A 60,948-nucleotide genomic window follows, 5' to 3' on the forward strand; every position below is an offset into this window, starting at 1 on the left:
TGGATCGGGGTTTAAATTTGCTGCACTTATTCTTCTACCGAAAATGCTCATTGAATTTTAAAGATTAATTAGTTTTAATCCATAAAATATTTCTAATTTTAATTAAATTTTAATATTATTTAATTATTTGTTTCCAAACTTGAATTATCTTTCTAACTTTATACCCTGTCAGTACAACCAAAGTCTGAGTTCTCAAATGAGAAACCCATATTATATTGATAAAAGTTTTGAGGAATTTGATTGACAGTTTTTCTTGGAACCACATGAAAAGAATGCTTCATCCCAGTTCTGGTGAAGATTTGAAATAAGTCTTTATCAGCTTTGATTTTTATCCATTAATTAAAACGGCACTTGTCCAGACGCCTCACAATCGATTTAATCAGTCGTCTATTGTGGTCAGTAACCCCAAAGACTAGAATTTGACTATTTGTGTAGATTATTTTTCATGTTTATTTATTATTTATGCACTTTCGCGATGCAAAGCTTGTGCAGTACAGGAAACAATAAGAATAATCAGCCTGAATAATCAGAATAATCAGTTCATTTCCCTCTGTCTTGGGTGACGCCTTGTTATGCGTCAAGATCCTCCCCGTCCTTTAGATTTTTTTCCACCCTCCGGAGGTCTCTGTTCAGTGTAACTTCCACGGAAACGTAGGAAGTCCGCTTCGAAATAGTCCTCCAAAACGGTGTTTGCCGGTGCCCTAAATTCATCCTTATTTTTATCCATGTTTATTTTTTTATCCATAAATTAGATTGCTGCCACATTATTTGATAAGTTGTGTTTATTGATTACGATAATTCGAAACTAAAAGAAGGGATAATAAATTATTCTGCAAATGTATTAGAATCTGCAAATCGAATTCTAATTGCTTAAAAAAGAAGAAATGTGGTTAGACTGCTTGTTGACATTTACTGGGAAACAGATTAATTTCACAAAGTGCAACTGTCTTAATTAACTTTTTTTTTAATAAAATGGTTTATAATAATCAATGAAAAGATAGAATTATGTTTATGGTGGATATGTAGCCTGGCGGATTGCCAAACTGTTTCCCCGGATAATGGCAATCGAGAGCCGGATTCTGATAAAAACTTAATTAACTGAATTCTGATAAAAATCAATTTACTGACTTTCATTTAAATTACTGAGATTTTGCCTGCCTCGCTAGCAGAAGGAGTGTGGGCTGAGTATCTCCGATTTCAGTGAACAAATTTTAGAATGATGTGAATTGATTAAAGTGAATTGATTAAAGTGAATTTCTATACAAAAATGCCAACATTTCTGTGAAAAGCGCACAGTCACCACTATGGACCATAAAAAGCTATGTGTCAGCCAAGTGTGGTTTATATGTTATTCATGTTTTCTAAACTCCTTCAAAAGACTTTATTTAGCAGTCTAAATAGCCCGCATATTAAGTAGGCTCCACAACAAAGTCGTTAAAAGATGATTATCGCGCATCACCTGCATATATCGTTGGCATTTGACCATCCCAAAACAATCTGGCTCTTCCAAAAGATTTCTTTTCATATCCTTAGAAGCAATTGTAGGGCGATCTTTTTGTCTGCATGAAAAAAGAACACAAAATTAAAAATCACAGGTTTACTTTAATTTAAATATTATACTCATTAGTTTATTTATTTTAGAATTACAAGTTCATTATTCGAAATTTCCATTTATTTGATTTTATTTGAAAAAAAATCGCTATAAAATTTTTTAATTTCTTGGTTCGATTTTCGTTTTTTATTTGAATATTCGCAATACTTGAAATAATTATTCGGTCCCATTTTTGAAGGCGGCGGAATGGTTATCGGGTAGTTCATGGCTACCACCTAAATTACTCCTTGACTTCAGACCTCATTCACCCCTCCTTTCGTCTTTAAAATCTTATTTTTTTCGACGAAATTCCGCCATAAATTACTGTCATATGTGGCAGGGACTTGATTTGCAAATGGTGACTGAATTTTTCCTGCCTCGACCCACAGGAGGTGCGGGATATGATGATGTCGACTTTTCATACAGTGCTGCAATCGAATGTAAAACAAAAATACTCGGTTTGCGTTTCTCGCAATTCCTCGGCAATCAAGAGCGAGTTCTGTTGTGGGCGGTGGTCTGGACACCAGTTTATTCAACGGGTTGTGTTTAAAACAGATCATATTACTGAACTCCATTACGCAAAACTAATTATTGTTTCCCGGTAACGACTTTAATTTTGTAACGTTCAAATGGATATCAAATTCAAATAATTCGAAAATGATTAAAGTTAAACTAATAACTTACAACTTATATACTTCAGACCTATTATGTATGTCAGTATTTATGGATAAAATTTCATTTGATTTCAAAATGATTTTATTAACAAATTTTGTTCGATCTCGTATTTGATTTAATGAACAATCATTTTCCGTAATATTCTTATTTTGTAAAAATTATTACATAAATTATTCTTCACGCATTATTCGGAAAAAAGTGATTTATTCAAAAAATTAAAAAATTGTTGCTTAGAAGTGTTTTGATAGTTAAATGACAATTTCACAGCAATTTGAGGATGACGAACTAAAGTCGTGATGAAATGGATTTTATTTAGAATGCGAAAATCTGTGGCACTTGTTGGTAACCTGGAACGAAATGATTATTCAAAAATCACGGAAGAGGACATTAAACCACTCTGCAAAATTTTGAAGTCATATGAGGAGATTCAATTTCTCGACCTTTCGTTCAATGACATTAGCGACAAAGGAGTGGCCAGAATCTGTTCCTTCGTAATTAAAAGTCCTCTCAGAGAATTGAACCTCCAAGGAAACAATATTTGTACAAAAGGGGCATGTGTGATCGCAGAGATGCTGACGGTGACCTTTATCAATAATAAATAGAAAACCGACAAATTGCAAATCCTAAACTTAAGGGCGAACAAATTCGGGAAAAAAGGAGGACTAGAAATTGCCAAGTCGTTAAGAGTTAATAACTCCCTGGTGGAACTCAACATAAGTGAAACTGATCAAGTATATTTAAATTATAAACACAGGAAATGGATTCGTTGATTGCATTCTCAATTGTCTTGTCCTCGTTCAACCAACTCGAACGTCTAAATGTCTCCAGACCGCTTTTATTTACGCAGGAAGAGGAATCGACTATACATTTCTCTAATATGCTTAAAGTACTAATAACTTTTTTAAAAGGTCAACACTTCTCTTACTGAAATCCACTTGGCAAAAATGGATATTGAAGATCTCGGAGCGATGTGGTTAGCAGACGCTCTGGTGTGTAATAAGACTCTAAAACTCCTCGATGTTTCGTGGTTAGTCGAGTTCTCAATGAAACAGCAACGGAATAACGTGCACGGGAGCATACGAGATTGGAAGAATTTTAAAGGAAAACGAAACTTTAGAAATTCTTGACTTGAGTTGCAATGACCTCAAAGATGAAGGGGCTGTCGCAATAGCAGAGTCGCTGATTTGCCAGAACTCATTACAAATGTTACAAATTTGTGGAAAATCTAACTAGTTTGTCAGTCACCAACAATTCTATCAATGACCTGGGTCTGTGCAGTCTCTCCGACGGAGTGACTTTCAACAATATCCTCCATTCTTTGTATATATGGGGGAACCATCCAGGAGTCAACGCTGCACAAGTCCAAACCAAGTTTAAATTTATAGAGTCTTGCAAATTTGTTGTTGTCGGGTAGATTAGACAGTGACCATGTGGACTATCAACCATACGTCGTGGATGACGTAACTTACCTTGCATGGTGTCGCATTAAACCTTCAGAATTCAAATTGTGAGCAACCATAATAACCAACTAAATTAATAAATTATATTTCCGATAATAAATTGTGTTCATTAAATCGGTTTTAAAATGAGTAGTAGGTAGAACAGTGATTCTCAAGTGCGGCCCCTAGGATTTAATTGAGGGGCTTATGTTTCTATAAATATTTTATTTTTTGTCACGTTTTTTTATTTGTTATTGTGATGTCGAATTCTAAACGTTTTTGAAAAATTTCCAAGGAAAATAGGATTTTTAAACTCATCTGGGAAGAAAAATATTTGGAGGTCAATGGAAAGGCTTTTTGCCTAATATGCAATTCTATTATTGTAACTTTAAAAACGTATACAATCGAACGGCATTACCGTTCCCACTCTATTCTTTATGACAAATTCACTGGTGTTTCTCGGACGAAAAAACTAAAACAAATGAAAGAAGATTATTTAAAACGATCATCCACTTTCAAAAGTGGGACATATTCGTCTAATATTAACCTAGCATCATACAAAATTAGTTACCTATTGGCTAAAAATATGAAGCCTTATTCTGATGGCGAATTATATAAAACGGCAATCGAAATATTTGCATCGGAATGTTGTTTGCCCGCTGTTTTCGATATTGAACACAAGTTACCTCTAAGTAACGATACTGTTACTAGAAGAGTCAGTGATATATCAGATAATCTGATTAACGAACTTTCACAGTATGGAAATTGTTTTGTAATTTTTAGAATTTGTAAAGATTTTCAATATTATTCTTTTGCGCTTGATTGTTCCAAAGATATTTCAGATATCGAACAATTAGTAGTGTTTCTAAGGGGAGTAACATCTGACTTTCGAATATACGAAGAATTTTTTTCATTGTATTCACTTTACAGATAAACTAAAGGAACACAGATTTTTTCTCCAATTGTGAAATTAATTGAAGATTATCAACTGGATCCAAGGAAATTAGTCTCAATTTCAACTGATGGAGCCCCTTATATGATTGGCAGTAAAACTGGTTTTCGTGGACTTATGAAAAATGGAGGTGTGATAATAACTGGACTCCAGTATTATGGCATCATTGCATTATTCATCAGGAAAACCTAATTTCCAAAAATATTAAAATGGAAAATGTTTCTGAAGTAGTGATAAAAATTGTCAATTGGATTCAGGAGAACGCCTTGAATCACCGAAAATTTAAAACATTTTTAACTGAAACCGATTCGGATTATGGCGATGTCCTTCTTTTTTTCAGTAGTAAGATGGTTAAGTAAGAGCCGGGGTGGCGCAATGTTTGAAGTACCATACAGTGTTGCAATGCAATGCGTCCGGGTTCGAATCTACTGTTGCCATCTCGGTCGAAGGGGAAAGACCTGGCGCCCTACCCCTTTATAATGTCTGCCAAGAAAATCCTCTTGTCAAATTGTTCACAGGACGGGGACTCGTGGACGATCTCTGCTTTGGACTCGAACTCGTGGAGGCATTTGACAACTCAGGATCAGCCAATGGCCGAACACGGCTGATTACGGCTTTAACTAACTAACTAAAATGGTTAAGCCGTAGAGCTTGTCTCAAAAGATTAATTTTTTTTATTTTTATATGTAGATTTTATCAACTTCTTCCTGAAATTATTTTATTCACTGAAAATAAAGTGGACAATGCATTATTGAAAGACAATGGATGGATAGCAGATTTAGCATTTTATGTGGATCTATCGGTGCATCTGTCTGCCCTAAATGTCGAACTACAAGGAGAAAATAAACTAAATTATCAAATTTATGGATATATGCCTTCGCTAAGAAATTATTTTTATGGAAAGCGCAGATATCAAATAACGATTACACACATTTTCCTTATTGGTCAGAAAATTCCGAAAGTGGCTCAACTGATAAATATTTAAAAATAACTGAAGATTTAAGTTCGCAATTTGATGCAAGATTTCAGGTTTTTAGTATTTATTTTGACCTGACAGAGCTTTAAAGAAGGTGCAAATTCAATGAGATTATTTGTATCTCCATTAATTATGAAAAGTGAGGAGGTGTCCGGCATTTACCAACTGGAATTGATTGATTTGCAAAATGATGTTGAACTGAAAAGTTTGTTCAGCAACATTTCAATAATTGACTTTTAGAGAAACGATTACCGAATCTAGTCAATAATGCAAAGAAAAATTTAGCAAAATTTGGATCAACATATGTCTGCGAATTGACATTTAGTAAACTTGTCCGAATTAAAACAAAGTTTCGCAGCAGATTGACTGATACTCATCTATGTGATTCGTTACGTACTTCAGCTAGTAGAATTAAACCTAATTTTGATTATTTAGTTAATAAATGTCACCGGTTGGATAATGCCCTGGGTTGGATAATGCTTCCATCCAACCGAGGGCATTATCCAACCTGTGACAATAAATAATTGTTAAAAATTATTTGCGGTCCCTGTAATTTTTTTTAATTTGCGGCCCCTGAGTAAAGAAGCTTGAGAATCACTGAGGTAGAATAACTGAGATATCACTCTTTGTGAAGAAACAAAAATCTATTAAATACTACAATATTCAAATACGGACAAAAAACACACCAAAGAGAATCTTGCCCGTAAAAGAACAAATATCAAAAAGAAAATCAAAAAGTGTTAATAGTACCTTCCATTGCAGGGATGTGTATCTCAGTCTCATTCCTTGACATTGAGCGTGACATGCATGGAAATGTCGTAATTAAAATATATTAACAAAGATCAAAGCGATAAAAAATTAATTATAAGTAAACAAAATCAAAACTAAATTTAAAAATCAATTCCTTTTGGATGGAGGAGGTCCTGGGGGTAACGGAATGGTATTATAAGTTTGAGAAGAATGGTTTGGTGGAGGAGGTGGCACAAAAAACAATTGGTTGTTTTGATTTGTTCGATCATAAGTACGTTGTCTCTTACTGGGCGGTTCATCAAACGTGCGATAGGATTGTCTATACCTTCCATCACTGTCTCCATTTCTAACCGAACCCCACCGGGAAACTAAGAATGACAAAATAGAAATACAGTTCGACTTGTTATTGCCCCGATTCTGCCACCCTCGGCTATCTCCTTGCACATTAAGAAGATCACGAGGAACTTCCTGACTAGCTTCTCTCAAAATCTAAAATGAACGAACAAGAGTACTTTGATGAGATCGCCTGCTTGTCTAAAGTGTTTAGGCGTGAGGAGTGTGTAAGAAGTGCCACTTCGCTGTGCTCGGCCTGTCCTCCCAATTCGATGAATATAGTCCTCAGTGCAGTTGGGGAAGTCATAATTGACCACAAACTTTATGTCGTGTACATCTAAAGAAGCAAGTTTTAGTTGGTCCCCAATGGCATGATGCTGGTGAGTCAAGGAATATCCAAAACCCACCCACACCACACCCGTAATCAACAAAGCACAAACCGAGTCCCCGAGAAGCGACGTCGGTAGCCACGAGAATGGACAGTCTACTGTTCTTAAAGTCTAGTCATCGAAACACACAGCAATACCACTCAGAATGCGTTCTCTCTCCATTTGTGACTTGTCTCCGTGAATGGAGGCCGACCTGTAGCCGAGGTGATTAATATTCCACGACACTTCATCCGATTTCCGTTTGGTCTCACAGAACACGAGTGTCTTGTTCTGCTTCTCTTCCATTATACTCCTCAGAATAGACTGGAACCTGACAAATGAACAACTCGACTGACCGTTCGTCACGATTATAGTCGTTCACTACTTCCACAATCTGCGTAATATTGTGGTTGGAACAAATGTCGGGGTTTCCGATCGTGATGTGGTGGTACCGACTCATAAAATCGTCCACAAGTCGATGCACTGCTTTCGGCCACGTCGCAGAAAACATCAACAAACGACGATCAGGCTAAACAATCAATCAACCACATAACCCGAATTTGACCCAGAATAATTCGGATTTGAGGTTCGAAACCAAGATCTAACATTCGGTCAGCCTCATCCATAATGAGTAGAGAACACCTTTTCGACAAATCCACAATATCCTGTTCAAGAAAGTCAATCAGACGCCCAGGAGTGGCCACAATTATTTGTGCCCCTACACATAACTCAGTCCATAAACCCTCACGGACTTCCCTGATCTGCCTCCTTCTCTCTGCCCCTCCATACACACAGGCCACCTTGTAGCCCATCATCAAATCATTGGAGACCGCCTGCACTTGCTGAGCCAATTCCCTCGTCGGCACCAACACCAGAACCTTGAAATACAACAAAACTACACAACGATTGGACCGTCGCCTCTCCGGACAGGGGACATGCTAGCAATATGGTCCATGGCGGGAATCAAATACTAAAGAAAGTCACCGAGGGAATAAACAGCCAATGTCTTCCCCGACCCAGTCTGTGCTATCCCAACCATATTGTAACCCGAAAGGGCCACAGGAATGGCTACACTCTGAATTAACGTGGGTTTGCTGTATTTTAGTTGGGCCAGTCGTCTGCTTAGAGCGTCTACATGTGGTGATGGCCAGTACGTGGGAGATTCAAGTCTGAAAAAGTGGAGATGGGCCGAATTTCAGGTTTCCCAGATACTGTGATCTCATTGTCGTAGTAGAATTTTTTAATGTCACTCTAAAATAGATCAATTAGTGAAAACCATAGGACGATCTGCTACAGAAGACGATACTCGGTAGTTGACGTGGTCTATTCTCTCTAGACGAATTTCATCCCAGTTTGGTCGCCTTATTTGTGAGCCTAACTTGCCTCTTGATTGTCCAGTATCTCTATTTATAATTATACGTCTGATTTTACCCACGAAAGGGTGCACGAGAATTAAAACCACCACGACGCATGCAGCAAAGTAACGTGTAATGAAATTTAAAATTATTTAAAATCTTTAACATATTAAATATTAAAGGTTTTTCTAATTAACTAATTAAAGAAATAGATCTTATTTCGATTCTGAAGCTTCCTATGTTCATTTCAGGAGCTTCCTTTTTCTGCTTTGTGTTCAAACCCAGCCTATATCAACATCGACAAAATAGATGAGAAATTATTATAATATGAGGTTTAAATTAATTGATTAAACGTTTGTTTCAGTCGATATTTCTTCCGAAATGCAAGTTTGCTTCTTCTAATCAATCAAAATGCAAAATACATTTTCTGCTATTTTGTTGACCAAGTATTTTGTGTAGACTCGATTGTTCCCCAGCAATTGCGATTTCTGTTTTTCAATACTTTTCGTCAGTATTCTGTCTTTCGGCGGGACCATTCCCGCATCTCCAATTCTGTAATGAAAGTTTTTTTCGATCTGCTGCTGGGTTAGTCTATTTTGAATATGCACAACTACTCCTCCGTCTCTTCCTTTGTAGGCAGTGATTGCAGTTGTTTATAAAGTTCTTCGGTCTGACTGTCAAAGACTCCCATGGAGTACATGAAAGACAGCAATGACAGCAAAAGATGACTCAATTCCTCTTTGGCGATTTGGTATTCCTCTGAATGATATTCCTTTTGTACAAAAATCAAGATATCGATACCATATTCAAAAACTCGTACACTTTCTCGCAGAATGTGGAGACTTGTTGGAAAGCTGAGTGTGCTTTTTGTATAAATTGTCCAGTTTGTTTATCCTGAAGTGTCAAATTCTCTAAATCTTTGGTGATTGTGGCGTGATCGCTGGTCATTTGTTTCATCTCGGACATACGATATTTAATGTTGATTTTTGAGGCGAACAAATCGTCTTTGAGTTTTTCAGAGTCCTTTATTTGCTTTTCCAAGTCTATGACCTTCTTTTTAAGAACTCTGTTGGCTGCAGTTAACAAATTGATAATCTAAAGCACTCGACTGATCACCCAGACCGACAACAGACTCGAATTCCGCTCTGCCAAGTCGGTTTTCATGCTTTGAAGAATTGACTCGTTTATTTTTTGGGCTGATTCCTTTTCCTTTAATTTCTTGTTCTCTTCGAGGACTGTCGCACACTTCTTTTTGAGTTTTTTGTAGTCGTTCGAAAGGGCAGTGTTTTCCTGGATTGACCGAATTGTCGTTTCCGCCATTTGCCGATTCGTCTCTTCTCGGAATTTGTTAGAAATATCGATTAGTTTTTGAAGAGTACACTTTTGCAGTCTTAAATTGTTTTTGCTATTTTTACGTGTGTCGGTCGAGAATGCTTTGTTTCTCAAGCTGATACAACTCCTCTTTTCTCTTGGACTCGTTTTCCTGAATGTCGTTTTCTAGTTTGCTCATTTTGTCAAGAATTTCCTCCTTTTGGATTTTAAAGTCCTCAAGCGAAGCCAATTTTCCGGCTTAAGATACAATCGGCCACAGTACCCAATGTTATATTTTCGACACTCAGCGCATCCTTCGTCTCCTGAAACTCTTGTCTGAGCTGCCTCAGCTGTCCTTCAAATGCCTGTCTCTCCTTTTCCTTCTCCTCTTTCAGCGCTGACAATTTGGTGTTCACTTCGTAGATTTCAAGGCCTTTTTAGATCATCGACTCCAAACCCTTTCCTTGCAAATTCATTTTAAGATATTCCGTGATGTCCTTCTTTTCCGAGATCTGCTGAGTCAGTTCTCTTTCGTACTTCCCATTCGTCACTGTCAGGTGATCACACAAATCCTGATATCTTAAATATGTCAACAAATTCTACTTGCTTATTCTGTTTTCCAGTTTTGATATTATTTTTAAATAATTTGTTTTATCTTCAACACTCAAAACTTGGGTTGGGGATGGAGTTTCACTTTTTTTTGCTTCATTCTTCTTTTTAGGTGCCATTTGCAATTTCAGTTGCTATAGTCCCCTTAGTTTATTTTTAACAATCAAAAATGTGAACTAAATTAACTAAAATGACTAGTCAGTGAAACCTGAAATGTCCATCATTAACTTTCGATGTGGCTCACCTTAACGCTGTGTTTCTCACTGCGACTAAAAGACCCTCTATACTCTCCCCATTGGATCCCTTGGATCTTCTGACTGTCCTCGAAGTGGCGCTCAGCCTCTTCCATGAGTCACTTGCCCTCTCCGGCGATATCGAACCCAATCCGGAACCTTCGTACTGCCTCACCATTTTATAAATAAACATTAATGGGATCTCCCGTCAACAAGATGAGATAATGGAATTCTTATCCTCTCATGATGTGGACATGGCCTTTAACCCGCCTGACGTCCTACTCCTCGATTCAAGGGATTTTCAACTGTTCGTATCGACCGCCCTAACGGACTGAATGGAGGAGGTCTCATCACCCTCATCATTCCCTTCACTAACACTACCAATTCCATACCCTCCACATTTCCCCCCGACGCCCACTTGGAGTTCGTCACAGTACTAATAAATAATGTTGCCTACACAATCTTCAACCTATACATTCCTCCTCCTACAAGTTGTTCGAAGGGTTACATTCCAGACCTCTCCTTGTCATTGAAGGACACAATTGTGTGTGGAGACCTCAATGCCAAAAACCCGTTATGGTTTGGTGAAGGGAAACTGGATCAACGGGGGGAGTATGTCTCCGCGGAGCTCGACCACCTTGTTGCCCTAAACGATCCACACCAGCACACTACCTGGCGAACTGGAGATGCCAACTCCTCTCCTGACGTTAGTTTTTGCTTCCCAGCAATTGCCTCTCGGACATCCTGGTCGGTTGCTTACGACCTTCCTTCTGACCACAACCCCGTACTTTTGGAGATCAAAAATACTTCCAAAGTCCTAAAGGACATTTGTCAACTACAAACGCGGACTGTGGTCGAAATTCCAACAAGAAACAGATCAGTATCTCTCAAACTTCTCATTCCTAAATTTTAAATCGGTCGATGACGCAACAAAACACTTCAACCATTGCATAATCTCTGCAGACCGAAAATTAAAGGATTCATCCGTGGGGAAAAACCACTTTTCACAAAGGAGATCATTGACCTCATAAAAGAGAGACGGGCAATAAAGAGGAATCGCGTCCGGGACTCCAACTCGGGCTCCAGATTTTAAGTATTAACGGGATAATCACTGACCACATTCTACAAAACAAAAGAGCCAAAGAGTTTGTATCTAGACTGGATCATCGTACCAAGCCAACTGAATTTTGGAACGCATTTATTTCTTCCGGACAGACCTTACACTCTTCCACTCTGGGATAAATAAACGCCTCCGCTTGAAGTCATTCCGAGAACAAGCGGATGACACTATGTCCCACTACAGCTCTATTTGTCAGATCAACACGGACAGATCAAATAGTGTACATATAGGGAATCCCCCTCCGTCACCAAACGTCTCTCCTGATAGACTGGATCGACATACGTGCCCTAATCTTGAATGCTAAGAATTCGCCAGAGAAAGGCCCAGACGGAATATGCATTCATCATCTAAAAAACATTGGGCCGAATGGACTTTGAGCCATCACGGACATCTTTCAAACTTCATTGAACGTTGGATATGTCCCCATGTTATGGAAACATTCAACTATAATCCCAAAACTCAAGCCGAACATGGATTCTCGGGACCTAGATTCTTTTCGGCCGATCTCTCTGCTTTGTGCCGCTTCGAAAGTTTTGGAGAAATTCATTTTGAATCACATATATCTGCACATCAACCAGAGAGACGAGAACATCTCTGGCACAACTTCGTTCTCGACATTTCCTCCTAATTGATGAATCTGGCTATTGGTCTCCTCCGGACCATCTATACTTATTGCTTCGAGAAGCTTTCTGCGGACCGGGGCCTCCGGTAGGCATTATGGACTTATGGAAGCCCCCAGCAGTCGCTGCTGAGCGGGGACAGCCGGCCTCCTACAAGCTAGAGAGGTCGGGGTAACTAACTAACCTCCATCATTACTACCAAATTAAATGATGACTTTCATGACTATAACTTTAATACTATCTTTGTATTTTGGTGGGGAATATCATTGTTAAGTGACTACGACCTGCAGGACCGAGAGCAGCGAGCACACAGACCGTCCACTGCACGACTAGTTAATCAACTAATCAAATAACACTCGTTGGATGGAGCATTCACCACCAAATTCTTAACAATTAATGAGTTACTTAAAGACTAGCCATTTCAGACTTGCGCCAGATTATAAACATTTGGAGCACCAAAGCATTTCCCTACCAGTTAGATCCGGACTTTCCAGAAAGGTCTCCTATTCTTGTCTAGTTCACAGTGGATGAACGTCGGAAACCTTAGGTTAAACACCAGATGATTTGGTGCTACAAAATGGCTTTTGTTGATAAGATCCACAAAAGATTTTCAGTAGCAGGCCGAAAAAATGGACTGCCATTCCTCACACATTGCTGCATTAACGCCTCGTGAAAAACTGTCTTCCGAGATACCACAGATTTGTCAATAAAACAGCTTAACTAAAAATGGATCTTAATCGAAAGTAATAAATGAACAAATAATCAAATTAGACAAAAAGGAATCAAAGGTAGTTTAATTGGGTGTTCTAAAGATTATGTTGGAAAGTACAACTCATTGAAACATCCCATAGAAGAACAGAATCTCATTATTTCGTAATCGGACTCCCCTAAAGTGAGTCCCACAAAACCAACCCGTCGTCGGACGTCGGAACAAATGGCAAAAGATTCTTTTTACCCTACCCCGAAACACTCCATTTTCATCAACCTCAAGAATGTATAGCTCTACCAACCTGTGCTATGTTTATTTGGATGGATCCAAAATCCCTTGAGCTTATTATGGTATTGGTGGAAGAACTAGTAGTAGCACATACTTGTCATTACCATTTCCTTGGAGTATACAAGTCTTCTGTCTTTTTAGCAGCAGCGTCCATGGAAAGTGGCAACAGAGAATTAACGTGCTTGACTATTGTTTAATTTTAATAGTGAAAATTAATTTTTTAAATATATTTAAATAAACAAATTAATGAACTAATCAAGATTTCATCAATTTAATAAATAAACTATATTATTATATTAAATGAAGGGATGAAAATAAATCAGTAATTTGTTACATTTAAATAATTCTAATAAATAATAGTTTGAATCAAAACAAATAAAAATTATCATTTTAATTCTATTTTTATTTTCCAAGGATACCAAAATGGAGGAGTCTTCATTCCAGAAAGTCTTAAAATCCAGAAATATGAAACAACTCGAAAAATTAGTCTCCAGCGACGTGGACATTAATCAACCTGACGGAGGAAAAGACAAGTTCTCCCCACTCCACTGGGCATGCTACTATGGGAATTTAGAGGTGCCAAAACAGAGAATATTAAGGGAGTGCACTACTTGTTGTGGCATGGGGCAGACGTGTCCAGTCTGAGCATCCGAGGTTGGACTCCAATGCACATCGTCGCAATTTGCGGGACCACGAAATGTGTGGAGGCAAGTGCATGTTGTATTACTGTAGTCATTGCTCAACTACGACGCTGACATCAACGCCAAGGACTCGAGAGGCTGCACTCCCGCCCACCTTGCAGCAATACACGGTCACTCCATAACTTTGGGGGGGATTCTCAAGCATGGAGGAGTTGCTTGAAATAGTCAGCTCGTAGAGAACTGACCTACGGAATGAAAATGGGTGGACTCCAGTTCATGCCGCCGTTTTCCACGGCCGTTTGGGGTGTCTTCAGATCCTTTACAAATGTGGAGGGAACATTGAGGAATACGACGCCCAGGGAAACACTCCGGGTACTCTACTTTGTTCATTCCAGCACATTTGTGTGCGGGAGAGGGTCACGTCGACTGTTTAAAATTTTTAGTTGCAAATTGCAGCAACATTGACTCCCTTTTTTGTGCCAGGAATGACCACGGGGAAGTTCCCCTCAATTTGGCCCAGTTGTATTACAAGACCGACGCAGCAAACTACATCATGAGAGCACACGATGAACTGGTCAATTTGGAGAAAAAAAATGGTTGGTCGTCAGTAGTAAGCATAACACAGCATATTCATATCCCGGCCATGTGGCAGCATTCAACGGAGATTTGATTACATTGAAGACTTTGATAGAAAATGAGACGATCTGTCTGCACGACGTGGATGAAAGCAACTCGACTTTTGCCCACAAAGGTTGGCCAGTTTAGTTAGGGTTGCAGCTGCCTGTCAAGGACACGTTGATGTGCTCAAATGGCTCATCAGTTGTGGGGCGGATTTAAGGATGCAGAACGATAGAATGGAGACTCCGGCAGAAGTAGCTGCAAAGTTTGGGAAGGAGGAGTGCTTCCACTTGTTGAATGGTCATTTTATGTTTTATCATCAAAGTGAACTCCAAAACATACGCAGACGTGACCCACGAGGATACGTCGACGGAAAAATCCTCGAACCCTCTTTGTAAAATTTATCAATTCTGATAGCAGCGAGAGCAAAGTTGAGAATCGACGAGCTCAGTAAATTGCTGGACATTGCCAACAAGAACTACGTCCAGCTTGGAGGGGTTTTGGAGGAGTCCTTTCAAGATAAACAAGGACGGGAAGCAGAAAAGTATTTTTAGTAATAGAGGAGATGTATTTTGAATCTGAAAGTGAGGTTGGAGGAAGAAAGAATCAGGAGGGAAAAACTCGAGCAGAAATTGGATAAGTATCGGCGGGAACTATTTTATTTGAACAAAAAGAAAAGTGAGCTAGAACAAAAAATAAAGTCAAAAGTTCTGCGAAAATATATTAAATGACATACTAAAACACACACTATCAATAAAACACTCTAAAAATGAGAAATCTTAATTTATCAAAATAAACTTTATGTTTCCACGAAATGAACATTAGTCTTTTTATATGAACAAATTATTGTAACAAATTCCCTAGAAGAATAAACAAAGTGATAATCCCATATGTGTGACAACCAAAACGACCATCCTAATCCAGTCCCCTATGTTATGGGCGAGAGCCCGTAGGGAATCCGGATCATCATCGTTTTGTAGACTCTCTATTCGATCTTCTAAACCAGTTCTCAACCTTTTTCAATCCTGATTTTTTCTAAACCCTTAATATTTAATTTCAAATATTTGACAAATCATAAATCTTATGTAAGAAGAGCATGATCGTAAAAATACAGTTTTTTAGTCTGTTCAAAAAAAACGTGACCACTTGAAAATGTATGTTTTTTTAATTTTTATGACTTATTTTCCAAAATTTCCAGGGAATACTGAATTTAAAATTTTTTTATTTACATAATTCATTATTCCAAGATCGGCTATATTCTCAAAGTAACGGAATATTCTAAAAATCTTGTTCAAAAAAATGTGACCACTTGAAAATGTATGTTTTTTTTATTTTGTGACTTATTTTTGAAAATTTCAAAGGAATACTGAATCTAAAATCTTTATATCGATGTCATCCCAAGTTTTCGTATCAAAAAGTAATTAATTGCAGAATAAAGTAATTAATTGTGGAACATGTCAGATTTTAAAATTTCGTCAGGATTTAGGGCCTTCAGATATGATAGAATCATGATTTAAAGAGATTTTGACTAAAAACGTGGGAATTCTCATTTTTGGCAATAATTATTGCAATTTTATAGGATGCAATTAGTCCTTGTTTTCTCTTGAATAATCAAATTAAAAAAAAATTAGTCCTCCTACATATAATTTTTGTTAATAACAACTATTGTTTCTTTCATTATTATTTTTAAAACATTTTCAATCATTTTTTTGTTACAAAGAGAATCCTTTAATTCTTCAAATTACTCTAATGGTCAATTTATTCCATTTTTAGTGAAGTTACTGTAATTTACTAGAAGTTAAAAAAGCCATCTATCCAAAGTGGACCACTCTAATGGTCTATCTTTTTAATCAAAATGTTTTTTCCTAAGATGATCCAACAATTTTGACGACTCATCTCATTGCATCATTTGATAATGATTTATTACACAGTAAGCAATATAGTCTATTATCAAAAGAATTTTTTATAAATCCAATGCCAAATATTCATTTTAAGACTACTTATAAAGAACAAAAAACAAAAGTTTACTATTAAAAATAAAACTAAATTAATTTAAGATGAAAAAATTTTAATTATTAACTTAATTTCGATCCCCTTACAATTGATCTGGGTTGATTTCCGACCCAAGGTTGAGAACCGCTGTTCTAAACAATTCTCTGAAGATACTTCATAAGTGGTTTTTCATAATCAACACTTCTAAAACCAAATTCACTGAGATAAAATGCATAGCACAGCAGAGTTAGTGAAATTCTTCAGGAAGAAATGCTGAATAAAACTCATCTAGCCACTATTGAAGAATATTTGAAGCATAAATATTTACTTGAAAAATCAGTTTTAATTAATAAAAAAACTGGTGTTCAGTGCTCAGAACAAGTATCTACTGGACTAGATTTTATCAAAATGTCTTCATTCCATTCTATACAAAGGTGCTACGGAGAATTTGGTAAATGTTAAAAACTCTAGTCAATAAATAGCCAAAGGCAATAATTCACAAGGGTCTGAAGGATTATTCTGTCTCGTGCAAAATAAAAATTAATTCTTTGAGGACCAAAGTTCTCCACGTGTGTTATATCAATCAAGCTAGTTTTTTCAGGGGATCCGTCAGAAATATTTTTCGACAATAAGCGCTTTTTAGACCCCCTCTAAACTTTCTTACCATCTCTGACTTTGCGTTTTAAAATTGTCAACAAGATTTGTGTAATTATGAAAATCCATACTGAGTTCTCCACGTGCGTTATATCAATCGAGCTAGTTTTTTCACTGGATCCGTCCGAAATATTTTTCGACAATAAGCGCTTTTTAGACCCCCGCTAAAATCTTCTTACCATCTCTGAATATAAGTATCTGGGAGAGCATAAAATGTGTTCCCACTGCATGAGATGGAAAAGACCGTCAACCACTATGCCACTAGATGTGAGATTTTACATGGGGTTTATGTCAGAAGGCATGATGAAGTAGTAAGATGCATCTACTTTCATTTTAATCGAGAATTTGAACTCAAGAATGACAACAAGCTCAAAACACATTCAATAGAATCTGTATCGGCGAATGAGAACGTTGAAATCAGAATCAACATATTTATAAAGACAGATATTGTCTTGAAACATAAAGAAACAAATTGTTTGTTTTTTCGAAAAAAATAAGGAATCAAATTTTGTTATTGACGTTTGGATAACATTTTCCCAAATTTATAGCGAGTGGGGATCGAAAAATAAGAAAATATGACCTCCTATCTTACGAGCGGAAATTAAATTATCATACAAGAGTGAAAATAGTACCTATGTACTAACATGGAATGAGCTGGCAACTCAAAAATTTCTACAATGATTCTGATATCATCCTGGTTTAAAAATGTATTTCAACAAGTTTAATTGTGTGAACTGGGTCGAATGGTCTGTACATATCAATTCCGAGCATCTCAGTACACCGTTTGTATTTTGAACATAAGACAGCGGTCCATCTGTGTGTCCAGATAACATTAGCAGTGGACCTTCCAGTTCTAAACCCACTTTTCCAAGCGACAGAAAATAATCCACCTTAGTTCTTATCCTCTCTAATGCAACCAGCGACAGTAAAATTTTCTTGTTTGTCATCCATAAGTTTATTCAGTTGTTTGTATACTTTATACAGTCTGACGCAAGTAATTACTAGCTTGTGGTCACTATTTGTTTCCAGTCTTCATATGACCTGGGAATCCACAAGTGTTTATGTGAAACTTTGTTGAGAATTTAGTTTATTTGATCCAGAATTTGTATGTAATTTGAATCCTTTCTGATTCCAGTTTGTGTCGTTTTGTGTCTGGCTGGATGACAGAATGCTGTGTTACACAAGAATAGGTCTAACAGGTACAGAATTGAATCAAGGCGGTTTCAGGCAATTTTTCCGATTTCTTCCATTTCAGAATTGTAAATATGAAGAATAAATTAACATGTTTTAATAAATAATATTAAATACAAATAAATATATTTTACTCGGTCAGATAAAAGTTATTAATAATTTAAGTAATTTATAATGACTGTAAGGTATGCTCTCATTAGTTCTTCCCGACTGACCAAAATCGGTCTCGCAAAGTCGTCGTCCATTTCTCACGCCAAAGTAATTACGTTTTATGTAAATTAGACTCCCAACAAATCATTTATTGTCAATGCATTTGCCGGGGACTCAAATTGGACCAAATCTTTCCCTACCCACACGGTTGGAACATTGTTCTTATTCCCAGTCCTAACTCAAGAGGAATCTGAAACTACCGAGTCGATGATAGAACCAATAAACAAATATTTCAAAGTATTTATTAATCCGCTTTTAATCAAACACGTCACAATGACGCCATAGGACGAAAACGACGCCTTCGAGAACGACCGGAAATGCGAGATTAGCCAACAGGCCAAGGACAAGATGGGGCAACTGGGCTTCTACGGACTGATCACTCCAGTCGAATATGGTCACATTCAGCACGACCATTTCAGGTGGATTGGGACTCAACTCTACCAGACCTCGAGACTGAGCGAGCAGATTGGACACTTTGACCTTTCAGTGATGATCCACATTGGGGCACATCAGGTACTCCTCCAATGTCATTCCAGTCCATTGGGTACAGAGGCATCATTAACTACGGAACTGAGGAACAAAAGGCTAAATATTTGCCCGACCTGTCCTCCGGAAAGCAAATAGCCGCGTATTGCCTGACGGAGCCCTCTGCGGGGTCTGACGCAGCTGTATTGTGGTGTGGTGACTGCCAGTCGATCAAGTCGAGGGCAGTTCTGTCAGCGGACGGGCGACACTACGTCCTCAACGGAAGCAAAATATGGATAACCAACGGGGCGATGGCCGACGTGATGACCGTCTTTGCTCAGGTGGGCTATTCGGGATAACGAGACCCCCGTGCGTGATGAGGAGGGGAAGGAGAAGATGAGGATGACGGCCTCATTGTGGAGAGGGACTTTGGAGGTGTCTCGAGTGGAAACCGTGTCTAAAGGGGATAATGCATCGGAGACATGCGAGGTCTTTTTTGACGACGTGCATATCCCGGTGGAGAATGTGTTGGGGGGTTGTCCTGATCTGTCATTGGCAGAAGTTGGAGCTCTATTTGTCAGATCAACACGGACAGATCAAATAGTGTACATATAGGGAATCCCCCTCCGTCACCAAACGTCTCTCCTGATAGACTGGATCGACATACGTGCCCTAATCTTGAATGCTAAGAATTCGCCAGAGAAAGGCCCAGACGGAATATGCATTCATCATCTAAAAAACATTGGGCCGAATGGACTTTGAGCCATCACGGACATCTTTCAAACTTCATTGAACGTTGGATATGTCCCCATGTTATGGAAACATTCAACTATAATCCCAAAACTCAAGCCGAACATGGATTCTCGGGACCTAGGTTCTTTTCGGCCGATCTCTCTGCTTTGTGCCGCTTCGAAAGTTTTGGAGAAATTCATTTTGAATCACATATATCCGCACATCAACCAGAGAGACGAGAACATCTCTGGCACAACTTCGTTCTCGACATTTCCTCCTAATTGATGAATCTGGCTATTGGTCTCCTCCGGACCATCTATACTTATTGCTTCGAGAAGCTTTCTCCGGACCGGGGCCTCCGGTAGGCATTATGGACTTATGGAAGCCCCCAGCAGTCGCTGCTGAGCGTCTGGGGACAGCCGGCCTCCTACAAGCTAGAGAGGTTGGGATAACTAACTAACCTCCATCATTACTACCAAATTAAATGATCGCTTTCATGACCATAACTTTAATACTATCCCTCGCTTTAATCGGGGGATCACGGGGGATTATAATTAACTGGCTTACCCTGGTCCTTTGGTCAATAAAAAGTATTTAAAGGACCGAGAGCAGCGAGCACACAGACCGTCTACTGCACGACTAATTAATCAACTAATCAAATAACACTCGTTGGGTGGAGCATTCACCACCAAACACTCCATAGGCAATCAATCGTCGATAGTCTTAACAATTAAAGAGATAATTGAAGACTAGCCATTTCAGACTTATGCCAGATTATCAACATTTGGAGCACCAAAGCATTTCCTTGTCAGTTAGATCCGGACTTTCCAGAAAGGTCTCCTATTCTTGTCTAGTTCACAGTGGATGAACGTCGGAAACCTTAGGTTAAACACCAGATGACTTGGTGCTACAAAATAGCTTTTGTTAATAAGGTCCACACAAGATTTTCAGTAGCAAGCCAAACAAAATGGACTGCCATTCCTCACACATTGCTGCATTAACGCCTCGTGAAAAACGGTCTTCCGAGATACCACAGATTTGTCAATAAAACAGCTTAACTAAAAATGGATCTTAATCGAAAGTAATAAATGAACAAATAATCAAATTAGACAAAAACGAATCAAAGGTAGTTTAATTGGGTGTTCTAAAGATTATGTTGGAAAGTACAACTCATTGAAACATCCCATAGAAGAACAGAATCTCATTATTTCGTAATCGGACTCCCCCTAAAGTGAGTCCCACAAAACCAACCCGTCGTCGGACGTCGGAACAAATGGCAAAAGATTCTCTTTTACCCCGAAACACTCCATTTTCATCAACCTCAAGAATGTATAGCTCTACCAACCTGTGCTATGTTTATTTGGATGGATCCGAAATCCCTTGAGCTTATTATGGTAGTGGTGGAGGAACTAGTAGTAGCACATACTTGTCATTACCATTTCCTTGGAGTATACAAGTCTTCTGTCTTTTTAGCAGCAGCGTCCATGGAAAGTGGCAACAGAGAATTAACGTGCTTGACTATTGTTTAATTTTAATAGTGAAAATTAATTTTTAAAATATATTTAAATAAACAAATTAATGAACTAATCAGTATTTCATCAATTTAATAAATAAACGATATTATTATATTAAATAAAGGGATGAAAATAAATTAGTAATCTGTTACATTTAAATAATTCTAATAAATAATAGTTTGAATCAAAACAAATAAAAATTATCATTTTAATTCTATTTATATTTTCCAAGGATACCAAAATGGAGGAGTCTTCATTCCAGAAAGTCTTAAAATCCAGAAACATGAAACAACTCGAAAAATTAGTCTCCAGCGACGTGGACATTAATCAACCTGACGGAGGAAAAGACAAGTTCTCTCCACTCCACTGGGCATGCTACTATGGGAATTTAGAGGTGCCAAAACCAGGAATATTAAGGGAGTGCACTACTTGTTGTGGCATGGGGCAGACGTGTCCAGTCTGAGCATCCGAGGTTGGACTCCAATGCACATCGTCGCAATTTCCGGGACCACGAAATGTGTGGAGGCAAGTGCATGTTGTATTACTGTAGTCATTGCTCAACTACGACGCTGACATCAACGCCAAGGACTCGAGAGGCTGCACTCCCGCCCACCTTGCAGCAATACACGGTCACTCCATAACTTTGGGGGGGATTCTCAAGCATGGAGGAGTTGCTTGAAATAGTCAGCTCGTAGAGAACTGACCTGCGGAATGAAAATGGGTGGACTCCAGTTCATGCCGCAGTTTTCCACGGCCGTTTGGGGTGTCTTCAGATCCTTTACAAATGTGGAGGGAACATTGAGGAATACGACGCCCAAGGAAACACTCCGGGTACTCTACTTTGTTCATTCCAGCACATTTGTGTGCGGGAGAGGGTCACGTCGACTGTTTGAAATTTTTAGTTGCAAATTGCAGCAACATTGACTCCCTTTTTTGTGCCAGGAATGACCACGGGGAAGTTCCCCTCAATTTGGCCCAGTTGTATTACAAGACCGACGCAGCAAACTACATCATGAGAGCACACGATGAACTGGTCAATTTGGAGAAAAAAAATGGTTGGTCGTCAGTAGTAAACATAACACAGCATATTCATATCCCGGCCATGTGGCAGCATTCAACGGAGATTTGATTACATTGAAGACTTTGATAGAAAATGAGACGATCTGTCTGCACGACGTGGATGAAAGCAACTCGACTTTTGCCCACAAAGGTTGGCCAGTTTAGTTAGGGTTGCAGCTGCCTGTCAAGGACACGTTGATGTGCTCAAATGGCTCATCAGTTGTGGGGCGGATTTAAGGATGCAGAACGATAGAATGGAGACTCCGGCAGAAGTAGCTGCAAAGTTTGGGAAGGAGGAGTGCTTCCACTTGTTGAATGGTCATTTTATGTTTTATCATCAAAGTGAACTCCAAAACATACGCAGACGTGACCCACGAGGATACGTCGACGGAAAAATCCTCGAACCCTCTTTGTAAAATTTATCAATTCTGATAGCAGCGAGAGCAAAGTTGAGAATCGACGAGCTCAGTAAATTGCTGGACATTGCCAACAAGAACTACGTCCAGCTTGGAGGGGTTTTGGAGGAGTCCTTTCAAGATAAACAAGGACGGGAAGCAGAAAAGTATTTTTAGTAATAGAGGAGATGTATTTTGAATCTGAAAGTGAGGTTGGAGGAAGAAAGAATCAGGAGGGAAAAACTCGAGCAGAAATTGGATAAGTATCGGCGGGAACTATTTTATTTGAACAAAAAGAAAAGTGAGCTAGAACAAAAAAATAAAGTCAAAAGTTCTGCGAAAATATATTAAATGACATACTAAAACACACACTATCAATAAAACACTCTAAAAATGAGAAATCTTAATTTATCAAAATAAACTTTATGTTTCCACGAAATGAACATTAGTCTTTTTATATGAACAAATTATTGTAACAAATTCCCTAGAAGAATAAACAAAGTGATAATCCCATATGTGTGACAACCAAAACGACCATCCTAATCCAGTCCCCTATGTTATGGGCGAGAGCCCGTAGGGAATCCGGATCATCATCGTTTTGTAGACTCTCTATTCGATCTTCTAAACCAGTTCTCAACCTTTTTCAATCCTGATTTTTTCTAAACCCTTAATATTTATTTCAAATATTTGACAAATCATAAATCTTATGTAAGAAGAGCATGATCGTAAAAATACAGTTTTTTAGTCTGTTCAAAAAAAACGTGACCACTTGAAAATGTATGTTTTTTTAATTTTTATGACTTATTTTCCAAAATTTCCAGGGAATACTGAATTTAAAATTTTTTTATTTACATAATTCATTATTCCAAGATCGGCTATATTCTCAAAGTAACGGAATATTCTAAAAATCTTGTTCAAAAAAATGTGACCACTTGAAAATGTATGTTTTTTTATTTTTGTGACTTATTTTTGAAAATTTCAAAGGAATACTGAATCTAAAATCTTTATATCGATGTCATCCCAAAGTTTTCGTATCAAAAAGTAATTAATTGCAGAATAAAGTAATTAATTGTGGAACATGTCAGATTTTAAAATTTCGTCAGGATTTAGGGCCTTCAGATATGATAGAATCATGATTTAAAGAGATTTTGACTAAAAACGTGGGAATTCTCATTTTTGGCAATAATTATTGCAATTTTATAGGATGCAATTAGTCCTTGTTTTCTCTTGAATAATCAAATTAAAAAAAAATTAGTCCTCCTACATATAATTTTTGTTAATAACAACTATTGTTTCTTTCATTATTATTTTTAAAAACATTTTCAATCATTTTTTGTTTACAAAGAGAATCCTTTAATTCTTCAAATTACTCTAATGGTCAATTTATTCCATTTTTAGTGAAGTTACTGTAATTTACTAGAAGTTAAAAAAGCCATCTATCCAAAGTGGACCACTCTAATGGTCTATCTTTTTAATCAAAATGTTTTTTCCTAAGATGATCCAACAATTTTGACGACTCATCTCATTGCATCATTTGATAATGATTTATTACACAGTAAGCAATATAGTCTATTATCAAAAGAATTTTTTTATAAATCCAATGCCAAATATTCATTTTTAAGACTACTTATAAAGAACAAAAAACAAAAGTTTACTATTAAAAATAAAACTAAATTAATTTAAGATGAAAAAAATTTTAATTATTAACTTAATTTCGATCCCCTTACAATTGATCTGGGTTGATTTCCGACCCAAGGTTGAGAACCGCTGTTCTAAACAATTCTCTGAAGATACTTCATAAGTGGTTTTTCATAATCAACACTTCTAAAACCAAATTCACTGAGATAAAATGCATAGCACAGCAGAGTTAGTGAAATTCTTCAGGAAGAAATGCTGAATAAAACTCATCTAGCCACTATTGAAGAATATTTGAAGCATAAATATTTACTTGAAAAATCAGTTTTAATTAATAAAAAAACTGGTGTTCAGTGCTCAGAACAAGTATCTACTGGACTAGATTTTATCAAAATGTCTTCATTCCATTCTATACAAAGGTGCTACGGAGAATTTGGTAAATGTTAAAAACTCTAGTCAATAAATAGCCAAAGGCAATAATTCACAAGGGTCTGAAGGATTATTCTGTCTCGTGCAAAATAAAAATTAATTCTTTGAGGACCAAAGTTCTCCACGTGTGTTATATCAATCAAGCTAGTTTTTTCAGGGGATCCGTCAGAAATATTTTTCGACAATAAGCGCTTTTTAGACCCCCTCTAAAACTTTCTTACCATCTCTGACTTTGCGTTTTAAAATTGTCAACAAGATTTGTGTAATTATGAAAATCCATACTGAGTTCTCCACGTGCGTTATATCAATCGAGCTAGTTTTTTCACTGGATCCGTCCGAAATATTTTTCGACAATAAGCGCTTTTTAGACCCCCGCTAAAATCTTCTTACCATCTCTGAATATAAGTATCTGGGAGAGCATAAAATGTGTTCCCACTGCATGAGATGGAAAAGACCGTCAACCACTATGCCACTAGATGTGAGATTTTACATGGGGTTTATGTCAGAAGGCATGATGAAGTAGTAAGATGCATCTACTTTCATTTTAATCGAGAATTTGAACTCAAGAATGACAACAAGCTCAAAACACATTCAATAGAATCTGTATCGGCGAATGAGAACGTTGAAATCAGAATCAACATATTTATAAAGACAGATATTGTCTTGAAACATAAAGAACCAAATTTGTTTGTTTTCGAAAAAAATAAGGAATCAAATTTTGTTATTGACGTTTGGATAACATTTTCCCAAAATTTATAGCGAGTGGGGATCGAAAAATAAGAAAATATGACCTCCTATCTTACGAGCGGAAATTAAATTATCATACAAGAGTGAAAATAGTACCTATTGTACTAACATGGAATGAGCTGGCAACTCAAAAATTTCTACAATGATTCTGATATCATCCTGGTTTAAAAATGTATTTCAACAAGTTTAATTGTGTGAACTGGGTCGAATGGTCTGTACATATCAATTCCGAGCATCTCAGTACACCGTTTGTATTTTGAACATAAGACAGCGGTCCATCTGTGTGTCCAGATAACATTAGCAGTGGACCTTCCAGTTCTAAACCCACTTTTCCAAGCGACAGAAAATAATCCACCTTAGTTCTTATCCTCTCTAATGCAACCAGCGACAGTAAAATTTTCTTGTTTGTCATCCATAAGTTTATTCAGTTGTTTGTATACTTTATACAGTCTGACGCAAGTAATTACTAGCTTGTGGTCACTATTTGTTTCCAGTCTTCATATGACCTGGGAATCCACAAGTGTTTATGTGAAACTTTGTTGAGAATTTAGTTTATTTGATCCAGAATTTGTATGTAATTTGAATCCTTTCTGATTCCAGTTTGTGTCGTTTTGTGTCTGGCTGGATGACAGAATGCTGTGTTACACAAGAATAGGTCTAAACAGGTACAGAATTGAATCAAGGCGGTTTCAGGCAATTTTTCCGATTTCTTCCATTTCAGAATTGTAAATATGAAGAATAAATTAACATGTTTTAATAAATAATATTAAATACAAATAAATATATTGTTACTCGGTCAGATAAAAGTTATTAATAATTTAAGTAATTTATAATGAATACTGTAAGGTATGCTCTCATTAGTTCTTCCCGACTGACCAAAATCGGTCTCGCAAAGTCGTCGTCCATTTCTCACGCCAAAGTAATTACGTTTTATGTAAATTAGACTCCCAACAAATCATTTATTGTCAATGCATTTGCCGGGGGACTCAAATTGGACCAAATCTTTCCCTACCCACACGGTTGGAACATTGTTCTTATTCCCAGTCCTAACTCAAGAGGAATCTGAAACTACCGAGTCGATGATAGAACCAATAAACAAATATTTCAAAGTATTTATTAATCCGCTTTTAATCAAACACGTCACAATGACGCCATAGGACGAAAACGACGCCTTCGAGAACGACCGGAAATGCGAGATTAGCCAACAGGCCAAGGACAAGATGGGGCAACTGGGCTTCTACGGACTGATCACTCCAGTCGAATATGGTCACATTCAGCACGACCATTTCAGGTGGATTGGGACTCAACTCTACACAGACCTCGAGACTGAGCGAGCAGATTGGACACTTTGACCTTTCAGTGATGATCCACATTGGGGCACATCAGGTACTCCTCCAATGTCATTCCAGTCCATTGGGTACAGAGGCATCATTAACTACGGAACTGAGGAACAAAAGGCTAAATATTTGCCCGACCTGTCCTCCGGAAAGCAAATAGCCGCGTATTGCCTGACGGAGCCTTCTGCGGGGTCTGACGCAGCTGTATTGTGGTGTGGTGACTGCCAGTCGATCAAGTCGAGGGCAGTTCTGTCAGCGGACGGGCGACACTACGTCCTCAACGGAAGCAAAATATGGATAACCAACGGGGCGATGGCCGACGTGATGACCGTCTTTGCTCAGGTGGGCTATTCGGGATAACGAGACCCCCGTGCGTGATGAGGAGGGGAAGGAGAAGATGAGGATGACGGCCTTCATTGTGGAGAGGGACTTTGGAGGTGTCTCGAGTGGGAAACCGGTGTCTAAAATGGGGATTAATGCATCGGAGACATGCGAGGTCTTTTTTGACGACGTGCATATCCCGGTGGAGAATGTGTTGGGGGGTTGTCCTGATCTGTCATTGGCAGAAGTTGGAGGTGGTTTCAATATCGCAGTCAACATTCTCAACATGGGAAGGTCTTCGATATGTGCCTCGATGTGCGGGACGATGAAGGAAATGCTCACTCGATCGGTTGACTGTTTCCTCATTTCCAGATTGCCTTCGCGAAGGACAGGACACAGTTCGGCTCAAAGATTGTGGAATATGCGGTCATTCAGGAAAAATTGGCCAAAATGGCCATGAAGATCTACGCTTCGGAGGTTAGAGATTGTCGCGTGACTGCCAGTCCATTGGCTACCTCTTGGCTGCCAATTACGACCGGAAACTGCCCGATCTGCAAGTGGATGCTGCCATCTGCAAAATATACGGATCTGTCTCTCAGTCATGTTGAGGTTGTAGGACTCTGCGTGGAGTGTCATTGACGACGCCATCCAAATCCACGGAGGAATGGGGTACATGCGGGATACCGGACTCGAGCGAGTAGCCAGGGATGCGAGGATATGTCGCATATTCGAGGGGACCAACGAAATCCTGAGACTATTCGTGGCCCTTAACGGACTTAGGGTTGTCTTTCGAATGTCGCATTGTAGCATGCTGGCAGTGTCCTTTCGGATATGATGCGGTCTATTAAGAATCCTCTTAGGAATGTGTCGGGAATAACCTCCATGATCACCAATTCCGTGCTGCCTTCCTCCACAGTATCCAAAGTCAATCAAATAGTCCACCAAGACCTGCTGGAGTGCGGGAGACAGGTTTGTTCATAGGATTGGAATCTAGTTTGGATCGTCCGTCGATTCATTTGGGAAGACAGTGATGAGTTTGCTGAGGAAGTACAGGCAGGGAGTTAAGGGTAGACAGTGCATGACACGCAGACCGACAATTCGAGTTGTATCGTGTCGGGGAGATTGCCATTTCACTTCACGTGATGGCTGCTGTCATTTCCCGTGCTTCAAGTGCTTTGGAACGGCAATCCGAGACATGTCGGCACGAGGCAGAACTATGTCGAGCGATCTGTTCGGAAGTAGGCCTCATATCACATTTTTAGGAATTTTTAAATGTTTATAATCGACTGGAATCAATACAAAAGTCTGATTTAATCACCCCCACGTTGTTTAAAATTTCAGAAGACGTTGTCAGTCGCGGAGAATATTTCGCCAGAAATCCGACAGGGGTGCAATAACATGATTCACTAACCACTTTATTCTTTTAACCAATTTTCTAACGAGATTGAGTATTTCTGACACTCAAATGCAAACTGTTGATGATATAAAGTTGCTAAACTAGAGAAGTAGATTTAACTAACCGCCGTGAGGTGATGAGTCTTTCTATCATGATACAGTTGGTGAAAGCGGATCGCCTACCTCTCCGGATTTACCAATTTAACGTGGAGTTATGTGATTCACCAAGTCAGTTGGAGCACCGAATGCTCATTGCAAAAGTATTATTAGAACCTCCATCCTTGGGACATTTTCGTCCACTCGATGCATTTACCGTAGGACCGAACATTTCCGTACGAAATTCCCATCCCATAAAAGTGCTGCAAACCAATATCCGCCCGGTGCGGTCTTGTGTGGCCTTGCGGGAAGATTACCGAAAGAGGATCAGATCGCTTGCAAAGTAGCTAATTAATTTGTTTGGTTTTAATGTGGTTAAGCAGTGTCATAATAAATAAAGTAATTTGTTTGTATATTCACAAACTTGAAAATTGTTATATAACGTTAATTTTGTGACGATAGTAAAGTAAACAATATTATTTAACATCAAAGGAGGATCCACAAGAGCAGCCATCGGTGGAGAGAGGGTTGTTGGAAATCACGAAAGCAGACTTAATGAGAGTTTCCTCGTAGTCTATTGTCGACCCTTCTAAGAGAGAGAGTGAGGATGAATCACAAACAATCGTCACATCCTTGTGTTTTATTTGTCTAAGAAAATATATAAAATCAAAACATGTCATCTTCTGCAAGAGTATCATCAACCATAAACTTGTATTGAAAACCATGACAGCCACCTCCGTCTACGTAAACACGCAGGAAGCGGCCATTTTTTATTAGTTTTTTAATTTTCTAGAAGTAATGACTCAATCGACAATTAAACCTGTTGACAATTATCTGTTAGTTTCAGTTGAAGATTAGAGTTTGATAGGCATCTTACACTGTGTACAATTCGACGAAATATTCCCATTGGTCTTGGTAATCAAATAACAAAATCACTAAAAGATCATCAGAATACAATTTAATTAAATTAATAATGAAAAACAAAAAAATAATAAATTTATTAGACTGATTTATTATTTTTGAACTTGAGTGGTCTTTAAAAAATAGAGTACATTTTACAGCTCTAAATGAATTTTCTCAGACAGTATAGAACTTAGCAAAAAAGATTGTACAAATAAAAGTCTACTTAAAAGTGAAAAAGAATAGTATTGAAAATAAACTATTAAAATCATTCAGTCCTTGCCATATAGCTCAATGAATACCTTTTAGAATCAGACTCCAATACTTCAATTCTAAAAAAATATTAGCAAGGGATATACTCTTTCTCATAAGGAACAAATTCTACAATGCTGGGGAAATATTCTTCTCTAAACAAAATCATACAAATCGAATACATTTGATCTCTCTTAGTTCTCAGTGGTGTACTGGTCATCCTATTCTCAGACGGCGTAGATACGTCTCTAAAAATGTTGGACAGAAGACAACATGGCCGACTTGTTTGATTGCTTTCTCTTTGAACTCTTCCTCAACACTTCCAAGGACTCAAGCTCCTCAGTGAGATGCTAAAAGTAATCAAACACAACAAACAGGGAGAATAGACTGCCTCACCTTGAGTGGAGCGAATACGACGTGTTTGTTCAATCGATCCTGAGACATTAGCACACAACCAACCTCCCTCACTCTCATGAAGAGCTTTGAAGGAATGAAGTGAAAGTCGTAGATACTTTCAGAGAGGGGGTAGGCGGATGACTTGGCAATCAAGTGGAGGTGGCCTATATCACAAATGGCCCACATTTTCTCAAATAAAAGTAAATGCGAACTTTATTAAAGTCGAGATCAGACTGATGGAGGGCAGAGCGAAATTCTTTAATCTTCTGAATTAGCTGAATCAAGTAGGAATAGTTGTCATTCTTCACCAAAAGACCAATAAATGAACTCAATGCTCTACAATAATGGCAGGACAGACCTCGATATCGTCATGAGTCCATCAATATCGTCCACTGAAGAACAAATATCAGTGGCCTCTGCCAACAGGTGGACAACGTAGGGAAGGACGCACTCGGGAATGACTTTCTTGAGTGGAGTGCCTACAAATGAGAGGACAAGGAGATGACCCGCAGATTGGACGAACATGGAGCAAAACTCTCTTCTCTTGGGGATATATTTTGATAAAAAAATCTTAGTTGCTGCCTCGTCACATCCCGGACGTCCCAGGAATGATATGACTAGTAGACTCATAAACTCCACGGGAAGTCTCATCCAATCGAGATTTAGTCGGACTTTGCTATGGATCACATCACTCGTCTCCTTCCAACAACGCTAAACATACAAAAATGAAAAATCAACAGCTGCCAGGACAGACTGACCACTTTTAGACGGGATTACGATTAGGAATATTCCAGAAATAATGTCTGGTGGCATAGCAGAATAAATGGAAGATTCCTGACACACCCTGATGACTACAGTGGCTGCTTTGGTTCGAATATAAGCCCTATCACACTCACTAGGAATTACATCAATTCATCACTGAATCCCCTCATCCTCCCTCAGAAATATGCATTTCCGAATCAATTCGAAACACATGTTCATTGTGTCTATCTCCGGACAACCCGCCGACCCCAACAAGAGTCTCTTAATAACCTTCAGTCCACTAATCTGCAGATAATTCAACTCGTCAACCTTCTTGATAGAAAGAGCGTCCATCTCTTTGGGAGAATGCCATTTACTCCGCCCCTTGCGAGAGGAGTGTTTGATTGCATACAATCCACTCAAATGGACAGCCACAAAGGAGGAAAACTTGCCAATTTCCTTGTCAAGTTCTGCACTGCAGCCAATTAGAGTCATTTTCTGGAGATATTGAGGGTCGTCGACGGAAAGGTCGTCATAACCAATTTTCTATTGTTGAGTAATGTGTGACATACTTTGAGAATATTGTTCAAGGGAGAAAGGACAGAAGCCTTATGAATTACTCGGACTGCTATTTTGATTTCTCCTGTGCTTCGTTCTTCGGACAAAATGGTATCCACTAGTCCTTTCAGTCTCCTGAAATGACATTGAACAGTCTACTCGAAGATGGGTGGGAATTCATTCTCCATTTCCCCGCAGATGGGAAGGAGTAATTTGAGTGCAAAACAACCTTAAAGCATCAAATCCTGAAATACAACGGAATGAATCTTCTGATTTGCCAGCCCAATTGAGCAGAGTGGAATAAATACTTTTGGACGTGAAGAAGGAGGGGAAGTTAGTAAAGAGGGTCTAAAACAACACAAATCAGACAACATTGGCCAGTGTGAAGTAGAGAGACTCCACTCGTTCGCGTGGGAGTGACAGTGAGTCACTCAGCCCATCGAAATATTTCCTCATTTTGGTGAGTGGTCCCACTACTTTGGGGGCAGCCTTCATGATTATTCCCGACAGGACGAAACAACTGAAAAACCCAGCCAACGGGTTCCCCGCCAACCCAACCATCTTTTCGATTTTCTTCTAAAAATAACAAAAAAGAGGACAATTTTGGCAGGAATATCCTCGACTGGAAACTCCAACCTGACAAATCTTGAGACCAAACCCAAGTTCTTTCCCGCTAAGGGGACTTCATTCGGAGTAAAGAGTTTATGGAGTGCCGTCACTGTCTTGGGCAATCCGAGATATTCTAGAAAGTGAAACAACCGACCAACTGGACAGAACAGCAATATTGTGCTGCACGTCATCGTTGGAGTGGAGGGACTCGACTATCTTCAAACACGTCTCTCTTATTCTAAAGTAGAGCGCAGTCCCAACCTCTGGGCTCGTCTGACCAACCCGACAAATACACTATCATTCAGAGACTGCAAGCCAACCTTCGTAGACTGTCGTTGTCTCTAACAAATATATCCAGGATTAGTTGAGCGGTGTGTTCAGGACTGTCGAGGGAGGACAATATACTCAATAGACATTCGTCCGCCAATTTCCTAGGATTGCGCTCCTTCGAACAGACCTGTCCTCCCCGTTGGGTTGACAGAAATGTTTAAGAATCCTGTCTATCACGCAGTAAAGGCGGCATTGATGAAGAGGACTCACGTTCTCCCCCTGCTTCATTTCACACACCAACAGTCGACTCAACACAGTCAGTGCTTTCCGTCGGACTGTAATCTGAGAATCACTTTAGTTGCCAACTTTCTTATCTCTGACTTCGAGGAGGAGAGAGTCCAGCAAGTCCTGGTTGATGTCGTCGAGGGACTGCTTAATGAGCCCTCCAATAGTCCCGACCACTTCCAACCTCACTGATTCGTCTTGGTGGAGAGAACACATCTCCTCTGGAAATGCCAAAACTGTGACCCACCACACAAGTCTTTTCGCAGAGTAACATCGTGCTGGTACAGTTTGACTCCCATCTCGAGACAGGCCTTGCACACTTTGAGAGAATCGTCCTTGTAACTGCGAGTAATCAACAACCGAAATGCCATTCCAGGTAGGAGTGCCAGAGGGACGAGTAGTTCAGTAGAGGAATGGAGTTTTTGATAAAAAAATCACCGACAAAGCGAATTGTTTGTATTTTGTCTTTTTCACTCGATTCTCTCTGGAAGAGGGTGATATGAATAAACTTACCAATTTTATGTCGAGGTGGAGCAGAGCAAGCTGGACAAACGAGGGGGACACCGAACACAACTCCTCCAGGGCGGAATAGAGATTGACGAGGGGCTTACTATCAAAGAGGAGATTCTTCATGTACTACAAATGTGTTCTGAACGAGTACGTTCTGCAGAGAATTCTCCACCGAGTCCTGAGCTCGACGCAAAACCTCGGCCAGAACTGAGTGGTGCTGAAAACGCAACTAATAAAGAATTGATGGCTCGTTTAATCACCTTGAACGGGGGGGTCAGCCAAATCAGCAGCTGGTCGAAAAGCGGATCGAGATTCCGACAGTCGATCAGAAGGGAGGCCAGCAAATTGACGAGATTGTCACGAACAGATGCATCAAACGAACTAAACAGTGGCCAAACACGGCTACCAATTTAGATTAATGACACGTCTGAAGAGTGCCAACACCAACTCGACCGCCCCCTCCAGAGAGTAGACGACGTTGAATATTCTTAAATAACTCATATTCTAAGAGTAAGGTTGGGTAATTAAACAGTCAGCATGTTCTCACAAAGACTGAAATTGACGGTCCCACATTCCTCGAGAAAGGAAAGTGATTCAATGAAGAGAGACAGACATTGCTAAGTGTATATGGGATTGGAATACTCTCGTGGATGATGGACATTCGAAGGGAGAGTGCGGGACTGAGATGCGGAAGGTCTCAGCCAGCAGACAGGCCAGCAGTAATCTCACGCGGTTGCTGGAGTGGCCTGAAAATGACGAGAGTAGGCTTGTTGAGAATTTGGATGTCTCCTCGGTTGTGAGAGGGCCAGTTTCCTTGACCAAATCGTAGTATTCCTGACTAATTTATGATCAAATTGACTTTTAATTTCTTTATTATTTCCTTGTCGGTCAGATCTGTAGATATTGGTTCTAGTTGTCCCAGAGTCATTGCCAAACAAACAAAAATAATCCCGCTTTTTATTTTTAATTAATTAAAATAATTAAGTCAATTAAAACATGACTAAAACTAATATATAGGTATATGGAATTTATCATTTTAGAATTTTGGGGAAAGGTGGTCTGAAAGTGATTTTTTGCTATTGTTTTTTAAGTGTTGAGTGGGCCTTATGAAAAATCTAAGATTTATCAGTTCATGACAAACCCCGAAGAACTATTTACAACAACCAGGAACGCACTGACATCATAGGTGATCACGTTGAAAAATATTTCGAATTCTCTCCGATTGAAACATTCTTCCGCTTTAGCTAGCGTTCGACAACCTTCTCGACTGATCAGATCGGCTCGAGTTGTTTCTCTGTGCACGCATTCTTGTTCGGCAGAATTATTTATGGTAGCATTCCATCTTTTTCACATGATTTACTGTTCTTGTTAAGCTTAACAGTTCTAAATAAAAGCGACGGGCATCAGGCTCATGGGTGTGGATAAAATATTTAGGAGGCTCGCCGCGAAAATCATTCTTGGTGATGTTCTCTCTTGAGCTTTCAGTTGTTGCCACGTCAGTTCGGTGTTAGTTTCTGAGGTGCCTGTGAGGCATCTGGCTACTGGGTAATGGAATTCGTCACTAAAGGCAATTCGAAAATCCCGTTTCTTGTTAAGCTGGATGTGCGCAACACTTTTAACAATGTTTGCAAAGACAAAATCTTGGAATTTGTTTACGCCCGCTGCTTGGCGCTCCACCTATCTATCTTACGCGTGTCCCTCGAATCTTTTATTTTGGAAGAATTTGCTAATCTTGGAGTCTGGGGTTAAGAAAGGGGATCCATTGGGGGTTCTCTTATTTGCTGACGCAGTAATTGTATTTCCCAAAGGCTATCAAACCCGCTCAATTTCTGGTAACTTGACGATGTCACCTTAGTTAGTTCGTTTGAATCCCTGATGTCGTTTTTATTGTTTCGAGCTTTGGCCAAATCGGTCTATCCCTCAATGATTTGGAGTTAACTCTGCTGTCCTCCGACTATTCTCTATTTAATCAGGTCTTCACATCCTTTTCTGAGAAGGTTGTCGGTCTTAGATCAACAGATCCGAAATATTTCCTTGTCCTTGGTTCGCCAATCTCTAATCGAGCGATATCTACTGCTATTGCGGATAAGAAACGTGAGTTAGTACTGACCCTGGAACAAATCTTCGAGAAAAGTTGAGATTCCATTCGGTGTAAAGAAATTGTAAAATGTCTGAAAAACTGTCAATCAAATCAACCTCGCCTCAATAAATGCAGTTGGCTATTACGCTTAGGAGACTGATTAAATACCGTCCTACTATTTTCAGCTGGTTTACTCTTGAATGATGAGTCAGTTCGACTCGGCACCTTTCTACTACTCGAGATCCATCTTTGCTACCCCACCAGTGCAGGTGCGGGCAAAGTTCGATGGCTTCCACCAACTTTCCTCTCGGTTAAGAGCTGGAGTCATATTTAAATCAATCATTTCGAATTGTAAGATCAGGAATATTTGCAGTGAATGGTGATCAAAAAACAGTAAATCCTTTTTCAAGTTTACGGAAATTTCCAAAAAGTGTCTTAAATTGTTGACGCAGTCCTGTTATTTTCTCCTTGTAAAAATTGATGTGATGAAAATTACACTTTTAAACAAAAAAATGTTCAATATTTCCCATTGTAGTAACTATAATAAAAAATGTCGTAACTCCTCTTCGAAATGATTAAACCAATAACTAAGAGAGCTTTTTGGCCAATTAACCCACTGGTTTTGAAAGCCAGGGGGACGAAGCAACAATAATTAAATTATTCATTTCTGAATTTATATTTAGATACTAGATTCTTGTATTTTTATTTAATGTTGAATAATAATTCAAGATCGTCCGCAGGCCTATTTATACACCTCCTGGTTTAATTGAAAATGGTTCAATTCCGTGATCAAAGACTTCTTTGAACCCGGCTGGCCTTTTTTACCCAAGCACATCGGTGCTTTTTTCTTTACTCCCTCAATCGTAGCATCCCAAATTATTGCAGGGGCATTTTCTATATTTATGTCGCCATTATCCGGGGAAACAGTTTGGCACTCCGCCAGGCTACATATATCATAAACATTTAAAAATTATATTTTATTAGCACCATCAAATAATTGTAGCTATTGATTAACTAATTAAATTACAATGATTGCCATACATTAATTTTCACTTGTCTTCTCACATAGACATAATATTAACACCATTAAACAGTTTTAGTTGGTACGCTCTTTTTGTGCGAGCCCCATTTATTCCAATGTATCTTTCCACCCTGAATCTTGCAATTAGAAGTTTATGATCACTGTAGATAATCGTTCCCCCATAACTCGGGAAGAGGTCTTTTTCATAAAATGTAATCTATCTAGTTGTATACGCAGACTTAATTTTTATTTTCATCTTTTCGGAGCACGGTCCATGTAGTCTTGTGCCTCCCATTATTATAAAATACCGAGTTGCAGATGAAATAATAAAACGCGTTACAAAGTTGTGCGAAAGCCTTTCCTGGCATATTAAATCAAAATTAATGAGTATTTATAATTTTGAATTAAATAATTTATTTGAGTAAATTCGTGTCTAATTCAAACCTAAAATAAAATTTATAACGTGATTTTTAGCGTGCTAATATTTCATTTGCATGTACCGACATTTTTTAAAACTAAACACAAAAATTGCAAATTCTTTGATTTCTCGTCCACTTTCCAAGGATATAAAGTTCGGTGATGACGCCAGAGCTTCCATATTAAAGGGAGTCGATATTATAGCCAACACTGTTGCAGTGACAATGGGCCCGAAGGTGAATACCATTCCATAGCAAATAGGGGCGCAATGTCATAATCGAACAGAGCTGGGGAGCCCCCAAAATAACAAAAGACGGCGTTACTGTGGCCAAGGCCATTGAACTTAAGGACAAATACGAGTCCATCGGAGCAAAGCTAGTGCAGAATGTGGCCGAAAAGGCTAACCAAGAGGCTGGGGATGGGACGACTGCGGCGACTGTGTTGGCTCGGGGAATCGCTAGGATGGGACAGAAGTACATCGACACAGGATCCAACCCAATCGAGATCAGAAAAGGTTTAAACGAGTTGTTACTGTAAGGTGTCATGTTGGCTGTCGATTCGTTGGTTGGGGAACTTCAGAGAAAGTCTAAAATACTGAAAACAGAACAGGAGATAATCCAGGCAGGATTGTGCTAGTCATGTCTAGGTTGCCACAATCTCCGCGAATGGGGATGCCAAGATTGGTGGTCTCATCAACGATGCGATGAATAAGGTCGGGAAGAGTGGAGTCATCACCGTGAAGGATGGAAAGACACTCAATGACGAGTTGGAGCACATTGAAGGGATGAAGTTTGACAGAGGATATATTTCCCCTTATTTTATAAACTCCTCCAAAGGTAGTCCACGTGATACGAATGGTAGGGTCGAAGTGTGAATTCCAGGATTGCCTTGTCTTGTTTTCAGAAAAGAAGATTTCAAATGCTCAGCAAATCATCCCAGTCCTCGAGTTGGCCAATTCTCAGAGGAAGCCTCTATTGATTGTGGCCGAGGATGTTGACGGAGAAGCTTTGACGACTCTCGTGCTTAACAGGTTGGGATTGTTTCTCTTGTTGTAGATTAAAAGTGGGCTTGCAAGTTTGTGCTGTCAAGTCGCCTGGATTTGGAGATAACCGGAAGAATATGATGTTGGATATGGCCGTGGCTACTGGGGGGACAGTGATGGGAGATGACAATGATTTCAACAAAATAGAGGATGTAAGAATAGATCAATTGGGCAGAGTTGGGGAAGTCACTATTACCAAAGACGATTCTATCCTCCTTAAAGTATAAATATATGTCTGACTGGTCAGGGAAGGGGTGATTCGTCTGAAATAGAGAAGAGAGTGAATAGTATCAAAGATGAGATTGAAGAATCCAATTCGGAGTATGAGAAGGAAAAGTTGCAGGAACGGCTGGCCAAGATGACGATGGGTGTTGCCATTATCAAAGTTGGAGGAAGCAATGAATTGGAAGTGGGCGAGAAGAAGGACAGATACAATGACGCTCTCAATGCCACCAAGGCAGCAGTCGAGGAAGGAGTTCTCCCTGGGGGAGGGGTTGCTCTCTTGAGGTGTGCTTCGATCCTCGATACTATTGAACCTGCAAATCAGGACCAGCGATATGGTTTTTACTGTTTCCGTGATTTTAGGGGTTGAAATCGTGAGGGAATCTTTGGATATTCCTGCGCTCACAATCTCCACCAACGCGGGTGTGAAGGCTAAGGAAATTGTAAAGAAGTTAAGGGCGAGTGATGACTGGTCATATGGATATGACGCACAGAATGATGTTTTCACTAATATGTTTGATGCTGGCATTTTGGATCCGACTAAGGTGTGTATTAGTGCCTTATCGATAGGTTGTTAAGACAAGTCTTGTCGATGCTGCCGGATTAGCTTCCCTGTTATCAACTGCCGAGGCGGTTATTGTCGATTTGCCTAAGGATGAGAAGGACGATTCGCCTGCCCCTGGGATGGGTGGAGGAATGCCTGGAATGGGGATGGGTTATTAGTTTATTCTCTTACTGTGTTCCCTTTTCATTTCCTCATACTTTAATAAACTTTTGTTAACATTTAATATTTTCCACCGGAATTACGTAACTTTTACTCAAAATGGATGTATACGATTCACCGAGGGATCTGAGATGAATTACGTGCATGGTCTACCTGTATGAACTGATGACCACGTTATTGAATGACGAACGTGTCAACGCATATGCTGACAATCAATTTGTAACACTAAGAATGTGTCGGGGAACGAAAGTACTCGCAATCGTGTATCAAACAGCACAATAGGAATAAATTATCTTCTGTAGGTTATGTAAGGAAAACATTTGAATTAGTCGAACATGAATTTTTAATCTAGTTCCTGCAAAACTTTGGTCTCCCGTGTTGGATGATAATACTCATCCAGAAACTTATCACAAAATGGAAAATCAGTATAAATTTAGAAAACGGAATACTGGGGGAACGCAAAATCAATAGAGGTATACTGCAATTAGAATCTCTCTCATCTTCATTTTTGTGATGTAAATATATCCTCTGTGCTGAATGTTTGGCGGAAATTTTCTGAAACTAATCATGAGAAACTCAGACAGGGAGGAACCTGCATATGCCACTAATCACCTCTTATTTATGAACGATATAAAGCTGTTTTGGTATTATAATGACGTAATTAAAAATGATGGAAAAAGTTAAATTGTTTTTTGATGTAGCTGGGTTGGAAAAAAACGTTCAAAAATTTGCAAGAAATGAATTCGAGAGGCCTGGAGTTAATAAGTAATAAAGTGGAGGGAATACTCCTTCAATTTTATGATGATTTAGAACATAAGAAATACCTTTGTTTAAGGAGAGCAGGGATTAATTCAAAGAAAGCACATATGGCCACTGAAATAAATGGATCCACTGCGACTCATCCAAAAAGACTGTTGATCACTTTGCCACCATGTGTGGGCGAATGCTTCATCTGCATCTATGTCACCAATATGTAATAAAAGATCAAAAAAATTAAAAAACACATTCAGTCGAATCTGTTACCACCAACAAATTTGCAAAAATTCGAATTGACACAAACCATTCGGTAGATAATGGCCAAATAACAAACCCGACAGTTTTGTTCACTACAAATCGAGCCACACAATTGCACTTCTCGTAGTGGGGATCACTTCATAAAATTGTCTCAAGCGAATCAAAGTAAAAAAGTTCCACAAATACGACTTTCTGGCAAATGAACATGGAGCAATCTACAGGGCGAAAGTGAAAATCGTCCTTGTCGTTGACTTGGGACAGAAGTATCAAAATTTTTCAAGAACTATCCGGGGAACTCGGAGTGGAGATAAGGTGAATACATATATCCAGACACTGGTATTGCGAAAGATCTTAAAGAGCAGCAAGCCGAGACAAGGCACGGGTTATTGATGCCTGTTGAGGGGGTGGCCTCTATATCTAGACTGCGTGTCGACATAAATCTGCCCATCAGTGCAGCGAAAGTAGGTCCTAAGAGGATGAGGTTGATTTAACAAAAACTATAAATAATTTAATTTCTAGCTTCCGGATGTATTTCTCTCGTATGAGTTACTTAATTAAGATACCTATTTGAAAGATCGTTCACTTTGAACCTATTTAAAAAACAATCTAAATTAATAATTGCATTATTGATAATGAAAGGATTCGTGAACCACATTTTATATGGGATTTTTAATTTTCAGCCACACCCTAAAACGAGTATGTTAGCATCCTCGACATAGTCTATAAACTTAAACAATTAAAACCTCAAGGACAAACAACGTAGTAATTGCGAGTAGAATCTCAACAGCGGTTCTTGTTTGGGAGTTAATCCCTAATTCTATATACTATTTGCTTTATTGAATAAAAAGGTAGATTAAACGAGATTATAAAATAAGGTTATTAGTAGAATAGAAATATTGAACGATCTCATAGTTGTGTTTGAGAACTGGAGATGTGACTCTTTTTATCCCTCTTGAAAAATGATTGGATTTTACTAATCGCGACATCATATGGCTCGAGAGATCGTAAGTACTTTGGAAGGAACTCCCAAGTTCGCAAAAAGTGAGGCAGAGCAGAAGGAAGTTTGTCTTGTAAGACGTTAATGACGGAGATGAGGAAAATAAAGAAAACGATAATTCCAATACACCCCCAAACTGTCTGCCACCCAATCAGGGACAGGCCAAAGAAGACACCAGGAATCACAAAGAATACGAAGGTCATGTAAAAAACCGCAAACCAATGATATTTTGCTGACGTTTTGCCCAAAAATACTGCCACCCTTAATGGAATCTGAAAGTTAGTGATAGGTAGGAGACCCTCCGTAAGAATGGGAGTGGATACCACAACAGAACACCATTCAGGTTGAAAAAAAGGTGGCAAAGTGCGATTTCCATGGAGTAGCGTGCATATTTCCCTTTGACTGTGAGTGCGGCCATGATAGCGGTCACGGTGGTCCCCAAATTGGCTCCCAAAGTTAAGGGAAATGCTCTTTCCAGGGTGATTATCCCGACTCCGACGAGTGGGGTCAGCATTGAGGTGAATACTGAACTGCTTTGGAGAATGATGGTGCAGAACATTGCTATTAGAATAGCCAAATATTCGGTGAAATATTTGCATACTCCTGGGAGGTCTGAGTTAACGTACTAAACACTCTTTAAGAAGAGTTCACTCTCGTTATCGCGTTGTTGACGTATTTCTGGACAAGCGAGTAAAGAGCTTTGACCATCCCAATGATACAGAAAGTGAGCAGCAACACGGACAGAACAAGTAGCAGGATTCCAATGTAGTGGTCAGGCCATTTGTACAGATAGGCCATTAAATATCCGCCTAGTTATATTAATGAATCCAAACAGACATGGATATGCGACTGTCGAGTTGTGTCTTATGCAGTTATATTCCAATATACTGGTGTAATGGCTATTGTTCTGACCAATTTGAGTAATATAGTTGTCGTTTATCTGGAATATAAGAAAAGGGGTACTTTAATGATTAGATTTTGCACAGGTTCAAAGATTACTGAAATGAATTTAATCTCATTGTGGCGAGAGGTGTTTCCGTGGTTGAGATGTGAGGAAGCCTGCAATGCGAGAAATTCAATATAACCAATTCCTGTCAAACGTGCTAAAACAGTACAATATTGTTGATACATGAAATAATTTCTATTGGCAAAAACACGAAGACACTCAGAAAGTTGAAAACATCGTGAATTGTTGCGCCCGAAAAAGACTTGGTGAATTGGCCGTTGTCTCGAATGTGTCCAAAGGAAACCAGCACGTTGGTTATCGAGGTCCCAATGTTGGCACCCATCACCAAAGGAATGGCATTAGAGACTGACAGTACTGCGGGCAACATTAAATAGACAATCACTTTTAGTTCCGACCATTGTGACCACAATTGAAGTAGTCGTCGACGAGCTTTGGACAAGTACAGTCATGAGCATTCCGAGGATTAGTCCAGCAATGGGGTTTGTAATCAATTTACTCTTTTCCAGAGTTTTGCCGGCCGTAGACCCTAAAATATTTTCAGACCACCAACCTCCAATCAGTTTGAACGAGATGGTCATAAATCCAAGTGATAAAATGAAAAAGTACAGGACAAGTATTAAAAAGAATATTCTTGAAGCCAAATTCACACAATTCCTAATTCTGAGATTCTTGTCTGTGTGTTCAGCAGTATAACTCAACCATTGGAGGCCACAGTTATCAATTGGTGCTTAATTTCGAGATCCATCAATGGACTAAGCCAACCTGCGCTGATTTAGCAATAAACTACTTCTAATCGGTATATATATCGAAAATCACGTGAATGCTTTAATTTGTTGAGGTTCGATTCAAAAACCTCAACACGAGCGCGAATTTCATCGGATTAATATTAATGGATAAATATTAAAAGGAACAATGGGGCATTAGCTTGGATCGATTACTCATGTTTATTGCCAATAAGACAAGTCCCATTCTGCTGCCTATATCAATTAACCATATCTAATCACGTTTTGTGGGTGTATTTCACGCGCAAAATAATAATTTGCCAAATGAAAGATGATCATTAGAATAAATATGAAAATTAGGACTATCTCAAATTCCCATAGCAAATGCACGATATCCTGAATTACGCAGTTAGATAGAAAAGAACAGTGCAAAATGATAATTTTACACATTCAGAAAATCATTTAATCACGAAATTAATTTTATGAAAATGTCAAGACACTAAAAATGAATGAGATTTAGGAAATAATATATATTATTAATTTTATAACAGGTTAATTAGTTTGTTAATGCGTCTGTGGTTTGAATATATTGTTCTTTTGTATATAAATGAGGTCACCTTCTATTATGTCGATGTGTGCTCCACTTGGAAAAGACAATCAATTTTATTGTAAACAGAGAGAGACAGTGACAGGAATTAGGTCATCTGATAGGACGAGACAACTGTTCTAGGCAATCGTACTCTTCAGAGGATACGTACATTTTTGCTGTCTAGAAACAAGTTAGGGGACTACTGATCCAGAGGTCGGTCACTTGGGATTGTCTCTGGAATATTCGGATAGATCACTTGAGATCCCTAAATGACCCGCTGTATCTCCGGGAGACTTGGACTCCGTTCAGTTTGGGACCGGTCCTCGTTGGTCAAGCCTATAGTCTAGTTTCAGCGCATAGCGCCTTATTTTTTTCACATTTCCTGAGTATTTTCTGGTATTCCTTCGAGAAGAACCACGCTTCCATCCCGTATAGCAAGCTAAGCAGAATGGTGGTGTGGAAGACGAGTGGAAGGTACTTGGGTCCAGATGCATGCTTCTTAAGAGGCGGAGAGCCGCGATGGCTTTCGCTCCCTTCTTCTTGACATCCAGGCAGTAACCCGGGTTTGCGTCGAGTGCCTCAGGTAGCGTATACAGCTGGGACGATCAATTTCAACCAGTGGCTCTGGTGCCTTTCTTTTGTTGATTTGTAAGTAAGCGGATTCGTCCATTGTAGTGAGAGCCGCTTACTGATGCACCACTCCTTTATCACCTCAATTTAGTTGACAAACTTTCGTTGCGTCCTTTGAGGTGTACAAGACGAGGACGTCATCAGCCTATAGGAGAAAAGTTGTTCGGGGGGGGGAAAGGAAACTGCTCATTACCAAATTGAAAAGAAGCGGACTGAAACAGGACTTTTGCGGCGCCCCCTTAAGAGTGCGATGTTTTTTGAAGCGGTAGCCAGATTTGGAAATGAAAGACTGCCGGTTCGAGAGGAAGTACCGTAGGCAGAGGAAATCTTTTTACGATGGCTTACAGAGTTGGATCTTTTCCAACAGTTCCCGGTGTCAAACACTGTCGAAAACCCTCGAGATGTCTAAGCATATGAGAGATAGAGTTTCTTTGAGCACCATTGCTCTCGAGATTGAGGAAACAGGCACTGCAGCTCCGTTCCGAACGGAAACCCCATTGCTGTGGGAGCAGCACGTTCTTCTCTTCGGCAGCACTTTTTCCATTAACCTTGAGATAGTTTGGATTAAGCTTATGGACGGTAACTACTAGTTAGATTCGTTGGCTTCCCAGGGTTCTTGACCATCCGCATCTCGGAAATTTGGTACATGACCCCATTTCTGACTCGTCGAGAACAATCGCGCCATGAGCTCGTGTAATTCCTCGAAGCCTTCCTTCAACAGGCGCATAGGAAGTTTGTCGCGACCCACTGCGTTGTCTTTATACGAGCGGATAGCCACCTCTGTTGTGGTGATTGGGTAGTGTTCCGATGACAGTGGACACGACAGTGGCTTCGACATCGAGGATTGCCCCGTCCCTTGAAGGGCCTCCTGAGTTTTGGCCAAATATTCTGCAAAGATATTCGGAATCTCTTTCGGCGAAACAGGCACGCCGGATTTGTTGTACAGCCTCGGCGGAGAGGACTTTCCTACGAGGTTTGACACCTTATAGAAACAGTCCCAGAAGTTTGAGTTTTTAGGGTGCATAATTTTGTTTATCCCATCACTCGCGGAGTCGATATCTAGGACAGAGTCGTAGCCGACATTGCTACTGTTGGCGTGCAGAAAGGCATTTAAGGAGATCTTATAGTACGGCCAGTTGATCTTCGAGAAAGAGTATCGAGTAAATTCGCGTTTTTGCCTTTCAATCTTAGCGTGAATTTTGAGCTCCATTGGTAGATTGTCGCTTCTAATATCGTCAGAGACTTTGGCTCTTCCATCAGATTATGACAGTGTACGAACAGATACTCAAGCATAAGTTGTCCGAGCCGCTGAGCGAGTGGTGGTACATCGTTTTTGCCATTGCAGAAAGGACTGAGTACACGACCCAAGAGGACTGAGTTAAATTACAACTGAACTCGCGACGATCTCCGGAATCGGAGGGATTACCAGGAGGCTAAGGAGCAGGTACTAATCAACTAATGCCTCACGAGAGCCCACGGAAACTCACTAGTGTCAATGTGGGTGGTTGTGAAGAATCCATATGAGTCGGTTGACAATGCCAATCTCGTTGAGTGTTTGCGAAGACTCAAGATTCCTTCGTGGTTTATCAAAATTGTTGCAACTGTGATGGACAGGTGGGACGTGCATCTTTGTGCTTTTGAGAATAAATAAGCACAAAAGCTTTCATAATAGTTAAGCTAACAAAAGTCCTAATATGCATTTTCGGCGATCTTCCACAATTTAATGGAACCTTCAATATCCGACGAGGCCAGTAAATCACTGGAAAGTATAAATTTTTGACAGAAAACCAAAATGGCGACATCTTAACACATGTCACGGAAGCTCCATCTTGGAGAGTTTCACATACACTGGGGAATTCTTCCTCGTTCAACATTATTTTTATGGAACCATTGCACAATCCCAAAATAATGAACTTTCCCGAACAAAAATCGAAGGCGGTAATCATCTCCCCCACCGAACTAGAACAAACAGGGCCGTCCTGAGGATTGCAGGAAATAGAAAATTACATTGTCATAACGACTAATCTGACCGTCGGAGGTGGCAGTGATAAACGAGGAGAGGCGGTAGTTTTTAAGACCAACAACATTGTTCCCCTGACAATTAAATTGCCCAAGATTCCGAATGTCCGATTCTGTACATTAGAAAAACTTGTAACTGGTTTGAGTCATTTTGCTTGTCACATCTGTGCTAAACACTTCTCCTCGCGTTGTCCCACACACAATTTTCTCAGTCCCGTCAGAAAACACAAGTTCAAGTCGAGAAATATCTCCATTTATTAACCCACCAAGATCAAGACTGACAAGTTATTTACTTGTTCTGACCGATCAATGCATATCAAGGCAGATTCCATTAAATCAACTTTCCAAATGATCACCACGGAATCCTCGGAGTATGATAACTAGGTCTCCCACCACGGAAATACAAGTTTATTTTGTTCATCGTCACACTGCCATAACATTTGGACAATATGTCTGACGTGGCCTCGACTGTCACTCGTAACTGAACTCGCGACGATCTCCGGAATCTTGTCCATCAATGAATAAACGACGACTTCCCCTGATCAAAAATATTTTAGTCAGAGTACACCCGAATAACAGCCAACTGCTAAAATCGACACTTCCAATGGATGGAATGCCAGGGAGGTTGCACATGAGTATAATTTGACACGATTATATGCTTCACTCTCGGCCAATCCATTTCTCGAAATGTTCCATATTTTGACTTGACTTTCGTGGGAACAAAAGCCTTCGTGGCAAGCCTGACAGAACCTGGTCATCAATGCTCAAATCGTGTGATACGCAGCAGCCAGTAAAACCCCAGAAGCGCTCCAGTCGAGACTCGAAACAGCGGAATTGGAGTTTTGTGTGCTTTGTAGTTGTTCCATGACTATTTCCCCTGTCTTTGGTAAAGTATAATCTGCGGTGTATTTTTCAAATGAAACCGGAAAATACGACCGATTTGTTCGCCTTTATAAGTTCCTGCATAATCTTATCTTCTGCTTTTAATAAAAAACTATTCAGATCGTCCTCCATTATTGCAGAGTTATCAACATTTGAACATAGCAGTGCAGTTTGAATCTGAGTACAGTAATTACAATTCTACCATCCCGTCTCTTTTCTTATAGGACTGAACTCCGATGTTAACATGCATCAAGTCGTCTGTCTGCGTCCGAGATTCGGATTTTGAGATTCTTTCAAAGTAGCTCAAAGAGTTTTACTTTTGCTTTTTTTCTTCTGAATCAAAATTAACTAATTCGACTTGTGAATCTTGGAACATGAATTTGTTTTTATTTTGTCACTATGTAAATAATTTAAAAACAAAGTTATCATTTTTGAGAAAATAAAAACACTTTTCAAATTAAAAATGAAGAATCGTTGTCTCTCGGATTCCCAACAACTAAGATCCGCCCTATTTATCTAGTCCAGCAGCTTATACCTGATTATTTAAAACAGACTATATTACTAATGCATCATGTTTTATGAGAGAATGCGAACATGGCCAATGGGTAGTACCTTCTCAACTGCGATATTTCTTACATCTCCAACCATCAAAAGCAGTCAGCGGCAGACTCGACGAAAGCTAATTCGACCGCCTTCTAAAAAGGCATCGTCAATAGAATAACTTAGACGTATAATTCACTCAATGTTGCCTTCTTTAATAATAAGATATGAAAACAGTATGAATAAAAATGACACAAGTCAGAGAATGTGCTCGAGTATTCCCAGGCGCACCAAATGCTCGCAATCAGCCCGAAGAAGCAAGTGCTGGCCAAATAGATTAAAGACTACCTCCGTGTTCTCACTCAGCAAGACGCGATCTCCGAACGTAGTCACAATTTCCCCATAATTGGTATGACAGCGAACCTACGCATGCCACTCCACGCCCACCTTAATGTAGAGCGACTTGGGAGGCTTGTTGAATTGGGTCAAGTCAAACCACTCGCAGTTCAGACAACTCGCATACTGGGCCAGCAGTCGGGAATACTGTCCTAACCACTCAGACTCGGCCGAGGAGAAGTTGCTGCGGTGGTCCTGACTTATGGCAGACCCGAACAGCCAGCGAATCTCCTTAATTCGCATCAGTCGGTTGAACCTGGAAGAATTATCCCAAAATGCGACATGTAGGCGATTACGCAACGTTTTCGACGGATGAGAGTGGTGTGCTTGTACATTATTGCTGGAAATAGGGCTGAATGTTGCGACTCGTTATCCACCGTCAGTTTACTACACGATTAAACAATCGGTAACATGTCAATGTCGTTCTGGGCATACAGTTCCCTCATTTCATCAAAGACCTTTTCGAGGATATATTCCTTTCGAATAATTTAGTGTTCTTAATACATTGTAAGGAGGGAGAATCGTATTCCGAGACCTGTCAAGTTCTTTTATTAACTCAAGGCCAAGGTCAGACATTCACAGCACCACCTGACCAGAAACAGCTGTGTAATCTTTTTTATATTTTAACAATAATAATTTTGGAGAGGAAATCAATTCTAAAAATAATGTTGTAGTATAACTGAATATAATAATAAGGTTACTCTTCTCATTGAAAAGAAGATTCCGGGAAACCAGCTGGCTGCACCTGAGGGTATCGGTAGCAATATTGCGAGGTTACTCAATTGCTATCATTATAAAGTCACCAAAATGAAAATGTGAATAAAATTAAGAATAATCAAGTAAATATAAAATCAGCAGTCCGTTTTAAGTTTGTGACAATACAGGTTCAACAGTTTGGGAGTCAACGATGGTTTAATCCCCTGGTCAAGAGCAGTTTGGAAATGAGATTTAGTGATGAGAATTGGGGAGGTCCCGTCGGGGTCATCAGAGATCACCTCCTTCAATGCCACTCGTACAGCCTTATCCACCAACGCCTGCAAGTCAGCCCCCGTAAAGTTGGTCAAGAGAGGATTTCGACTCAATTCGTCGAAAGAGACATCCTCACTCATCCGTGGTTCAGTTCCATTCTGGAATGACAGAGGAAAATCACTTTAGTAATGGCATTCAAAATAGTGCAGCGGTCACTGGTGGAAGGAATGCCCACAAAAATAGTGATTCCAATCCGGCCATGTCGACGAATGGCGGGGTCGACTCGATCTGTCGGTGAGAACGAGGGTCTGACCTGGGCGGTTGGTGGCCGCGAGGATGTACACCTGAGAACGCTCATTTAGTCCGTTCAGTTCGGTCAGCATTTGCGACACGAACCGACTGGAATGTGCCCCGTCCGCACCATGTCTGGAGGGGCATATTCCGTCTATTTCATCAAAGAAAATGACAGAGGGCGACCGGGCGCGGGCCTCACAAAACAACTCCCTGATGGCTCGCTCACTCTCCCCCACATACTGCCAATAACTCCAATCTCTACCTTGTTTATTAACTCTGGTCCAGACACCCCAAAAAAGTTAAGTCCCGCCTCGTTGGCCAAAGCTTTTGCCAGTAACGTCTTTCCACAACCCGGAGGTCCGACCAAGAGTATTCCATCCCCGCCAGACACACTTATTCGACGTTTGAAGCGGATTGGGGCCTGTCCTGTCAGTTATAGGACAAACCAAAAAGTTGAGTTGCAGTTCCTCCTTGACATCCTCGAGTGCCCCCACATCCGTCCACTTGACCTGAGGAATCTCCCCATATCGCTTGGTCTGGCGACAAGTCTTGAACTGTTGTATGCATTGCTAGTGTAGTGGGGAACACACTCACTTGGAAATGAATTGTGTTGAGTGACTTAGTCGACTGTTCTACTTCCATCGACGGGTTGGCCAGTCTGAAGAGCACTAACAAATAAACAAAAAGAATACTCTTCTCGAATTGCACTTCTAGTTGGTCACCCTCCTCAAGCTGCCCCAAATATTGTCTGAACTCGTGCAAATAAAGTATACTCGTCCTCCAAGTAGTTGATTGTGTCGTCCACCAACACCTTCAATTCCCCACCGGTGTAGCCTGGACAGAGGGAGGCCACGTATCGCAGATCCAGGGACTCGTCACATGGCAGTCCTTCACAAAACTTAGTCAACAGTCTGTTTGTGAGACACAACAAGAACTACCCGAATCTATCAGCCTCCGAGGGAATCCCCAAATGGAACTGTGCCTGCAGACGTCCGTGCGACTTGAGTGATTCATCCACGTCGTCCAAATTATCAGTGCTGGCCACAACAAGCACATTCGTGGAAGATTTGTGAAGTTCTGTGAACGGAATGGTCAGTAAACAACCATCGATAGAAGTCCTCAAGTAGTTGGTCAGGTTGAGTCGATGGACTGGCTCGTTGTGGAGGAGAGGCAGTCCAATTTGGTCAAAGAAGAGGACACAGGGGGATTTCAACCAATAAACACACCTCAAACCTTCACATTCTTCATTAACTGACTGAGTTTCTTGTCGGCAGTACTCCCCATCAGACTAAGCACAGAACACTCGAAGAGAGGAAGGCCCAGTTGCTATGAATGTGCTGTGCTAACCAACCCCAGCAATGCAGCGGGCGAGGAGTGTCTTGCCACACCCCGTCGGGCCATGGAGGAGTATTCCATTCCTCTCCCCTCCCATGTCCTTCCGTTGGAGGAATCGGTGGAGGAAACACCCCAATTTCTACAATCATGACACCCCCGCCTACAATCAGAGTTGGTCGAATTCCCACCACATCACGGAGGGTTGTACTGGGAATATACGAGTCAGAGTCTGTCGTTTTGGGTGCAAGTGACTTAGGACTGTCTGGGGTCTGAATGGAGTGGTCGATGGTCAGATCGATGGTTTCGTCCGAAGGAAGCATTGGCAGGAAATTCCTCTTCTTCGGCTTGGAGGACTCTCTTCTGTACATTCGGCGTAGCCTTCCATTCGTATCGTCGGGGCCTGCCAGACCATTCGAGTTGTTTCCCGGGAATATCGAATCATTGCTCGATTTGAGTGATCTGTACCACCGACTGGGAGATTAGTGGGGTTGTGTACGCTATGTTGAAGGCCACTTCGGAAATGTCTTCCCTCGTTTCTACGTGATCTAAACACTGTTGCCTTATTAAATGTGTAATACTGCGGCTATTGCTTCCTTTAAACTGGTCTCTTCTGGCACTCTAAATTTCGGATCTTTTGACTTCATAACAAACACCAATAAAATTGAGTTTTTATTTTAATTAGTGATAGTCAATATAGTATTAATAAATATTCTAAATAATATAATAATTTTACGAAAATAATTGAAATGTACTTTTATTCTGTAAAGATGAATGATGACTGGGATAATATCTCCCGGATTTGGATTTTCAACATGTATTTAAATGTGGTAAATCAATCACTTCGCACCTTGTCACTTTGACGAACTTCATTCAGGTGGACTATCTGCCAAACAGTATAACCAAACAACGGTTATATCCTCAGTGGATATCCATAAGACTTTTGACTCCGTTCCCAGGAAAATACTAACCAGGAAAATATACCTTAGTGAAATTCACCCAAAGCTGAAAAAGTGGCTAGCTAACTTCCTCAGCGGCCGAAGAGGCATTATCCAACAAAACAATACAAAATCGATGTCACGATATTTTCCAAACGGAGTCCCTCAAGGCTCACCCCTTTCGCCAGCTCTTTTTAACTTATTCTTATCGGATCTCCCGTTGTCAAACGACAAAGACTCAATCGTATACGCTGACGATATTGTAATTGTTACTCGGAGCCGTGAGGTGAACACGGCAAGCTCAAAATGCAGAACTACCTCCACAATCTCGAAAGTTGGCTCTCGATAAATCGACTATCAACGAGTCCTGAAAAATCGGCCACTACGCTTATGACTTCAGCAAGGAAGCTTGGGAAAATAGTGGTGAACTTATATCTAAACAACATGGAAATCCCCTTTAAAAAATCCCAGAAAATCCTCGGCGTGACTTAACGATAGTCATATGTGTTTTTCCCAACAAGTTGAAAATGTTACTACCAGCTGCATGAAGAAACTGAACATCTTAAAAGTGTTTCTCCGAAAATGCAAACAATGGATCAGCTTCCCCACACGCCAATCAATATACCGGCAATACATCGAACCCTCCATTAGTTATGCTTGTGGGGTGTGGGGAGGGTTTGTCAGTGAAACGAACCGCGAAAAAATCGAAAAAACTCAAGAAAGATTTCGGAAAGCACTACAAGGACCGAATGAACATCTATCCATCGCCTCATTTAAAGAAATCTTGGGAAAGAACCTTGGGCCTACAGGCCCTAAAACTCCACCACCGCGCCCTCATAGAAATTGTGTCGGGACTAGGGAGGAGCACCGGGCAAAGATGAGGACCTTCCTCAGAGAAGCCGGGATCACCTAGTTCTATGTTTTGGACGGTGATCTTGGTTCTAATAATAATAAATGAACTGGGATGAATGAATTTGAAAACTTATTCAAGCAAAAAATCCTATGCCGGAATCTAACTGCATATGGTGCAACTATTCGATGGTTTCAATAAACAAAAGTCAAATGCGGATTAGATGAGGTATACCAGTGGTTCTCAACCTTTATTTTTGTATCGCCCCCTTGGAATTTTTTTCGCCCCTCCAATTTTTATATCGCCCCCTTATTTCATTAGTAAAAATTTTTATTTAAAAAATAAGAGTTTTAATGAGATCCTTGTGGTTGATGAAGATTGACAAGTTTTTCAAAATTTGTACTTCTTTTCGTAAGTGTAATTCTAATGTCGCCTCTTTCTTCTATATTTAGTTTGTTTCTTTTTTTTCCGATCATACTATTCAGAGTGCTGAATCCTCTCTCTACGCAGTATGACGTAGGAAAACATAATATTATTGGCATCATTTTTTCCAATAATTTCGGGAATTTCATTTTTATAGATTTTTCTCCCCAGAATTGTGTCAGGTTTTCATTTTTAAATTTTATTTTTAGTTCTTCGTCGTTTTTTAGTTCTATTAATTCTTCTTGACATTCATCATCAGAATCATAATGAATGGGCAACCAAGGATTAATCATGATATTTTCCAACCATAGCCATCAGTTGCGCACGATAAAATATGTTCAAATGGAATATCATTTAAGAATAAATAAGATTCAAACATTTTGAATATTGACAATCCTGTAGTATCCGTGACTAAAGATTTTGCAAATAATAACTCTTCTTGCAAAATAGAATCATCATCGAAATATCTTTATAAAAAGTATTTATAAAAAGTAATACCTTACATATGCCATCAAAATTGACTGATTATCAACGACAACTGATTCATCAAGTTGGACTGAAAACTTGCGTTCTCTGAGAAATAAAATTAAAGATTGTTCAATTTCATTAGAAATTTCATCAATTCTTCTTCGTATAGTGTCGTTGCTTAATGGAATAGTCTTCATAATATTTGAAGAATCTTTTTGTAAGATATCGTTTATAAATAAATTTAAACAAGGACGGATGACATTTTCTGCAATCGAATGGGCATTACCTATAAATTAAAATAATAATGCAACCAGTTTTTGCGATTATCTCTGCAACTTTATATGAATAAGATAATCCAGAGACATTTTGAGATATTGACGGTAAGGTGTTTTTATTTTCAAAATTCTTTTTTAATTCTAGAAAATCGCCCACCGTTGAGAACCACTGAGGTATACAACGAATGCCGAATCATCCTCCTTCCATTGGAATCACCTCCTTAATTTTCCGAACACAACAAAGTAAATAACTACAAGTTAATTAATAAAAGCTTCATGGGCGGGAAGCTGTGGTTTTTTGATTCCTTCGAACGGTTTACACGCATTGTCCTGTAGGAGGAGTGCTGGCCGATTTCCCCGCCACGTCCTCCTCAATGAAGTGGTGAAAAGGGCTTTGGATTCTGCGGGATTCCCATCGACCCTTGAACCTATTGGGCTCTGCCGCAGTGACGGAAAGCGTCCTGACGGGATGACTATATTCCCCTTTAGAGGAGGAAGGTCTCTTGTTTGGGATGTAACTTGCGTCGACTCCTTTTCAGATACTGTGCCACAGGAACAGCCAGTACACCAGGCTACGCATGTGCGCTGGCAGAAGAAAGGAAGTTGACGAAGTACGCTGTGCTTCCGAACGTCGTTGAGTTTGTCCCCCTAGCCTTTGAGACCTCCGGTGTGGTTGGAAAGAAGGTAGAAAATCTGTTACGGGTTGTGGGAGGAAGAATCTCACAGAATACAAATGACCGGAGGGAGACGAGCTGGCTTTTCAGCGCATCTCGGTTGCAATCTTCGCGGGAACTGCCTCTCTATCGCAGTGCTTCGTCGTCGGACTAACCTCAAGTCACGACATTATTCTCTATTAATTATATGTACAAATTAAAAAAAAAGGTACATATGTAGTAGTTGGCGGCCACTTTTTAGCGAATTTTAAAAAAACTATATTTTTTTGGTGAATAATTACCTTTTTAAATAATATTACTATAAAAAAATTAATTATTTTTATACAAAATTATTAATTATTTTTTTTATTTTAGTTTTGATTCTGGGGGACAATGTAAGGCAATGCACTCCATGATTGTTTCAAATTCTTTCTTTTGGCTGTCTGTCGCCAAATGAACTCCGTAAAAAACTATTAAGGTGTTGTCTGACTGTTCCCCTTTGTTTTCTATTACGCCATTTGGCGCTACTCCACATTCTAAGGAATAATTATATAATTGGAAACCTTTCAATATGTTGGGTGTGTGCACCCGTAGTGGATCAACAAAACAATATCTGTGATTCACTTGCAGGTGCTGATATCCTGCATCCTGAAGATCTTTGTTGAATAACCCTTCCAGCAGTCTGATATGAGAATGGTGCCTTCTTCTACATTCTCAAGAATAGCCTTCGTAAGGGTCTTCATTGTTCTGTCAGGTATTGCTTCTAAGAAGCATTGGTTCGTTTCTCTGCAGATTCCGCCGAAACCCATTGCTCAGGCAACATTCTGCCTCTGTTGTATTTCCTTTTGAAAAATGACTTTCGTCAATTTCCACAATCATTCCTTCACCGCCTATTATATTATAAATTTACGCACACCTATTTTGGATCTCTGACGAGATGTCAATGATAGCATGCAAATTTCACGCATGTACATTGACCAGTCCACGGTTGTATGTGAAGCCCAACCAAGATTTTCCATGCATATCTCCATAGAAGATATATTTTTGCCCACAGGTAGACAAACCGGATTATATCTTCGAATGGTACTTTGGTTCCTGCTAACCACGTTCCTGTTGAGTTTTAATGATATAAATACCAGTTTTTAGACTCGATTTACTTCGACAGCCCCTTCTGTAGCAATTCCAAGCCGGAGAGCGCCAATGTTTAAAGTATTTGGTGTCCGTTGCGACACACTTTTTTTTGGGATGATTCCTCTGGATTGCATGAAATTGATAGCTTCTGACATATTTGTGGGTAGATTGAATAGATTGACCTCACTTCTCATTTAAATTAAAGTAGCGTGGGATTTTATTATTTTTATATTGTATTATTTTAATTATATATTTTTTTAACTAAAAAAAATATAGTTTTTTTAAAATTCGCTAAAAAGTGGCCGCCAACTACTACATAGTACAAAAAAAAATTCTAGAAAAAAGTCTGGCTTTTTTCCAATTGAATTATGATGTTTTCGCTTTAAATGTTCAATCAAACGAGACGGTTTCATTGCCTCATTCGAAAAAATTGTACCACATTGAAGACAAAGTGGTTTATTAGGATCTTGAGGATCTTTAATAAATCCAAGAGAAATATATTCATCTTTATACATTCTGACTTTTTTTGAACACGACCCATAAAGATAACTAGAAATCACGCTTAGAAATTTAAATAAAATATAATAAAAATATCATATTATTAATAAATATTATTAGACTCGATTATACATCTTTATTTTTTCAAAGATTATCGACTTCTAACATAAGATTTTAATTTTTCAAATATTAGCAATCAGCCATCGCCCCCCTGGCAGAAAAAATCGCTCCCCTACCAACAAAAATCGCCCCTAGGGGGCGAATCGCCCACCGTTAAGAACCACTGAGGTATACAACGAATGCCGAATCATCCTCCTTCCATTGGAATCACCTCCTTAATTTTCCGAACACAACAAAGTAAATAACTACAAGTTAATTAATAAAAGCTTCATGGGCGGGAAGCCGACGCGATCAAGAAAGAATTAGAGCGTACTATCGCAAGGGATATCCGCTCGAAAAACCATCTCGATTCGCGGGCGTCGCCTGTGATAGCGGACATGCGGGACCCGATCTCCTGAACGAAGCTGATTGCCTTACTGCCCAAGGAACCGGAAGTCTCAACCGCGAATGGAAGGAATTGGAACTTCTCCGTAAGTGAGGAGTACTTCCGCATCTTTTTGCATTCCGCGGTTGTGACAATGGATCCAGGAGCGGATGCGGACATCAGCAGGTTCTGAGGCGAGAAAGAGTCCACACACGTGGCATCCCAGGTGAGAGGCTTCTCCCTGTTGAAGGGAAACACAGTGATCCCGTCAGGCCTTTTTCCGTCCCCCCGATCGATCCCAGAGGGTTCAAGCAGGGAGAATCGATCCCTCCTTAATTAGTTTTTCTTTACATTATATTTCTATGATAATACTAATAATAATAAAAAATTGAAAAGAGGAGAGAAGCCAAGGACCGTGTTTACATTACCTTTCTACTTGATGCACTCGCAGTTCACACAATACTTAGTACGACAACGAAAGTGTTAGAATAAAAGTCAGAAAACAACACTGAAGGCAATTCCGACCATGACCGTCACTGTGAGCATAAAATAGATCCATTCAGCGATTATGGAATAGAATGCAAAGTTATACAATTCTCCGTTGCAATACTTCGGGTTCGTGGGGACTCCGTCTATAAATCTCTCAGCGCTCTTGACGTAGTCGTTTTTTATTGAGAAAATCCAAATGTTTCCGAGGATGAGCCAGGTGAAGCAGGTGATTAAAAATGCCACAATAAACATCTGACGATATTTATTCTTTATCTTCCCTTTCCTCGTCAGCTTTCCCGCAAACTCCTGTCCTCCGTCAAGGAATATGTAGAGCCATAGGACCAGCCCCAAGATGCCTTGAACGAATAAATACGTGGGGATTCGGGGCTGTCTTGGGCAAGAATGGCTCATTGTGGATGCGTAGGCATATTCGGCGATGCGGAGACCAAAGTTGGTGACACTGATTATGACAAAGGCCGCATTCAAGACAAGGGGCATTTGTGACTATCCTCACTTGGAAATGCTGACTGAATACGCGGATGATTTCATTATGAACGCTCGGAAAGAATGCTATCGATTGTTGTGGCTTTGGCCTCAGTTTTACGAAGCCTCCCATTTCTACCCATTGCCGCTCATTATCCCCCACTGTTCAAATAATAATGATCATAAATAAAGTAAAAGAAGATTCGGAGAGGATTGTTTGACTGTTCTCACTTCCAATGATCAAGCAATGTCTTCCCCAAAATGAAGGCCGTGGTGATATTTCCTGCGAGTCCAGAGATTTTGAATGCATAATTTTGAAACCTCCAATAGTCCATGATTTACAATCGTCTTGGAGTTATTTCCTGTAGGCAATTGATTTCAAAGGGTTTCAGGAGTCATCCAGTCCCTACATAAAACAACACAGAGTGGTATTTTGGAGTCAGCGAATGATTCCAACCACAGTAGAACGAGATAAAACCGCATTTAAAGTAAATTTGACTAATTCCCTGTGATTTTTATTGCTTTTTGAGGTAAAGAAATGAGAGAAGACTAAGTATATTCTAACGAGTAATTTCTTAATGGAAGAAATCAGTTAAGGCATTTTAGTAAGAATCAAGATCACAGAAATGAAAACCGTAAAAATATTCTTTTTGCAGAGAGAATAGACTGACCGATTCAGTTTCCCCGTGTCAGATCTCTATCCGACAATGAGATGAGAACTTGGCCGTTCTTTCACGACTTGAAGATAAATTCAATAGAGCCCACTCTGAACTTTAATTGCTCTATAAAAATGCGTCATTTATTTTGCGTTTATGACATATAGTACACCGAACAACATTATGGCGGAGAAATATACACACCAATTCCTACTTTCCCGCATACAAGTTTTTGAATGTCCGATCACCCACGTGGTCCATTCGTAGGTAAATTTTAAATGGAAAGTCCTATTTTACCCAACAATAATCCAGTCAGAAAATCAAATTTGACACAGCTTTTAAAAATTTTTTCGAGATATTGTATATATAGCTTCCATAGACCCCGAAATATCCGGAATACACAAAGTTTAAATTTTATTTCGGTTAAACAATGATTTATAATGGCAAGAACTGTTTTTCTGAGGCCAAATAGTTCGTGGATTTAAAATCTGGTCAAATTCAAGAAAATTAAATCGATTTGATCAATTAGACAGGCAATCGCCAAAATACACGAACCTGAAAAGCACAATTTAGAAAATCAGTTCTTTATCAGATAAGCAACAAATGACTAGGATGATATATTTTCTTGACAAATTTACCACATTAAATAGCTTGGCAATCAAAGTGATTCCTAATATCCGGTTTTCAACGATTTTAGTTTTCAGTGATGTAAACGCGTGAAGCGACAATTGACATAAAAGAAATGCATATTGACAGAATAAGTTTACTTTCGACTGAGAATTCCAAAATTAATTTATGAATAAAATTATTATTTATATTTTAATAAATTTATAAAAAAACATTCCGTCTACCCAAAGGAATGCAGGGAAAAATATTATTTTATTTGGTTTATCTTGTTGTGGCGAGTGGTGTTTTCAAGATATGAAGACTCGATTCAAAGTAGTTGCTGTGGGGGATGGCGGCTGTGGGAAGACTAGCTTGCTCTCGAGTTTTAGTAACAACGTCTTTCCTGAAAATTACTTGCCAACCGTGTTCGAAACTTTTTTGAAAGTCTTTGATTATGAGAACGAGAGCTACGAAATAATGCTGTGGGACACTGCTGGACAGGAGGACTATGACCGGTTGAGACCACTTTCCTACCAGGACACGAATGTAATCCTCTGTTGCTTCGATATCACAGACGCCGATTCATTCAGCAATGTCACGGAAAAATGGATTCCTGAAGTTGATCCCAAAACTAATTTTGTAGGTGAGGGGTTTCTGTCCGAACATAAAAGTGATTCTTGTGGCCACGAAGAGTGATAAGCGGAATGATACATCCAATGAGTGCATGCCCTATGAAAAGGGAGTCGAACTCAGCAATAAAGTGCAGGCAGACGCGTTGGAATGACCACGATCATGCTTAGGTTTGTGGAATGTTCTGCCAAGACGGGCTACAATCTCGAGGAGGTGTTTAGGGTGGCCGTCCGCATTTATAAGAGTTCCTGCAAGTCTCGCAAGAAGCTTAAATGCTCCATTTTGTAACTTTTCATACTAAACTGCCTTGGTTTTGTTGTGTTGCTAGGCACTGGTTGTTAGACACTAATTAGTATGATCACTCATTGATTTCCCCGCTCTTTAGATTATTTTTAAAAATGGTCACAATTAAGTTGTTTATTTTACTCAAAATTAGAAACAGTCGTCTACAGATTTGAATCGATTCCTTGTGCTACCCGTTTTTGTCAGCTGTTGCCGATTTTTGTAATGCGCTCAGAAAATTGTGTTTTAAAAATTGCCATTGCGAAATTATTGCTTTTTCTGTTTGCAGCACACTTTCAGTATGCACTGATTTAAGTGTCCATGCCAAAAATGTAATTTTTACACGTAATCCCTGTTTTTATCACTATTATAATCAATGATAATATTTATCTCGAAAATATTTAGAATGACAAATATTTTTTTACTGTTCGCATTATATTACAGTCACCGCGCATATAGTTTACATTCTATCCAGCAGAAATGGACTTTATATTTACACTTAGTATATCTGAATTAACAACTTTTGACCACCATAAATTATTATTATTTGATTCTTTACCTAAATTCTTCAATATATGGAACATTTCTCTCTTTAAAACATTTTATTTGCTTCTATATCATTGATTTATCATACAATTGTCAACCTATCATAATCAATTTCCACGCACTATACATTCCGCGTATATACCTTTTTCAGACAATTCTGAAGGCATGGAATGACTTTTTAAAATTAGAATAAGCCCCTATATAGAAATGTAATATCATCATGCCACAAATGTCAGCGAAGTCAGCCCTTAAAGACAAAATATTCACTAGTCAACATAGTAGCCAAAGAATCTCGAGATGGTTCATTCAATAGTTTATTTTTAGCTATCAAGTTGATTTAGTCGATCTTTCGTTTTCTACAGATATAAATGATTCCTATAAATGAATGTCATAGATATTTATTCAAAAGTTTGCTTTGCTACAAAATAGAAAATAAAGAAGCAGTTACAGTTTCGGAATCATTGTAAACTATATTCAGTTCCTATGGTCCACCAAAAATTCTGCAGTCTGACAACAGAACAGAATTTGTTAATTCAATCAAACCATTTGAAGATGGATTAAAAAAGAACTCAGAGAAAAAATTGTATATCAGTACAATATTTCAATTCATTCTTCTATAAATATATCACCATTTATGGCTTTTTTCCGAACAAGAGGATATAACATTTTTATTTTATATTTGAAGAACATGAAAATTAAACTATTATAAATGACAAATATCTTGAAAAAATGAAAGTATTTAGTTTGAGAACTTAACAATCATAAAGCCAAATATATTAAGTTAATCAAATAAAAACGCAATGTTATTTGCTCATTTTTCAGTTCAAGTAATTTCTTGAACATAATTAGTCCAGGAATATTAATAAATAAAAATTTGTTTATTTGAGAATTATAATTTGCCGAGGAATGAGCGTCTGCACTGAGGACAAAACCACTCCCCCACGGGAGCATCGGACAGTCCGACACACTCATAGTGGTACCACTCTATGGGACACTACCACTGAAGGTCAAATCAAATACTGCGTGATTGTCACAGGCGATCATCTTGCCATACGCCTTAGACTGGCATATACAATAAGTGGAAGAATCGTCGAGTTCCCCATCAGCCGAAGTGCTGGGAATGATCGACACGTCAGTTTGCCACGTAGACGAGTTGTACTGAGGGAGTGGACTTTTCTTGTTCCCGTGGGTTGAGCCCTTTCGACTAATCTCCCCCGAGGGACGAGTCGTGTCAGAGACCACAATTTCGATTTTCAGGGGAGTTGATTCGTGGACAATACCCGAGGACTCCGGTTGCTGGGGGACCGACACCTGTGAATTGTGCTGACCATTGTGCAAATTTCGTAGTTTCTTTTTCCCTGAAATAAAATAAGGAAATACTCAAATGACGGCGCTTAT

At 39.3% G+C, this 60,948-nt stretch overlaps 3 protein-coding genes, 2 long non-coding RNA genes and 2 pseudogenes across 5 annotated transcripts; 3 read left to right on the forward strand and 4 right to left on the reverse strand.

Moving 5' to 3' along the window:
• The first annotated feature begins 2,531 nt into the window (after positions 1-2,531).
• On the forward strand, positions 2,532-3,499 carry LOC118761071 (annotated as a pseudogene).
• Positions 3,500-6,602: 3,103 nt separating this feature from the next.
• LOC115227751 (probable ATP-dependent RNA helicase DDX5) lies at positions 6,603-10,708 on the reverse strand. Its single transcript, XM_036498731.1, has 6 exons — positions 10,604-10,708; positions 9,054-9,211; positions 8,082-8,253; positions 7,650-7,962; positions 7,157-7,216; positions 6,603-7,053 (listed from the first exon to the last, which is right to left on the reverse strand). The coding sequence occupies exons 1-6, from the start codon at positions 10,706-10,708 to the stop codon at positions 6,866-6,868; spliced, it is 996 nt and encodes a 331-aa protein (XP_036354624.1). The 3' UTR covers positions 6,603-6,865.
• Positions 10,709-29,433: 18,725 nt separating this feature from the next.
• On the reverse strand, positions 29,434-29,700 carry LOC115227760. The gene is made up of 2 exons (XR_003883151.1): positions 29,581-29,700; positions 29,434-29,549 (listed from the first exon to the last, which is right to left on the reverse strand). It is a non-coding gene; the product is annotated as an uncharacterized LOC115227760 (long non-coding RNA).
• A 3,713-nt stretch (positions 29,701-33,413) lies between these two features.
• Positions 33,414-38,433, forward strand: LOC115227752 (annotated as a pseudogene).
• Positions 38,434-46,129: 7,696 nt separating this feature from the next.
• LOC115227759 lies at positions 46,130-46,600 on the reverse strand. Its single transcript, XR_003883150.1, has 3 exons — positions 46,506-46,600; positions 46,294-46,475; positions 46,130-46,263 (listed from the first exon to the last, which is right to left on the reverse strand). It is a non-coding gene; the product is annotated as an uncharacterized LOC115227759 (long non-coding RNA).
• Positions 46,601-56,353: 9,753 nt separating this feature from the next.
• Positions 56,354-56,845, reverse strand: LOC118761072 (transmembrane protein 272-like). The gene has a single exon (XM_036498732.1). The coding sequence runs from the start codon at positions 56,843-56,845 to the stop codon at positions 56,354-56,356; it is 492 nt and encodes a 163-aa protein (XP_036354625.1).
• A 1,562-nt stretch (positions 56,846-58,407) lies between these two features.
• LOC115227753 (rho-related GTP-binding protein RhoB-like) lies at positions 58,408-58,788 on the forward strand. The gene has a single exon (XM_029798496.1). The coding sequence runs from the start codon at positions 58,408-58,410 to the stop codon at positions 58,786-58,788; it is 381 nt and encodes a 126-aa protein (XP_029654356.1).
• Positions 58,789-60,948: the final 2,160 nt, after the last annotated feature.

The sequence above is a fragment of the Octopus sinensis genome, unplaced genomic scaffold, assembly GCF_006345805.1.
Source record: "Octopus sinensis unplaced genomic scaffold, ASM634580v1 Contig07101, whole genome shotgun sequence".
Lineage (NCBI taxonomy): Eukaryota > Metazoa > Mollusca > Cephalopoda > Octopoda > Octopodidae > Octopus > Octopus sinensis.

What these genes read in the sequence shown, in the direction of transcription:
- LOC115227753 (XM_029798496.1), top strand. Translation starts at nt 58,408, where the DNA reads ATGAAGACTCGATTCAAAGTAGTTGCTGTGGGGGATGGCGGCTGTGGG.
- LOC118761072 (XM_036498732.1), bottom strand. Translation starts at nt 56,845, where the DNA reads ATGCCCCTTGTCTTGAATGCGGCCTTTGTCATAATCAGTGTCACCAAC.
- LOC115227751 (XM_036498731.1), bottom strand. Translation starts at nt 10,708, where the DNA reads ATGGAAGAGGCTGAGCGCCACTTCGAGGACAGTCAGAAGATCCAAGGG. An exon ending in GTGAGAAACACAGCGTTAAG is followed by an intron (nt 9,212 to 10,603) that starts GTGAGCCACATC and finishes TTTGTACAAAAG; the next exon opens with GAATATCATTCAGAGGAATA. An exon ending in ACAAAGGAAGAGACGGAGGA is followed by an intron (nt 8,254 to 9,053) that starts GTAGTTGTGCAT and finishes CCACTTTTTCAG; the next exon opens with ACTTGAATCTCCCACGTACT.